Consider the following 72,089-nt stretch of genomic DNA (forward strand, 5'->3'; position numbering starts at 1 on the left):
CACCAAACATATATACATGATACACATGTACATATTATTATTATTATTATTATTATTATTATTATTATTATTATTATTATTATTATTTTGATATGTTCAGTTTGACGTTCCAGGATCAGTGGAGGATCTAGTACATGGACGGGGGCACCTAGGCACCCCAGGTTTTGAGTGACAAAAATAATTTAAGCTATTATTTATCTATTTCTGAAAGTTGATAGTAAACTCGTGATATACCTATCATAGTCCTGGTTTTGGCTGGCCCCCCAGTTTTATCTTCTAGATCCGCCACTGCCCACGATTATATCCTTTAAATTAAGGGAGATGGATAATTAAGGCAAGTGAATGACAATTAGAGACCGGATGTTAGGTAAAATACCTATTCTTTAATATTAAAGATACGATCAAAAATAACGTTTTAAAGTTTATATGGGGAGTTATAGTTTCAATTTAAGCCAACTTTATTTTGTCTATTTCTCCCATTCCTGCCTAAATAATCGCTTTAGTGCCTAGTGTTGCCTATTCTATGCATTTTCTTCAAAATAAGACTTTATTGGGGGAAATATATAATTTAATATTTCAAGAAAGGATTCTGACCCTTCCGAGAGATATAACCGTTGTTTGTAGTGATAAGATGTAAAATTTTGGACTGCTATGTGTAGCCTACTGATAAAATGTTGTGAAATTTTGGAGTGGTGTATGTACTGATAAAGTGTATAAAATTTGGACTGTTATGCGTAGTGGTAAAGTGATGTAGAGAATGTACTGTATTTACCAAATGTACATGGAATACATCTCAAGCATCGTTCATATATATACAATGTAAGACGATATTAACAAACAGGTATGTTTCTATATTTTTTGAGGGGGTGCGGTGGCTCAGTGGTAGAGCGTTCACCTCCGGTGCTTGGGGTCCCTGGTTCGACTGCAGCTCAAGACATGTGGACTTTGTGGTGGACAAATACCGTGCTCGTGGATTTTCTCGAGTCTGTCCCACTTTGTTCATTCCACCATTTTATTCATTTCTCATCATCACCGTCTGCTTTAGCCTAACCGGCATAACCGTGGGACGTAAAACTAAAAAAAAATTCAATTTTTTCTATATTTTTTTTGAACATTATGACTTGAATTTATTTTTTTATTGTATTGAGTATTTATCTTCATTATTTCGAGTTGCATCTTAGTGCCTATTTTCCAGGTTTTTAATGCCTAAACATCCGGTCTCTAATGATGATAGAAGAACCGGAGGAATGAGAATGTGGGAGGAAAGGGGACAAACGAGAAAACCGACGAACACGACGTTATCCAGAAACACAAACTTATTTGGCCGGGGATGTTGATAGTTTATGTAGTTAGAATCACAGATTGTAAAAGTTGTAGGTATTCATATGGAAGCAAAAATTAGAGTAATTATTAAAAAAAAAAAAAACTGCGTTTCAATTGGTATAAATAATTTTGAAAAGAAAAAATCTAAGAAGAATTAAAATTAAACACAGATATCCTTATACAATATAGTAATAAATTTGCAACTATGTGCATCAAGTTAGAGAAATGAGAATGTAAAGGGGACACTCCCCGGCAGGGGCGTACGCAGGGGGAGGGTCCTGGGGGTCCGGACATTCCCCCGAAATCCCGACTTTTTGAAAATATAGTTTGCTTTTAGGGCAATTTTAGAAATTTTCATATAATGTAGCCTCAAATTGTATTTGGACCCCCCGAAACGCTTTAGACCCCTCCCGAAATAAATTCCTGCGTACGTCCCTGTCCCTCGGAGTAAAATTCCTTTAACTAATACTTCCACCCAGATAACACAAACCAAGATGTAAGAATGGGGAGAAGTATGGAAATTTAAGTCACCGAGAGCCAAAGGCGCACCCACGGGGAGATCACCGAATCTCGACCCTCCCCAAAACTTCTTAACTCAACATACATTTGCACATTTGAAATGATTGATGTAGCATGAAAACTTGATCTTACACTTCATCTCTACTCTTTCTCTTATAAAAACAGTCTAGTTCTCTCATCTTTTCCTGAAAATATACGTGAAAGAATTTTACAATTACTTATCGTCTTTTCGAGTGCACAATAATACTAGTTTAATGCTACATAGACCGCAGTGGTTTGTACAGTAGTATCGGACACCCGCTTCCACAAAGCTTGGACCACTCCCAACAAAAATTTCTGTGTGCGCGTCTGAATTTACGAACAGAAATACCAATAACTCCGAAATTTTTATTTCCTTAATTAACTTAAAGTCAACTCAACTATTGTGGTTAGGCCAAACGACATCACATGAACGATTTTATTCCATGTGTAAACATTGATAAATAATGCTGTTGATTGTGCTCGTATAACCACTTTATCAATTTATAGCTTTTACACTATGAACCTTGTAACACTAAAACACTAAGATCTCGATTTCGAAACTTGAAACTCGAGAAAGGACCCCACTCAGAGCTTATGGAAATCTGGTTTCCGTTAAATTGCCTAGTATTGTAGTATGTTGTGTATTTTGGTCCCCTGATAAAATGTCTCAATGGGCACGAATCCATAAAACCCCACGTTTTAGAGATATCCGCTTATTATTACTCTCGCTTAAAGGCATATACGTTCCCTCGTAAACTGAAAATAATAAGTAGGTCTACATTTTATCTACGAACTATGAACGAGTCTCACTAGGGTATTCTAGGGCTTTTGGAGTCGCTGATTTCGAATCTGAGGTTGGTTAACCTCCATCACGTCAGGTTGAAGGTTATTTGAAGGTCAAATCAAGAAGGAACATTGCAAAAATCTGAACAAAAAACACACAAATGTTTTTTGAATCTCTGGATCCGACTATGTCATTTTCTTGACACGATAGGGTAATTTCAAGATCATTGAAATTAGAGAGACTAGTTCATCCTTCATAGATAACATATAGACCTAATTATTATTTTCAGTTTACGAGACGAGGGAACGTATGCCTTTAAGTGACGATAATAATCACCGGATATCTCAAGAACATGGGGTTTTAGGGATTTGTGCCCATTGAGACATTTCGTCAAGGGACCAAAATACACAACATACTACAATACTAGGCAATTTTACGGAAACCGGATTTCCATAAGCTCTGAGCGGGGTCCTTTGTCATCTCTAAAACAAGACGAAAATCGTCATGTTTGTCGTTTCGCCCTCGAATTTGATTTGGTACTTATCGTAGGAAATTCCTTGTCTCGTAACCAACACTAGTTAGCAGTGGCGTATTTACGATTTTGTTTCGGGGAGGGCTTTGGTAACTTTCGGGGGGGCTTTGCCTGAAAATGTGAAAATTCTGCAAGATATTTTATATACCTTACTATAGTAAGTAAGTAAGATTTCGGGTAGGGCTTAAGCCCGAAAGCCCCCCTCCCTAAATACGCCACTGCTAGTTAGAATTAAGAGCATAGTTGTATTACGAGTTGTGGTAAATGACTAACCAATAATGACAGGATATTTATGAGGATAATGATGTACTGCGAGATTTGTAGCATTGGGTGAGTTGAAGAACTCGATTATTCAGACCAGACATTTCCAAATGAATATTCTGTGGCATCACAGTTTGCTGCTCCTCTTTTAAGTAAACCAAACAGAGAGAAGAAGGAGCAGGCAAGTATCCTAATGTTGGTAAAAGACAATGGTGACAAGGAAAAAAGATAAGTATCATCGATAGTATTGTAGACGTACTACTCGCAGATCTGTTTCTAAGTGTACACTAGCAACACTGCCTTACGTTATTCTCCTACTTTATTCCCTCCATTCCTCAAAGTGTTTCTGTGAGCTATTTCTCTGATTGTAAAAGTGTGCTCCTACGTCAAAAGGTGGGCAGTTGGAAAACACTGATTTCGATAATTGGTATTTACTAAACCCCACGACCGGAGGTAGCGAGAACTCGGGGATACTGTTCCACACAAGCCAAGAAATTTCTGGTCTTATCTCGTTTCGATTTCGATTCTTGTCTGGGAAAGGAGACGAGAAGCACCTTTTTCAATTCGAGACGAGACAAAGTTTCATGAGTTTCGTGGGATAACACCAGTTTATTCAAGTCTTTGGTCTCAAACACTTTCAGTGCTACTGATTCGTACTACAAATGTTATAAATTGATCAGGTAATTGTACGAATAAAATAATGAGCATTTTTCAACGTTTACACATACGCAATTCATTACACATGGTTTATATGTTGTCATATCACACCTTTCCTTCGTCAGGATCATAATACTGCAAATTAGGGATGTGTTAAAATATCAAACAATACTTTAGATAAAGTAGATACTTTCAAATATCTTCGACCCATACTAACAGACCAAAACCATATTCACGAAGAAACTAAATGTCGACAGAAAGCAGGGAATTCATGTTATTATTCAGTTCAAAATCTCTTATCGTCGCGAATTCAATCAAGGAATTTGAAGCTTAAAATATTATAAAACGATAATCACGCTTGTTGCTCTGTATGGTTGTGAAACATGGTCGCTTACTCTGAGGGAAGAACGTAGACTGAAAATATTCTGAGAATAGAATCCTTAGATATCAAATGAATATTCGGACCCAAAAGAGGTTGTAGAGTTGAGTTGATTTTAGTTTAGCGTCCCTTTCAGCAGCGAGGCTATATGAGACGTGGACCTACTGATTAACGTGGAATCCGAACCACATGAGCTCCCGCCGGGAATCGAACCCGGGTCTCCCACGCCAAAGGCGCGTACGCTAACCGCTTAGCCACGGAGGAGCTCAAGGACCCAAAAGAGGGACAATAATAGAGAAATGACAGAAACTTCATACGAAGAACTGCATAATTTATACCGGTTACCAAAGAGTGTTAGGGTGATCAAATCTAGGAGGCTCGGGTGGGCAGGTCATGTAGCCAGAATGGAAGAAAGTAAGAACGCTCTCAATTCTTAACTGGAAGACCAATCGGAAAACGACCATTAGGAAGACCTAGGCGCAGATGGAAGGATAATATTAAGAAAGCAGACTACTGAATATTTTTCAAAAGCTAGCAATTTTTCTTTTGCCATTTTTTCGTAAGTGAAAAAAGATAATGAAATGTAACTTACCACAATAATAGACAATGTTATTCTACACCTGAAAATACGAATAGGAAGAATAAACAGTGTTGCCATACATAGAAATTACAGTGTGACCAGAATTTGAATTACCCAAAAATCTAGGTTAAGGCAGCGACTAGAAAAATAAACTCAATGGTAATTGATGACTTATCATGTTGTCTGTGTTCCTTGTTAATTAGTTTTAAATAATATTTGTATTTTAATCCTACTAATAATTAAAAATGATTTATTTTGTACTCTTTATTACAAAATAAATACAAATATTATTTAAAAAATAGTTAACAAGGAACACAGACATCATGATAAGTCATCGATTGCTGTTGAGTTCATTTTTCTAGTCGCTGCCATAACCTAGATTTTTGGGTAATTCAAATTCTGGTCACACTGTAATTTCTATGGATGGCAACACTGATTATTCTTCCTATTCGTATTTTCAGGTGTAGAATAACTCTATTATTGTGGTAAGTTACATTTCATTATCTCTTTTCACTTACGAAAAACTGGCAAAAGAAAAATTGTTAGCTTTTTGAAAAATATTTAGTAGTCTAAACCCTTAAGATTAGTGCTCTCAACGGGTCGGGTCGGGTCCGGTTGAAGACCGACCCGACCCGACCCGAATGACCCGAACCGTGATCCGATCTGATTGACCTGACCCGATAACCCGACCCGACAACCCGACCCGAATAACCCGACCCGAGCTGACCCGATTGACCCGACCCGACAACCCGACCCGATTGACCCGATCCGACAACCCGACCCGAGCTGACCCGAGTAGCCTGACCCGACAACCCGACCCGAACTGACCCGACCCGACAACCCGACCCGAACTGACCCGAGTCGGGTCGGGTCGGGTCAACCCGATCCGTTTGAAAGCACTATGGTCACGATACTGGGTGAACGCCAAAATGCACTCACATTGGGAAACTAGTTTTAAAAGCATAATTTTAGAAAATAAAGCATAAAGCATAATTTAAAATATATAGCACAATTCTTGGAAAATTCTCATTAACTGAAAGTTTAACATACTGTGTTAATACTTTTTAAAGCCAATATTTACCATGCAAAATCATTGAGAACATAACAATGCAACAATGAAAAGCTTATTTTCATCTCTGTAAACTTTTCGGTGTAATCCTTTGATGTGGAGAAAAGAAAGTAAAAGAAGAAATTTTTCCGCCAACAATGAATAGTATGCAAGAACTCCATACTATATTGTTACAGTGACGACGCCAGCTTTAAGTTCTTAGGGGGGCAAAGGGGGGGCAGATACATTTTCGGGGGGCGGCTATTTGCCATACCAAAAATGACATATTTATTACGTTTGACTTATTTTACATTACATTGTGTATTTCGTTGCTGTTTTTATGTTAGATCTATATGATTATAAATTAAACTTATTTCAAATAAAATTTGTAACTAACAAATAAGTAACGTCTGCACATGAAATATTTTTCAATGAAACTTTTGAAGCCTAAACATAAATTGAATTACTTTCGCGTATGCTACAAGTAACACATTCGTCTATATGCTACGTATCTCTCTCTCTCTCTCTCTCTCTCTATATATATATATATATATATATATATATATATATGTAGAGAGAGAGAGACAGAGAGAGAATTTACGAGGAGCTGCTGAAAATGTCGTAGTCCAATCCAGAAGGAGTGTAGGTACTAGGTAGAAAAATGAAACCGTAGTTTAGAAAAACGCGCAAGTTCTCGGCATAATGCGGTTTCCCAAAATATATTAACCATAGATGAAATATGGTTGTACCACTATGATCCTGAATCGGAACAACAGTCAATGGAGTAGTAGCACTCATTTCTCCATCGCCCCAAGAAGTTCAAGACACAGAAGTAGATTGAGAAACTGTTTGGAACATTCTTCTGGTATAAGTATGGAGTGGTAGACTACCTCCTCAATGGTCAGATATTTAATCCAGAATCTCTACATTACTTACAAAACTGAAAGAAAAATTCAAAGTTCAACGCTGCGGAAAATGAAAAGAAAGGAATTCTGTTCCTTCAGGAGAATACACCTGTCCATCAAGCCCCTGCGAACATAACTGACATTGCATAATCTAGGATTTCAATGTCTAGATCATCATTCTTATTCCGCAGATTTAGCTCCGTCTAACTATTACGTGTACTTATTTCCCAAACTTAAATAACACTTGAAAGACGCCATTTTAGATCTGATAGGGGTAGTGCTACGAACAGTGGTGCGAGGAAATCTAGATTTTTTTAACTTTTCTGCAAAAGCTGGAGCACTGTACAAGGTAGTATATTGACTCTCGGGGGAAGAGAAGAAGAAGTAAAACTTCACCAATCCACGTGCAGTCCTTCTGGGTTGGGCTACGAATTTTTCAGCAGTTCCTAGTCAATATGGTAGACGTCACGTCAGTACTTTCAAACAAAATAAGTAAAGGAGCACTAGTATAAACCAATTACTAACTAAAGATCAGCACTCTGACAATACATTTTATTGGGAATCAATTTCATTCCATAATTTTATTATTATCATTTGCAGGAAGGGAAAACACAACTCTTTTTATCTCCTTCAAAAAATTAAGCCCTGGTAGTTGCAAACTAAGCTGTTATAAGCACATCCTCTGAATATTGGAAGCCGAGAATAATGTTTCAGAAAAAAGAACTTTTAAATAAAACAAAATATGAAACTGAAAACTTCAGTAGTAGTCCCCGACGTATGGCCGAATGACTCATCCTCACTCTCTTTTACGACCAGGATATTTGAACTTCGTTCCCTTTTACGGCTAAGATGAATGCTTTGGTACCTCGATTCTGATTGGCTGAGAGAGGTCACGTGACGTTAGGCCCCGCCCACGCGGGAAACTCAAACTTTCAGGTCACGTGGTATGACGTCATGAGTCACCCTGCGGGGAAATCCCTCATTCTCTTTTATGACCGGGATTTTTGAAATTTGTTCCCTTTTACGGGTAAGATGTGTGATTCTGATTGGTTGACAGCTGTCACGTGATCTTAGACCCTGCGATATTTGAAATTCGTTCCCTTTTACGGGTAAGATGAGTGTTTATGATTGGCTGATAGAGGTCACGTGATCTTAGGCTCAGGGATTTTTTAAAATTCGTTCCCTTTTATGGGTAAGATGAGTGGTTTGGTACCTTGAATTTGATTGGTTGATAGCGGTCACATGATCTTAGACCCTGGGTTTTGAAATTTGGGTATCCTCTTTGATGAGTACTTTGGTACCTCGATTCTGATTGGCTGATAGAGGTTACATGATCTTAGACCCGCTACACGCTGAACAGGTCACATGGTATGACGTCATGTTTTACCCTTGCGGGGAAATCCATCACTAATTCGTTTCCTTTTACGGGTAAGATGAGTGCTTTGGTACCTTGATTCTGATTGGATGATAGAGATCACGTGATTTTAGGTCCTAGGATTTTGAAATTAGGGTGTCCTTTCTGATGTATACTTTGGTATCTCGATTCTGATTGGTTGATAGAGGTCACATGATTTTAGACCCATCACACGGTGAACAGATTACATGGGAAAACCCCTCACTCATTTGTTTCCTTTTACAGGTAAGATGAATGTTTTGGTACCTCAATTTTGATTGGAGGATAGAAGTCACATAATCTTACCCTCACCCCAATGCTAGACATTCAGAGTGGTATGACAGTGATCACCCTCGACCTGGATTTTTTTTAATGGTTATCCTTTTTGGTACCTTAAAGTTCCCGTGGAGGGTTCAACCCATCCTTAAATAACCCTTTTATGGTATGATATTGTACTGAAGTTTACATTAAATATTATCGTTCTCTCTTTGACAGATAAGATGATTCTTACCTTGATGGAGATCCTGTCCTTGAATTAGTAGCCTATGTCTCTGGAAGTAACAATGGTGAAAGAGGGGTGTTGCTTGTAGATTTCTTATAACACATTGTTGTGAGTTTAAGCGATTTATTGCTCAGTAAGCGCTTCATTAATGGAAACAGTGTTGCCAGATTTTTCTTACCTAAACTGCTCCGATTCTTTTCGAAACGGTTCCGCAGAGTGCAAGAAATTTTAAACTAAAAAATTTTTTCGAACTAAAAAAATTTCAAAACTAAAAATTTTCGAACCAAAAAAAAAAAGTTTGTTACTAAAAATTTTGAAACAAAAAAGTTTCAAACAAAAAATTTTCGAACAAAAAAAATTTTGAAACAAAAATTACAAATAAATTTCAAACTAAAAAAATTAAACAAAAATTTTTCGAACTAAAAATTTAAACAAAAAATTTCGAACCAATTTTAAAAACAAGTTTCGAACTAAAGATGTAAACCACATTTGAAAATTTTCAAATCCAAATTTTTTTCGAACTAAATTAAAAACCAAATTTTGGACACTAAAAAATTCTTTAATTATTTTTTCGAACAAAATCATGTAAACCAAATCTTGAATATATTTTCCACCTTAAATTTTCAAGATTACCATTTATTTGAAAACAAGTGTTCAGGGTTTCAAGAAATAATAAAACATATTTTTTTTCAACTTGTTGTATTTTAACGAAAGGTATGTGGTCTTCCTATACATGTTTATTAACATAATAAATACAGGATCTAGTTAATGAATATGTTGGACGCGTCATCATCTTCGAATGTTGTAGACGTATCCTGGAAAGAAAAAGAAGAAACGATGGATTAATTTAAGAATTTCTTTTTTCTGAAACAATAAAAATGAGTCAATATTGATAAGAGAGAAATAAAACTTACTCGTAAATGATGGATCTGTTTAGGCTCATCTTCCTCCTCGGGTACATTTCATCCACCGATGGATGTTTATGAACTCTTCTGGGTACTGCATTTTTCTTGGTGTTGCTCCTTTATGGTCAAGGTTCCTCCTTCGGTACGAGATGACTACATTTCTTCCACTGATGGTTGTGTTGATGGTTTATGAACTCTTGTGGGTACTTCATTTTCTTCTTGGTGTTGCTGCTTTGTGGTTAAGGAAGGGAAAGGAAAAGGAAAAAAAGAAATGGCGGCCTTATTGGGTATTTACAGTTTTTTCTTCTTCATCTTCTTTTTCCAGTTCCATCTTCTGTTTTTTAACGTACCCGTACGGAACCGTATCATACGAATTGAATTCTTTAAATCGACGTTTTGTGTACTGGATACTGTACATTTTTTCTTCCTTTCGTGTGACGATGGTATGATCTTTGGTCCTGCATATCTTATGGGGGATAGTGATGGTGACTTGTCCACGGCATTGATTTGTAATCATTTCTTTTAGCGTATTGAAATTTAATTGTTGTCCTGCATTGTAATTTAATGTAAATCCTCTAATTTTGCATATGTAACTGGTGACGTTGGTATCCGGATTGTATATTTCTAGACTGTAATTTTTTGGTCCTCCACTGACAAATGTTTTGATGTATGCTCGTGATCCGTAAGACTCCATCTCATTCGATAAGCATCCCAAGTACGTTGAAGGTTCAATGGTTGGCTCCCCGGGCTTCTCCGTAAATATCACAGAATCCGTGTCGAAATATAAAACACGTTCCTGCAACATTTCCAGGTACTTGTACAGTTCCAGGCGTGCCTGACATGTTGTAAATGCACCTAACACGACATTGGTGTTTCGGTTTTGAACAGGCACATGTTCATTGTACTCCCAGAACGCATACAACATCGTATCATTGATGGGTACAATTTGATGGAGTTTAATGTCGGGGGAAGTGAGTTTTTCATAAAATTCTTCCGGCCGATCAATAATTGTGGTCTGGCTAAAGTTTGATCTTTGGCAAAGCTTTCCCCATAATGAGTTCAAACAGAGCTTAGATAAACTTCTTCGTGCAGGATTATTTTCAATTTTGGACGGATCCAATGCAATACCTTCACGCTCCAGGACGGTTTGTATGAATTTTGATTTGTCTTCTTCGCTGACACAGGAACTAGGCCAGCCAGACGCTTCCATTTTTGATTTTAAAAATGTATTGATATATTCCGTGAACAAGCCACCTGTTTTCGTGATGGGATCATATTGTTCAATGTCATAATCCCAAATTTCAAAAATTTCCACTGGTTGATATCCTAATTCTACTGCTTTCTGTATTTCATATGATACCCATGTTCCAGTGAGGCATCGCTCCTGGTCGTTGTGCGTACACGTTGCTGTAGGGTCTGGGTTCATTTCTTCGGCACACGCAGCACACAGTGGAAAGAGTAGTTTCTTGTTACATCGGTAAGGCAGGAGACCATGATAAAGATGGCGACTTGGTAATATCGTCATTTTGATTAGACCATTGACTTTATTTATTGGTGGTATATTTTCATCACCCTGTAGATAAATTCGTGGATGGCCTACAGGGTATTTAGCACACTTATTTACATAAGGATAAAGCGAGACAATATCGAAATATTTTATTACTTCCCCCGCTTTTTCGTCGACTTGGTGGTACAATTTCACGCAATTGGTCCTTCCTCCAAAAAAACTATCTCTTGGATTTAATGGTCTGCGGTTCATGTACGGGTGATTTTTCAGATACGTCGCCATTGCAGGATTTTGTTTTAAGAACTGATTAAATTCGCACTCCCACATTTCATGTACAATGTAGCCCAATTCACGCAGTCTTGCATTTTTGCGTTGCGTTCGTTCATAACGGAATTCCATGGTGTCTTCTGGATTGTTGTAGATGGGCTGATTACGGCCTGTAGTAAAACATACTTTACACCCGTGGTAAAAGCAGCCGGCATGCTCGTAGATGTGCTCCTCTAACGTCTCAGGATCTTGGTAGTAGCCATCAACATGGAATCCCGCAATAAACACTTCTTTTTGTCGGGCCGCATGTAAGATTTGTTTTCCTTCGGTTTTTTCAATGTAGGCCAGCCATTGCATTGCAGCGATCGATTGGGTACTTCTCCATCGATATCCATGTGCCGGTAGAATTCCTATGGTGTTGGGTTTAAGGAAATTCCGGCGGAATACTAAATTGGAAGCACTGGCAATCGTGATCGTCTCCAAGAAGGGATTCACTTTGGTTTCTGTTTCAAATGACGTCATAAACGAAACGCATGCTTGTCGCAGTACATTGACATCTTGAATACAATACTTGAGAATTTCTTTCTGAAAATCAAACGTGTCATTACGATGATCGTTGTACCACTGCATGAACTTGTTCCTGTCTTCGACGGCCATTTCATTTGCACCATAATACTTCGTTTCTGGAAGTGGTCCAATATACGATTGATTCTCCTTGGTGTTGAAGAAATGCGGGAAGTAGCCTTTGGTTGCGGGTAAATTGAACGCTTTTGACAATTTACTTAATGCCATAGGTAGGAAGTTCAACGAGTCAATGAACGTCAGATTATTCAACGTTAAACTCAGTATCTTGGTCCCATTTAATATGACGTCAGGTCTCCATTGGCATTGTTCTACCATGGTCTTTAGGATAAAATGTCCATCGTATCCCTTCGAGTTATGCGCGACACAGAAAATCCTATTTATATTGGGACGCCGTTCCCGCAAGTACTGGAGAAAATTATAAACTGGATCCTCTCCTTGGAAAATATGCTGGCGCTGACCACACGTACTGCAAGACTGCTGGATATTATTGTTTTCAACACATGCATAACATACTTGTTGTGCAACCAATAAATTTGGAATGTGTACATACGTATTATCGCCAATATTCGTGTCCTGCATAGATTCTATATCATAGAATATCAACAAGGCTTTCTTTGCGTGCATGAGTGAAGGAACACCAGGTTTCAAGCATTGTCGATCAGGAAGCATAAAACATTGATGGGATCCTGGAACAATCTTCTTACAAACATTGCAAAAGATCTCATTGCAATCATGAAGTCGTTGTCCTGTATGCACAAAGGAATATACTCTGTAACATCTAGTACATTGCTTCACCATTTTGCATACAGGTTCCCCTTGATGATATACAATATTACGATGATTGTTAAAACATTGTTCGCCGTAAAATTGCCGATTGCAGTCGTTGCATAATATCGGCGTTTGGTTCTTGTCGCATAGTGGTCTCTGTAGACATTTGGAGCATGTTACAGGACACTTTTTTACATGTTCATTACGTTTACTATATTTTTTATGGCACGCTTCACAGTAGAAATTGGTTGCAAAACAAGCAGTTAAAGATTGAATGATGTCAAAGTGACCAGCCAAACAAATCAAATTTATGGGAGTGCGATTTTCGTCGTTGGGCCCCTCGTACATGATATCACGGCCTGTGAAACTGGTATACACAGTAATTTTATATTCTTTAAGGTATGCCTGGAATTGTCGTATTTCATTTACACTGGCACCATGATCCAAATTGACTCTTGCATTTGCACATAGCGCATCGACTTCTTGATCCACAACATATTTCGATTGACGCTTATACTGCTTATAACGTTGCACATCTACATTCTTGTATGCCTTCAGACCAATAGCAATAACAATGGCGTACGCCAGGCACCTTGAGTCTTGATTTTGTACACGTACAATCCCTCGTTTGCAACGTAACAATTCTTCATTTTGAAGTACTCCTTGCCGCAAACCACCATAGCCACGTGGAATATCCACACGATGAAAATGCACGGTGAATGGTTCGTGCAGGAGAAATGCATTGTTACTTTGTAACACTCTTTCGAATGAGGCCCACATCGTTTCCAGTGTCAAGTTTCGTGCTTGGCGAAAACTCACCCAAAACGGTTTATTCGTGTTACGTGGCGATATTACCGATAAACCAACCATCGCCTCATCGTCGACATTGGCTAACAAATGGTCCAGCATTGCTTGGAAACTGTTATGTACATACTGTATGATATCGGTTCCTACGGGCGGTGCGTTGAATTGAATTTCGAGCATTCTGCCTTCAATGTTAAATCGTCTATAATGACGAGTGATTTCATTGCGAACAGTAAAACCCGATTCGGCCATGGTTAATGAAAGGAGAAAACAAACAAACAGGTACAATTACGGTAAAACAAATGTGTAAGGGAAAAAGGAATTGAGCAGCGTGAATTTACTACAAAAGAAAAGAAGAAAGAAAAATCTTAATCATCTGATAAACAGGAAATCATAACGTTTATGATAAATTCTTAATTAAGCAATTCATGTAAAGGTTCTGAGTTTGATTCCTGGCGGTGACGTTCAGAATCTCATTATGAAAGCACACGTACTAGAAATCAAAGTTTTTTTTTTTTTTTTTAAATAATTATGTTACTGAAATGAGTGTTTTATTGCTGTCAAACTCGAGAGCACTACATCAGCATTTAACTGACCTACCATTCTATAGTGATAAAAAGAATGCATGAAATGAATGAATGTTTCATCAGTGCTGAGATGTGACAAAGTACGCGTCAGCATTTTTTTTTCCACTCACAACGACCTTTAAATGATGCGTTTGCAAGTTGAAGAGACTCATCGAACATTAACGATACACATACGTAATTGTCGAAACAAAATCTGTATAGCGTATTTTTTTTATTATTATTGTGACTAAGCGGTTAGCGTACATGGTTCGGACGTGGAAGTCCCTGGTTCAAGCCTCGGTGGGTTTGCTTTTCCACGTCGGGGCATGTCAAGCCTTTTCTGTAATTTAATATTCTCACGCGTTATCATACATTCTTTTCAAAACTAAGCTAAATGGCTGACGTACACCTCATAATACATAAACGTACATAAATCGTCTATAATGACGAGTGATTTCATTGCGAACAGTAAAACCCGATTGGACCATGATTAAAAAATGAAAACAACAAACAGGTACGGTAAAACAAATATGTAATGGGAAAAAAGGAATTGAGCAGCGTGAATTTGAGTTGATTTTTGATTTTTTAGTTTAGCGTCCCTTTCAGCAGCGAGGCTATATGAGACGTGGACCTACTGATTAACGTGGAATCCGAACCACATGAGCTCCCCGCCGGGAATCGAACCCTGGTCTCCCACGCCAAAGGTACGTATGCTAACTGCTTAGCCCAGGAAATCATAACATTCATGATAAATAATTAACTAAGCAATTCATGTAAAGGTCCTGAGTTTGATTCCCTGGCGGTGACGTTCAGAATCTCATTATGAAAGCACATGTACTAGAAATCAAAGTTTTTTTAAATAATTATGTTACTGAAATGTGTGTTTTATTGCTGTAGCATGTAACTGACCTACCATTCTATAGTGATAAAAAAAAGAATGCATGAATGAATGAATGTTTCAACAGTACTGGGATGTGATAAAGTACGCGTAAGCATTTTTTCCCACTCACAACGACCTTTAAATGATGCGTTTGCAAGTTGAAGAGATTCACCAACCGTTAACGTAACACATACGTAATTGTCAAAACAAAATCTGTATAGCGTAAATCTTTTTAACCACATATTCATGCACTCGTGGCTAAGTGGTTAGCGTACATGCTTCTAACGTGGAAGGTCCTGGTTCAATCCTCGGTGGGTTTGCTTTCCCACATCGGATCGCTGTCAAGTCTTTTCTGAAATTTAATATTCTCATGCGTTATCATACATTCTTTTCAAAACTAAGCTAAATGGTTGACGTACACGCCTCTGGCCTTGGTTCAATCCCGGGGCGGTTGCTCGAATATCACGTTAAGCTGAAGGGGTCGCTAATGCTTTTAAAGGGAATCGAACCATATTATTCTCAGACATAGTTTCTAAAATTTTCTAATGCATTCTTTTCAAAACTAAGCGCACACATTTTTCTGGCCATGGTTCAATTCCCGACGGGAGTTCACATTCAACATTAAGCTGAAGGGACGCTAAACCATATCATTTATCGTGCTTACTTTTAATGTGTGGAGGTTCCTGATTCGTACTCCCACTTTCCCATTCCACTAATTTCTTCATAGTCTAAATATTTCGTACTAAAAGTAAAACAGTGTATTCGTGATCCGCCCACAAATATGAAATAAAAATGATTTTCGAATCTTGGGTGACAAATAAAATCTCACTGAACTTACCTCAATTCAATGAATAAAAAGTCGGTGCAATGAAGCTTAAATGAAAACACTTTTAAAAGGAGATCTTCTTCACTCGCTAGTTGAGAGCGATGTAGGATTTGAAAAATGAAATTTAGATTTTTATTTAGGTCGCTGCGAAAACGATGTCACCGTCAGCCAATCAGAAACGAGGAAATTTATAAAATGACATCACAACGAACCAATCAAAACGCTCGCTGCTTTTGTCATGAATCACGAACCAAAACGATGTGTAACAATCGATCGTGACGTCATTCACGTTTCTCAATAGTTACAACATCTAGTATCGCAATTTCGATGCCAATTCCCTTCTGCCAGGATCATGTCACTACCTGTCGTAACTGTGACGACATTTCATTTTCCTCATATTCCACACGTGAATGTCAATGTTTGCTTTTTTTCCATGAATCATGCTGACACGTTCGTAGTAAAACAAAAAGTAATGCGATCCGTTGACGTTTGCATTTTTTCAATCATATGTGCTTCTATGTCGTCACACAAAGAAGTCTATCAGCATTTTATTTTAATCCACGAACGGAAGCGTTACACTGTCAGATTTATTTTCTTAAAGTGTATGTGTATCCTTTTCAAGGACCATGGTTCGAAACCCACCAAGCATAATTAAATCCGAATTCATTCATAGCTAAGCGGTTAGCATACACATCTTTGGTTTGAAAGACCTGAGTTCGATTCCTGGAGAAACATTTCTTAGGATTTTTCTAAAACTTGTTTCAATTTCTAGTTCGAAAATTTTAAAAGTTTAGTTCGATAAAAAGTTTGATTTGAGAAGTGTTACACTGTCAGATTTATTTTCTTAAAGTATATGTGTATCCTTTTCAAGGACCATGGTTCGAAACCCACCAAGATCGATTAAAACCGAATTCATTTAAGCGGTTAGCATACACATCTTTGGTTTGAAAGACCTGAGTTCGATTCCTGAAAAAAACATTTCTTAGGATTTTTTCTTAAACTTGGTTTAAATTTCTAGTTCGAAAATTTTAAAAGTTTAGTTCGATAAAAAGTTTGATTTGAAAATTTTTAGATGTGATTTACATCTTTAGTTCGAAACTTTTGTTTTTAAAAATGTTTTAGTTTGACAAAATTTTGTTTCAATTTTTTTAGTTCGAAATTTTTTTTTTTGGGTTCGAAAATTTTTTGTTTGAAACTTTTTTGTTTCAAAATTTTTTAGTTCGAAATTTTTTTTTGGGTTCGAAAATTTTTTGTTTGAAACTTTTTTGTTTCAAAATTTTTTGTTTGAAAATTTTTGTTTAAAATTTTTTTAGTTTTGAATTTTTTTAGTTCGAAAAATTTTTTAGTTTAAAATTTCTTGTACTCTGCGGAACCGTTTCGAAAAGAATCGGAGCAGTTTAGATAAGAAAAATCTGGCAACACTGTTTCCATTAATGAAGCGCTTACTGAGCAATAAATCACTTAAACTCACAACAATGTGTTATAAGAAATCTACAAGCGACACCCCTCTTTCACCATTGTTACTTCCAGAGACATAGGCTACTAATTCAAGGACAGGATCTCCATCAAGGTAAAAAAGCTGGTAATCATCTTATCTACCAAAGAGAACGATAATATTTAAGGTAAACTTCAGTACAATATCATGATACCTAAAAAAGGATTATTTAAGGATGTGGTTGAACCCTCCATGGGAACTTTAAGGTACCAAAAAGGGGAACTAAATTCTAAAATCCAGGATCACCGACATATCGCTCTATATTTCACTCATGGGCTGTGGGGGGTGCTAAGATCATGTGACTTCTATCAACCAATCAAAATTGATGTACCAAAACATTGATCTTACCCATAAAAGGAAACAAATGAGTGAGGGGTTTTCCCATGTAATCTGTTCACCGTGTGATGGGTCTAAAATCATGTGACCTCTATCAACCAATCAGAATCGAGATACCAAAGTATACATCAGAAAGGACACCCTAATTTCAAAATCCTAGGACCTAAAATCACGTGATCTCTATCATCCAATCAGAATCAAGGTACCAAAGCACTCATCTTACCCGTAAAAGGAAACGAATTAGTGATGGATTTCCCCGCAAGGGTAAAACATGACGTCATACCATGTGACCTGTTCAGCGTGTAGCGGGTCTAAGATCATGTAACCTCTATCAGCCAATCAGAATCGAGGTACCAAAGTACTCATCAAAGAGGATACCCAAATTTCAAAACCCAGGGTCTAAGATCATGTGACCGCTATCAACCAATCAAATTCAAGGTACCAAACCACTCATCTTACCCATAAAAGGGAACGAATTTTAAAAAATCCCTGAGCCTAAGATCACGTGACCTCTATCAGCCAATCATAAACACTCATCTTACCCGTAAAAGGGAACGAATTTCAAATATCGCAGGGTCTAAGATCACGTGACAGCTGTCAACCAATCAGAATCACACATCTTACCCGTAAAAGGGAACAAATTTCAAAAATCCCGGTCATAAAAGAGAATGAGGGATTTCCCCGCAGGGTGACTCATGACGTCATACCACGTGACCTGAAAGTTTGAGTTTCCCGCGTGGGCGGGGCCTAACGTCACGTGACCTCTCTCAGCCAATCAGAATCGAGGTACCAAAGCATTCATCTTAGCCGTAAAAGGGAACGAAGTTCAAATATCCTGGTCGTAAAAGAGAGTGAGGATGAGTCATTCGGCCATACGTCGGGGACTACTACTACTTCAAACCTGGACAAATACAAACAAGTTACGTAACTGGTTTTACCTTTCTTTTGTTTCCAATCGAAGTTGATCCAATGAGAAGAAAACAAGTCGACCAAATCTACTATTGTTCGCTAGGCACAATTATTAAAAATCATAAGAAAGAAGTATAACTAAAATTTACCTCAAAAGGGGCTAAATTAGAAAACAGAAATATGCGTGCATACCCAGACGCTCAAAGAAGAAAGCTTGAGGATTAATCTGCCACATAGTAAATTCATGGAAAGTAGACTACAATTTGTCAATGAGATTGGTTATGATACTGATATATAATACTACATGAAGAATGTTTAAAGATTGTACGAGTCTGGGGGGGCAGTCTAGGTGGCAGTCAGGGGGGCAGAAGTAGCTACTAGGGGGGCGCTCGCCCCCTTTGCCCCCCTCTGGCGTCATCACTGTATTGTTATGTTTACTTTTTGAACTTAAGCACTTTCTGTACTTTTTGGTGGCATCTTTTACTTTCCCTTTCTGTATATATGTACCTGTAAGGCGCACACAAATGATAGAAAAAATTTATTCGAGCAAAGCACATCTCTTTACAATGAATTAAGTAGAAAGTTCATTAAATATGAGAGAAACTAGTTGCAAAAAAAAATATCAATAAATAGATCAAGATATTTAGAATATTTGATGTATAATAAATATACATTATACACGATTAAAGTAAAATAATCATTGAAATTAACAATAAAGCATAATTTAAAAAAAATAATTAAACAAGAAATAAAGCATAATGTGGGTTGCTCTAACAATTAAGTTGTATGAAGACGAGAAGAAAACGAAAGCTGATTCCTTAACGAATTTCGTTGATCTTCTTTGTGTCTACAAAAACGCATTCCTAGAAACCTACAAGCTAGGTATCATCTCTGTGATTATATCAGTTTCTAGTGCTACATGTGAAAGGTCATTCTCTTCTTTGAAAAGATTAAAGACTTGTATACCCAAGTCAATGACTCATGATAGGTTGAAAAACTTAGTGTTACTTTATATTGAGAAGAAAATTGCTAAATCGTTAGATCTTTAACAAGTTGTGGATATGTTTGCTGCTGCCCACACGAATAGAAAGATCCTCTTCAAGTAGAGGCATGAACCTAAAAGTTATTTTCTTTACCTGTAAAAGTGTATTTGCTTCCACTTAAGTCAACCAGCTACACATATTTTAAACGCCATGATTAAATAACTATTTACTTATATTAGAAATCAATTGCATTAATGAATCCTAGTTGTTTGAGGTACTAAATTCTTATATTTTCACTGTTTTCCAAAGAGTAAAATCATGAACAATAAAGATGGAAACATTCACCTTGAATACACACACACACACACGCACACACACACACACACATATATATATATATATATATATATATATATATATATATATATATATATATATATATATATATATATATATATTGGAGATTTCCCCCTCAAAATCCTCTTGGGCCCTTCATTGCCCCCCCCCCCCCTGAAAAAACTCTAGCTACGCTACTGGACACCATGCACCAGAGATGAATTCTCTACCACTGAGCCACCGCGGCCCTGCTTGGGCTTGGTCGTCCATATCCAATCTCTCTTTTGGCGTTGCTTAAACAACTTCTAGTTTTGTTCTAAATCCAGACTCCATATTGGCGTAGATATTAATATTACAGTCGATTGGTAAAATCAATCTTTTACATTTAAAAATTAAAGTACACACAAGTACAAAAATAAGCATTTATCATAAAAACACTAGCTGCAAGTGTTCAAAATAGATTTATGGTTTCTATAAAATCAATTGAAAATTGCTATTTTTAATTAGGCAGCTAGTGAAAAACAGCAGCTTTCGACTCCAGCCGAGTTTAAACTCAACCTAAACTCAGTTGACCAAAGTGAACTGACCCGACTGACCCGACCCGACAACCCGACTGACCCGACCCGAGCTGACCCGATTGACCCGACCCGACAACCCGACCCGAGCTGACCCGATTGACCCGACCCGACAACCCGACCCGAGTTGACCCGATTGACCCGACCCGAGCTGACCCGACAACCCGACCCGAATAAACCGACCCGAGTTGACCCGACAACCCGACCCGAGCTGACCCGACCGACCCGACCCGTTTGAGAGCACTGCTTAAGATGGATGTCGCAGACAAAGGAATACAGAGTAGAAACTGGATCCTGTTGGTTAAGGACAGAAGTCACTGGAGAGATTTTGTGAACGCGGCACTGAACCTCCGGGTTCCACAGGCCATAAGGATTCTGATCATTTCCAAATGAAATTAAGGGGGGGGGATCAAGGCATAAAATTTATACATAAATTTACCAAACGAAATGAGAAAAGTCTTCCAAGAATCAAGATAAGACAAGAATACCTTGTTTCTCGTTTCATGAGCTATGTCACTTGGAGATAGGATACCGTCAGCGGCCATGACCTCATCCCTGTTTTAATTTTAATATCAATTAATACATAGATAAAGCAACATAAAGATTCCGTCTTTGCGACAATGAATATTCAAGGTTTCATTCACATAGTTAGCTATGAAAAAAGTATATATTTTTTTCACGACGGGATATTTCACCCTTTTCCTCTCATTGGAAGGCAGGACAAATTTACGAGAATAATTCCTCTTGTCATCTTCCCCACAGGGCTTTTTTCGCCAAGCACATGAATTGAGAGAAGAGAGAGAGAGAGAGAGAGAGAGAGATTCTGTGTTTTATTTTAAGAGCTCCGCCATCGCCTGTTCCGAACAAGGCAATTAATTAAAAATCCACTAGATGTCCACCACTCGAAGGGGAAATCATAAATTTCAAGAAGTGAATTATCCAATAAACATTTCTGAAAAGGTTAAAAACTTCGAAAGGGGAAAAACAGTTAAATGAAACCTCAAAAGATGGCCAGTTTATCAGTTTTTATTAGTTGCTGTAACTACATGCTACAAATATTTAACTAACAAACAAAAGGAATTTTAAAATTACGATTTTTTTAAAAAAAAGTGAGTTTAAAGAAATAAAATAAAATGAAAACAGAACAGTTATTGTAAAAAGTGCTGTATAAATGATAATTCGCACAGAAAATTTATTGCAATATGGCGAACTTGTACTCGATTTCCACTATTAATTGTGGATTTAAATTTTCAAACTGATTCTGAAATCTTTCTATTCCTTTTGTATTCTTTGTTGAGAGGTTTCGTGTATATTTTTTTTAACATGGTAGTATTATTCTTCTAAAAATCTGTTGATAGCAAATGGCGTGGGTCAATGAAAACGACCTATGACCCATCAAAACCCATCATCATCAACTCTGACCCATTATCCACGCTCTCCTCTCCACTGACTAAAGAATTTACACTTGTAATCAGTGCCGGTCTGGCTAGGTCGGCTGCTCGGCAATCGCCGAGGGCCCAAAGGGCCCGAGAGCCCTTAGGAGGCCCCGGACGCATAGGAAAATAAATATTTAAAACTTAAAAAATAAATTAATTATCAGATGTTTAGAATACAAAAACAGAATTAACTACTGATAATTTTAAAACACAACAACATAGTTTAATGTAATGCTTGAAAACCATTTAAAAATCAGCCAGTACCAGATTTACACATAACAAGCTATAGCTTAAGGCGCCACTCTTGTAGGGGCCCCCAAAATATTAAAAATGTAAGTTGGATATAATGACATTTTTTCCTATCTAACTTTAATTTTCAGTTCACAGTTCATACGGTATCTTCTCTAATAACATTACCTAGATACAGTACCGAAAACTACTTATTTGTTATACTATTTCCCTTCGGACTTTTTAGTTGCCACACTTTCCTTTGTGACAGTTTTCATAGATTTATTGTTCCTTTCTTTTCGTATTTTTCACAGGTTTTCCTAAAATTCTCTAACATTAACATTGTATTAATTCCCGACAAAAACGAGTGAAATAGTTTACTAAACATTCTTTTTATACAACGTCTTACAGATATTACACTTTTTATTGGTAGACAAGGGCTTGCTTACAGGGGCAATAAAGAAGCGTCATTCTATCTCGGAAACGAGGGAAATCATGGCAATTTTCTCGAATTAGTCTTACTTATTGTGGAATACGATGTCATATTGTGAACCCATGTAAATCAGTGTATTGAGAATAGTAAGAAAAAAAGAGCTGCTGATTTGAAAAGAAAAAAGAAGGTAAAAAGAGATTGACACAAGTTGGAAGAGGATCTCTAATTACTTTTCTGTCTAAATCTTTCATAAATAAGATGATAAGAGTAATAGGATCCTTGGGGCAAAATATGATTATTAAGAATTTAAAAGACAGCATAATTTATAGTGTCATGATAGATACTACTCAAGATAACAGTGATGGACCAAGTAGCCGTTTGTGTTCGTTATGTTCTACATGGTAAAATCTATGAAAGAATTCTTGATTTAACTATAGTAGAAGATACCTCTGGCGAAGCACTATTTGAACAATTACGATCATCACTTGAAAAGTTAAATATGCCTTTTTCAAATATGGTTGCATGCTCTTTTGATGGAGCCAGTAATATGAAAAGGTGCTACAATGGTCTTCAAGCACATTTGAAGAAGGTAAACCCAAAAATCATATACACTCATTGCATGGGACACGTTCTCAATTTAGTTATAGCAGATTCTACTGTAAAGTGTCTCCAAGCAGAATATTTATTCGGGTTTGTGGAAGAATCCGCTTGCTGTCTAAGGAATTCATACAAGAGAATGATCGTGTGGGAGAAATTTACAAAGAAACATCATTCTGGGTGGGCAAAGCTACATCGATTAAAAAAAAGATAGGTGCTACTAGGTGGTAGAGCAAACACAAAGCTCTATCATCCATAATAGATTTATATTATGATAATGTTGAATCTTCTAAATTCGTTACATTTTTGTCAGTATTGTTAGATAAGTATGTCAACAGGCAATTTCGATTGCAAAACAAAATTCACAGTGCGTTCCCTTCTAGGACAGTGGTGCAAATTCGAAAATTTGTTTCTAGCTGTAGTCATGCTAGACATATTTTCAGTCACTTCTCCTGTGTCCATCTTTCTCCAAAGCAAGTCTTTAGACTATGCAAAGGCCTGGCAGTCGGTAGATGCATTATTACACGAAATTAGAAGAAAAAGAAGTGACAAAAATCTTAAAAAATTGCATGACAAATGTAAATCCCTGTTTAAAGATATCAAAACTTATTTTAGGAATGGGGAAATTGATATAGAAGGTGTTTTTCCAGAAAAAAAGAATTGCCAAGGTGAAGAAAATGCCTTGTGAGCAAGTTTCTGACGAGGCTAGAAATACAAAACACTTAACATTCTCGATTGTGCGAGTAAACCTATAGAATAACGATTTGTACCCAACAAGACTCTACTGCTTCATTGTTCCTGGTCAGACCCAAAAAGGTACGAGGATATACAGTAGTTGCAATGGAGGTAGAAGATTTTCCAGATGATTGCTTGCAAACTGTTTCTCAATTAGCAAACGTGAATAGAAGTGAGTTGTTGTTAGAACTGAAACAGTTTGCAAGCCAGTATCGTAATTTGAGTGCAGATTTTAGTGACAAGTCTGAAGAACCAGAAAAGAAAGAAGTGTGTAAATTTGTGAGAATTACAAGTAATGATGGTGATGGTGATTCAGATGAAAGTGTGATATCTGAATATAAAAAGAAAAAGTCTGCAACTCAATGTGGTACTGAAAGGAAATATTTCAGATGTCTCTCATGTGCATTTCCCATTCTCTATGAACTATCGTCACAGTCTGGATTATTTAGTAATTACTGTGTTTAAATACATAATGACCATTCCATCCACTCAGGTGACTTGTGAAAGAGCTTTTTCGAAATTGAAAATTGTAAAAAACAGATATTCTTTAAGCGAGAACTTACTATCTCCTTTAATGTTGATGAATGTTGAGAGAGACTTGTTTATAAATTTGGACAAAAATAAAGTCATTGATGAAATTGCGGTGACAAGCGAAGTGTTGAAAAGAAAATTAATGTATTGATATTCCTGATACTTTGTAATTCCTGTATGTATCTGAGTCATTTTCAATTTTACAATTATGTGCTTTATGATATTGTAATCATTTATTAGTAGTAATCAATAATTTGCTTGTTTGTATTAATATAAATCTAGAATAAGCTTTACTTTGTTAGTGCATACCAATATTTTTGTCTTTTTACAGTTATGTGGTCATATAAATGTAATACACGTTAAAAATTTGTCATTAGTTCTCATAGAATAAAAAAATGTTTATTACTATATGGGTTTCGCATAATTTGCCATATCAAAATATTCCTCTTTCTTTCACTCATAGCCTCATTACATCATATAGTACGATGCTGAACTGACGCCGAAACGTATATCATGATTTATATCTACGTTATATTGCTTATATGTTTTACCTTGTCATTTATTGTAACATACATAGATTTAAAATACTTCAGAAGCTTTTTTTTTTTCATAAACAAACCTTTAATCATTGTTGTAAGTACCGAAGATACGCTGTGAAAAGTTACTCGATCAGGGGGCCCACAACCAATTTTAGCCGAGGGCCCATGATTGCTCCAGACCGGCACTGCTTGTAATAAAACAAGGCTGTGAAATTATCACTAATCGGAGTTTAAATTTCTACGGTTAATCGCTCAAGCACCGCTTTGTTAGAACACTGGTGGATCTCACCTTCACGGTAAAATAAAGTATTTGTTATGGTCCATATTATGATGAATTTCAACTTAAATTATCATATATAATTATTTCCTCATTGAAATACAGATACTTTTCAGTGGAAAATGGGATGAAATCTGAAAATCCCAAATCAAGGTAAAGAATGGCAACGTTAAAAAAAATGTGAATTTCGACTGTCTCGAAAGCCAAGTAGTAAGTAAGCCCTATCCCTAATATTACAATTACAAATATGAATATCCAAAATTCCTGAAGTTCTTTTTTCAGTTAGATGTAATCATCTCAGATAAATAAATAGAAACAAATGAAAAACGAAGAAAAAATGGAAGCCTTGAAAGTGCTGTAAATGATAGACAAATTCACCAGTGTTCAGAAGATATTGTCTGCAATGCACTAACCAGAGTGAGTCGGTGTGTTACGGTAGAGCGTACTGGGTCATGTCCTGTTGACCCACGACCTACTGACACAAATCTTGACTCACTTGACCCACTACCACTCCATTTCTGATTGGTAGGCACCAGGCCCGTATCCAGGGGGGTCTACGGGGGGCCTGCCCCACTAAAATTTTCAGAATAAGCTTGAAAATGAACTTTAATATGGTTGGATCGCCCCCCCCCCTACATTTTTGGGCTGGCAACCAGAGTGGTAGGTACTTCTGCTATTATGCATTCTATATTTTATTGTGTAATATACACAGTAGGAGAGAAGTTTGTTTCACAATGTGTTTTCAGTCTACAGTGTGTTTCAAAATGGGGGTTATAGAGCTTTGTAGTATTTATTACATTTAACATACAATTACAAATAAGAAATCAAATGAAAGAGCAACTCAAACAGTTTTTGCTACAAGTGTTCAATGTGAACACCATTCGTCACACGGCATACATCGAGTCGATAGACGAGTCCTTCCCAAATCTTGATCATGTATTTGGAGTAATAAATGCAACAAATGTTTCAATCCTTTTTCTTAAGTCGAGTAAGTTAACTGACAGCGGAAGCATATACACGTGATCCTTTATGAATCCCCAAAGGTAAAAATTGCATAGCGTCAAATTTAGTGAACGTGAAGGTCACGCGAAACTTGGAAGCCCTTAAACTTTCCGCCAGGATATGGCACAAAACATATTCCGCCTTATGCAGAGTAGTTTTGACATATGATTATCGTCACACTAAAGAGCTGACTACTGCAGAAAACATATGTTAGTCGAACTCTTTAGTATGGCAATAATCATACGTCAAAACGACTCTGCATAAGGCAGATTCAATTTAGGGGAGCTCGTTGCAACTGTGCCATCTCATGGGGATTTGCTGACCCCAGATGCAAACATTATGGGTGTTCAGATCGCCATTTAAGTGAAATGTCGATTCATCACTGAAGACGACACAATCCAGAAAATCTTCATCGTCATGCAGCAACTACTCGCCATCTTTGCTACAAGCGCTTCCAAAAGGCAGAAAGAAGAAACAGTGCATGCGCACGCGTGCGTATGAAACTGTTCGAGTTCTTGTATCATTTTATGTATTATTTATAATTGTAATAAATGCTACAAAGCCTTAAAACCCCTATATTAATTTTGATACACCCTGTATTATCATCATACATATTCTGCCAGTATTGGTAAACCACTTGCCACAAACAGGAGCTTCTCCAGATAACCTCTTTGTCTGCACGTAGAAATTTTCTGTCTGAATACCCTCTGTCGATCGATTAATATATATGTCTCTTTTTTCGAACATTTATTTTTTGTAATCTTGGACAGCCGTCTACAAATCGATATAAATACAACCTAATGTGTATATGCCATTTCTAACTAATACTTCCTGTCTGATGCTTATGTTAACCAATATTAATCAATATTAATTAAATAGACTCTCAATATATATATAGAGTGGTTGCAAATTTAATATCTATTTTTAATTTAGAATATCCTAGAAACTAGCTTTAGTTCTATCTGGCGTGTGACTCTGTTTACTAATGTGAGGTTTACTATTTATGATTTCAGAAGCTGATCCAGTGAAAACCGCAAAATGTCGGGTGTATACAGCGTAAAAGACAGAGCTAAGATTGCCGTCAGGTATGAAGTTTGGAGGTCGATGGCGCAATTGCAGAGATGGTGGAGGCAGATCGAGATAGGAATACAACACGTAACTCTAAGACAATTAAAAAAAAAAAAAAACTATAAGAAATTTATGACAACTGGTAGCTCCGCCAGCCCTCACTACGCAATTCCAGTGAGAGCATGGCTTGATGACAGTTTCCCTGGCAGATGGATCGGCCGCCGGAGACCGACAGAATGGCCCGCACGCAGCCCCAATATAACTCCATGCAACTTCTTCCTTTGGAGTTGGGCTAAAGAACAAGTATACAAGTTAAAACCAATGGATATTAACAGTCTTGAACAAAATATCCGTGAAGTGTTTGCAAATGTTCCAGTTGAGATTGTAAGAAGAGCAATAGATTCTGTTTTCCTAAAAGATTCCAGAAGTGTGTCGAAAATGCGGATGCACATGTTAAACTCTAACTTAATAACCAAAAGGTACATTCTAATAACGTATTTAATGGAAATAAAAATTGTGATAGGTTGTTTACTTTAAAAAAAAAAATCATTGTTACAGATAGGTACCAACTATACAATCACCCTGTATATTTATTTAGGCCATTATAACCTACATTATATCTCAAGACTCTCTAACATATGAATGAAGTGGTAAATATATATTCCTTAATAGTTTAGTTCAATATGTTTACGTATCTCACGTCTAAGTTTCACCAGATCCATAGCTACAACCCATACCATTTCCATTCTTTTGCTGGGAGTGTGTTGAGTTCCTGGTTCCATCCTCAACCAAGTAAGTTTGTGGTGTAAAGCATCGTGTTCGTGGGTTTTCTTGGGGTACTCCCGTTTCCTCCGATATTCTCATTCCACCAAATTTTCACCACCCATTTATCTTAGTCATCTGTCTCAATTAGTCTACAGGGCATAATCGTGGGACGTTGAACTAAAAGAATTATTCTTTTGCTCTTATGTTACGTTCAGATCTTATAGCACTTTCTGTCCAACTGATAAACCAGCTACCAACAGTTATACGCCGGTAGTGTAGAATTCAATTTAAAAAAAAAAAGTGACGACTATAGGAGATTTCCTCAAGTCAAATATACAACAATAAACCCAAAAAATAACTTAGAACACATTAGCAAATACAGGAAGATAATATTAAAGGCGGTTTTCTTCTTAGATAAAGAACAAACATCCTCTGGTAATGGAGTGCTAATAGAAAACAGATGCGAGGTTCCTGTGTTTTGCAAACAGACGCTTCTTAAATCTTTTCGGCCGTGCGAAACGTGGTGCTAAGGAACTTCGGAAAATAAAAACCTCCACAAAATTATCTTTTAGGCTTTTGAAGAAAGAAGAAAACGAACGGAGATAAGAAAATAAACAATGTCACAACAGCTTCTGGCGACACTGAAATGTGACTGTCTGCAGATGATATATTGTTCAATTTTCTTTAAACGGTGGTAAACGCACGGATCACAAATCGAGGTTAATGGCTAAGGGTTTCTGCAAAAGCCGGGTTCAATAAGCATAATTGCAACAAAATGGCGTCCTTCCATGCAGCAATTGCGACTTGTGCAAACTTGTTCTTTTGGCTCTCGGTTCCGATGAGCCAGAGATCAATAATCGAATACAAGGAGGCTTTCTTCTAGAAAATTTTGTTGGCAAAGGGGAACAAAATGTGAGGGGACTGCATTCGGGGACGCTATTTACTAAATGAAGTGACATCGTAATCGCAATTTAGTTTTTCTTACTCTGGGGGAGGGTGATTTCGAAATTTGGGTACCATGCTACGAATGGGGGGATGCTGAATCTCTGATTACATCATCCTTATCCATCCACTCAATCCATATATATATAAACAGTTCTAGGGCACAAACATCGGCCAAAATTATTACGAGCTTTTCTTTTCTACTGCGAAAAATCCCACCTCAAAAATTCAAAATTGTAGTACAATTTTGCATAACAACAATACTGACGAGCCCTCATAACACAGACGCACCCACAGGGAGTCCACCGGGTACAGACCCGGCCCAAAACTTCCTAACTCAACACACATTTGTACATTTTTTCAATAAAACTATACTTGTTTAATAGGAAAATGATTGGTATAGCATGAAAATTAGATCTTACTCTTCATCTGTCCTCTTTCTCTTACTAAAACACTCTTTCATCTGTACTCTTTCTCTGTAGTTCTATCACATTGTTCTGAAAATATAGGTGGAAGTATTTTACAATTATTTATTGTCTTTTTGGGTGTAGAATAATATCCGTTCAATAATATTAGACGTAGTGGCTTGTATAGTATTGTATAAGGATGATCCTGCGGCGAGGACCACCAAATTATATAAAACGACGAGGTCCTCACAGTTCATATATATTTATATAGCTACAAGGCTACGAAAAACCACCATAAAACAATTTACACACTGCATCTAGATACTACCGTTTATTATTGCACGTAACAAATTAAACAAATACACTTCTTAAAAATTATACATGTAGTCTTCCATAAGATGGTTCCAGAAGTATATTTTATTGATATTTTGTTGCTATGACAACGAATCTCTATTTTAGCACAAAACAGCAACGTATATCAACAGCAAAGCAACTATATTTTTATATATCCTTTTTATATAATTCTTCTTCCATTTCTTAAATAGTTTGTGCATTAATTGCAAGTACATTCTGCCCAGAAAAGTGAAATACAAGTATAAAATACAAGCAAAAATATACACGTTTCGTTACAATTGGATCCCCCGAATGCCTGGACCTCTCCCAACAAAAATGTCTGGGTGCGCGTATTCGTTGCACCCATTTTACTTACCTTCTCTTGCTTTTAGTGAGTTCTGATTTAAAACTTCATTGCGGAGAAGATATTTTGAGACCTAGGAAGCGCTATCTTTTTTAGAGTTTGTAAAGTACCTCATGTAAATGACTTCTCAAAAACCGACAAGTCTATACAGTATATGTAGACAGGGTTATTTTGATAAGTGATAAAAAGAATTCACTCTGTAATTTGAAAATGCGAGACATACAGAACTTATGCACTTCATATCTATTGTATTAAGGCGAATAAGTCAAGAATGCCCCATAGAGAAGATAGTACTTTTGACAGGATATAGTAGAAAGATTACGTGTATTCAAATTGGAGATGATGATATTAACTAACTAACTAACTAACTCTATGGCTTATGGAACCCGTAGGTTCAATGCCGCGTTCACAAAAGCTCTCCACTGACTTCTATCCTTAGCTAACTGCATCCAGTTTCTACTTTGTATTCCAATCTCTGCGAGCTCCATCTTAATATTGTCCTCCCATCTGCGCCTAGGCCTTCCTAATGGTCGTTTTCCGATTGGTCTTCCAGTCAAGACTTTGAAAGCGTGTCTACTTTCTTCCATTCTAGCTACATGACCCGCCCACCTAAGCCTCCTAGACTTGACGACCCTAATGTTGGGTAAACCATCGAAATTTGCATGATGTTAGAGAATTTGGGGAAAAGCTGGGGAAAATGTGGGATGAAAATAAGCATTAGAAAGAGAAAAACAATCGTGATTGGAACGAAGCAGTCAATATTAAATATAGCAAGAAAGAAAAAAGTAGAACACGAACTTTTGGGGTCTAGTTTACGGATAAGTAGATGAAAAGTCTAGGTTAGTACAGGGAAGAAGGGAAAGCTGCGAGAAACCCATGAAACGACTGCTAACCTAAGAAGAAGAAGTATTAGTGAAAACATGAAAAGTTAAAGTAAAATAAAAGCAAGCATAGGAATGGCGAAAGAAGAATTTACAGAGGAAGAAAAGTCTATTTGTATAAGTCATTGAATGAAGAGTTAAGAACAAGATACATCATAATATTGTATTTTATAGGATACAAAAGCCGTAACAGGATCACGGTGGCGCAGAGGTAGAGCACTTACTTCTGGTGCGTGGAGTCCCTGGTTCGATCCCAACCAAGTAAGTTTGTGGCGGACAACATCGTTTCCGTGGGTTTTCTCGAGGCACTTCCCTTTCCTTCCACATTCTCATGCCACAATTCTTCCATTATATATTGCCTTAATCATCGTCTCCATTAGCCTAAAGGGCACAATCGCGGACTGCAAGATTTTCAAAATGTGGATATGAAGAAGAAGAAGGAAGAAGAAAAGTGTTTGTTGAACTGTAAACCAATGAGGAGGCGTTGGGAATAATAGAAGGGAAAAGAAAAACTTGAAATGTAATTAAAAAGGGAAAAAACTGGGACATTGGCTAAAAACGAACTGTATTTTGAAAGGTATTAGAAGGTATGGTGGCAAGAAAAAGAGTGAGAGGCGAAAGAGGATACAATTGATGGGTGATTAAAGCGGATAACTTAAAGGTGAACACTAAGATATTAGGTGAGGACAGAGTATAGAAGCGTCTCATTTTGCGGGAAATGACCGTTCAGTAATAGCATAATTCCTATGATCATTATCATTCTTATCTTGTCAAGTATTGCTTATTTTGTCTAGGGTTATCCTAAAGAAATCCCATGAAATAACTAAGCAATTTCATCATGTTCATTGCACTTCAATTGTTCTCCTAACCAGACGTCCTTTTCTTAAAAAAACGAAAGCAAGCCTCATGGTTATAGCACAAGGTCATCCAGTACTCGTCGGATTTTGGAAATCTCAGTTGGATGCGTGTCTCTTAAATATTCGTCTTTCTTTCGCTGCTACTTCTACAGAACGTTCACCGCAAATTATATGACCCTTACAGAAAAGCTGTATATGTATATGAGAGATAGATGGAGGGAGAGTTACCATGAATAAACGGTGTTCTTTTCTTTCTCCTTATGGCATACCATGAATTCCTTGCGATCGCATTTCTTCTTTTTATGTACGCACAATCCTCGTCGTAAAGATGCGTAACTACTAACCAAGTTGCCTGACTTAATGTTCTACAAACGATTTGAAATGACGGTGCAGGTAAGTAGGGCCCTATCGAAGCGGTGACTTAAAAAGAAATCAAATTGACCTGACGGTCAAATAAGATGATCTGGCAAATTGCAGAAAAACAAATATTTTAGTTGCCTCATTAACAGGAATAAAATTTAGGAAAAGCCTAAGGAAGCTAAGTTTCCCAGGGCCGTGCCGTGGGGGGGCGAGCGGGGCGAGGCCCCGGACGCCGAAGTAAGGGGGCGAAAATTCGGGAGAAAAAAGGAAAAAAAGATAGGAAAAATGCTTGGAATATATGTATGGGAACGCCTTCGTATACTCTCGCCCCGGGCACTGATTTTCCACGGCACGGCCCTGATTTCCCCCCCCAGGGACGTACGGAAGGGGGGGGGACACGGGGGTCCGGACCCCCCCCCCCGAAATTTCGACTTTTTAAAAATTTAGCCTAATTTTAGGGGCAATTTTAGCAATTTTAATATAAAATAGCTTCATATTTAGTTTGAACCCCCCCCCGAAATAAATTCCTGGGTACGCTACTGCCCCCCCCCATCAAATCCTTAGTTAAAACTAAACAATCTTCATCTCAAATGTGTGTATATACAATAAGTATTTTATACGAGGAGTAATTCTTAACAGAGTCATACACTTGTGAGATGCGAGTTAATTAGTTAATTCCTTGCTTCTGATTGTTCCCCTTCATAAGTTTCATAGCGGTATGCACAGTAGCCGCCTAGGATTGCCATATATTATGGGATAGATCGTAGGAAATCTCTTATGATTTGTCCTAGAGTCAAAATCTCAGTGTGTGTGGCATCACATCGCATGTCGTTCCCTATGTTCTGAACGATCCTATGAGATTTCTTTTGTTTAGAGCACGCTCTATTTCGGAACGAAAATTCGTAAGATTTCGATTTAAGCGACACCAGGTGAGAGAAAGTGAAAAAAATTTGTTTTCTTACCGCCAGCAAAGAATGCCATTTGCGCACTTATTAGTGTTTACGAGGAGTATACATTTTTATAATACAAAATCAACGCTCTATCACAACAGGATGCAAGGCAGAAGGCACTGGAAAACATTGTTCGCCGAGTATGCGTTAGGAGACCTGGCACCTCTTCGGAGTATGGGAAACACGAAAAATCTTCACATGTATGGCACAAAAGGGTAGGATTTCCTACAAGATATGTCGTAACAATAAATCCAAAGATATTTCCTAGGATTTACCTCATAGTATATAGCAGGCCTTAATATTTAATTCATTGACAGGTTCATTACTGGATAGGATCATACGGTTTAAGATACATTCTTTGGTCAAAGATACCTGTAGCATATGGTCGCTGGATCCTCTACCGGAAACATTAGAATTTAATCCCTGGTCATTAGAATCCAAACCTGCGAGTAGCTGATAATTAGAATGCGAGCATCTGATGCACGTGGCTCTAGGACCAGTTCCTGATAGAAAGCATCAACTTCTATGTATTGATGCAGTATCGTGAGATGATTGGGGAGCTACTGGCATAGAAAAGGGAAATAATTCCGATATAGAAAACAAGACATAATGGCCTTGGCTATACATCTCCCAATTAAAAAGCCGACTGGCCGTTCTAGGGTCCCTTTGGAGGTTGAAACGCTAAAGATTTTAATTTTAGTTTTAAACATATCAGAGGATTAATGTTTTTTGTTCTATATCGTTGACTGTTGAAACCGGAAATGAATATGAGGCGCAGTGGCTCAGTTGTAGAGCGTTCACCTCTGGTGCATGGGTTCCCTGATTCGATCCCAGCTCGCACCAACTGCACTTTGGGGTGATCAAACATCGTGTGTGTGGGTTCTTCCGTTTCCTCCCACTTTCTTCATTCCACTATTTCATTCATTTTCATCATCACCGTCTCCTTTAGCCTAACCGGCATAACCGTCGAACGTAAAACTTAAAGATTTCATTTCATTTTTTACCGGACATGGTTTAAAAAAAAAACGCTTATCGATACCTCTGAAACTGGAAATCAATACTTAAACCGGAAGTACTATCAAATTTCTACTACTTCCGGTTTTAGTAGTGTAACACAGATGGAAATTATATCTTTTTTTGTTAAAACGCTGAATCAATTCCAAAAAGAGCTTTTGCTGTCTATTATAGTTATGGTTCTATCGCTATTAATTGAAACACAATACGGCTTATTTCTACAACTCCCAATTTGAAGGAGATGGTACTTATTCTTGGGGTGCTACATCGGCTCAAGAAAATCGTTTCTTCATTATCTTATCATTTTTTGTTCTTTGTAAATCAATATTGAAATCGGAATAGTACATTTCAAACACTTTCGGTTACGATATGTTTTCTTGCGACTCTAAAATCGATTCAAAAAAATCGCTTGTTCTTATCTATTACGCTTTTTGTTCTATGGCGATCAGCATTGAAACCGGAAACAATTTATTTGTACTACTTCCGGTTTGAATACATGGTTAACGGACGTTTAATTGCCTGCAAATATTGCTTTTCGATATCTCTTACCGTTTTTGTTTTGATGCCTATCGACAGACAGACATAAACGTCCTATAAAGACTTCCGGCATTTATGCATAGCATAATGTGGAAGTCATAAAACACAAACAAGAAAAATGTATTGTTTTTGTTTTCTCGATTTTTTCATTGTTTAGGTCCACTTAAATTCAACGTCCACTTAAATTCTTTATCACGTTCATCCATATATCTCTGTTTCAACGACAGAATGAGTTAGGAGCAGGGAAAGACCGACTAAAGGTGTTCGTATATTCTCAATCAGCGCTCTACTTTTTTCTCTCTGTTTTCAATAAATTCATAGCAGTATCCCAACGAGCAAATAAACAATTCAGAGTGGTTGCTGCAATGAATATAGAAACGATCGAATTTTAATACGACTATCTTAAGACTTCTTCTTGGGTCAACAATCTTCTGGATTGGGTTCATGGAGATTTTTATTATTCTCTATCCTGAGCCACGCTTTTCCTTTTTACGTAGTTTCCTCTTCCTATTCTCTCACGATACGAGCTACTCTCGTATCTTTCCATCCCCGTCTTTATCTTGATAATTTTCCTTTTGACATTTTCTCCATAGCCAACACCATGATTCCTCCATGTGTCATCCGTAAAGCATCTAATCATCCAATTTCTTCAGTGTTCTACAATACTGTTCTTCGTCCTACCATTTGAAGCATTATTTTATTTGATACCTTATCAAGCTATCTAACAAGGAGAAAGCAGACTTCGGTAAATGAACTTCGGGGCCATCTTTCGCGAGGTAGTAGTGCACATTTAAAGTGTTAATATCACAAACTGGGAGAGCGCAACAGCCGGAAATAGCCTAGAAAAAGGGTCTTAAAATTTCTGACTCGCCGCATATATGATACGACGCCTAAAATCATCAAGTGACGGAGTGGCAGAGTGAGGAGCATCTATGACTCACGTGCAGAAGGTCTCTGGTTCAATCCAGCTCGAGTCGGCTTTTTTTGCTTTTACCAATAAAGTAGCTATTGTAATTACAAGTAAAATATTAATTCACCATATATGTTTATAATGCATAAAACAATAGAAATGTTCAAATCAATTGTAAAACTTTTCAATATTTCATGTTAACCAGCAACAAATTGAGTTGATTTTGAGTTTAACGTCTCCTTCAGCAGCGAGGCTATATGATATGGGACCTACTTATTAACGTGGAATCCGAACCACAGGAGCTCCCGCTGGAAATCAAACCTGGGTCTCCCAAGCCAAACACGCGTACGCTAACCGTTTAGCCATGAAGGAGCTCTAACTAGCAACAAAATGTAACCTATTTCGTAAATATATTGATATCACGAGTTATACTACGGTTACCACAGTCGTTATGTAAAAAATGTTCTTGACGCTTCGTGTCTATATCTGTGGACACTGTGTGAATTGTAAGGGGAAAGAGGGAAATCCCCTTTGGCTATAGCATACATCCAGTATTTCAAAATGACTTAAGGAGTTCTGTAGCAGAGGAAATGTTTTAGTGAAATGCGCTTTGTGGTGGACAAATCTCGTGTGAGGAATCCTTCCGTTTCCTTCCACTTCACTCATGCCACTTTCATTATCATCACCGTCTCCTTTAGCCTCGGGGCATAATTGTAGGATATTTTTTTTTAAAAAAAGGAAGTAATATGAATAACCAGAAGAAATCGTTACGTAAATAAATAACCTGGGAAAAATTCGCAACAGATTACTGTACCGAGATCCACCGTTTGAGAACTATTGCTATAGTGTATTTAATTCTGTATATGTTTTTTATCAATTGGATACGCAGGACTAACTGCTACGTAAATAACCAAGATCTTTTAGTTTGTTTGTTTGTTTACATACCTTTAGAGAAGAACACAAACGTGATTACGTAAAGTCATTTGTATATATGAGGAGGGCCACGCATACACTCATTCACTCTTTTTATGATTCTATTAATGATTTTGACAGTTAATTCTCTGATTACCTAATGTCACCAACGCAGTCTGCAGCAGCCTGTAACTTTCACTCATTAAGCACAGGAATCGTCTCTGGACGAAGTAGAATGAATTGCATGTTTGTAACATACTGTCAGAGCATGTGTGGGCAATCTAATTCACATACGGTATACGTATATGAATATAAGATTACAAAACATTTTCTAGTTTGGCTTATCGTCAAGTAAATTTGGCTACAATTCAACACTTTTTTATATATACAGAAAGAGCTTCCTTTTTATTAGCATAAAGAAACAAGTTATGTCTGACATGGTTTTTTGACATTTTTTACTGCTGGGGTTTCACGTGTTGTATAATTGGAACAATGAGAATTGTGGATGAATTTAGCATAAGCAGAGTTTCCCAACGTATGGATCGCAGACAACACGGGCTTAAAGAGGTCACAATCATTTAAGATCAAGGAGTTTTGTTTATCCCCTTTTATATTAACTCTTGCGTTCTTTATAAGACACATTTTATAGAGCAAAAACGATGATATAGAGAAAAGTTGTTTTATGGAATTGATTTAGTGTTCTCAGAATACGTACTTTCTTTTCTCTCTCTCAACTCTATCCAAGCGGTAAGTGGCAGAAATCAACTATTTCCAATCTTAACGTTTATCACTATAAAATAAAAACGGTAATGGATAGCGAGAAGTGACTTTCTGGAATCAATTAAGCGTCCCAAAAAATACTAGACAGGGGCAGGTAAACTTCCATTATTGAACCGTTAAAAAAATTGAAACTTCAATTTCCATGTTGTATATGCTAAAACAACCTTTTTTACGTGATATTAGACTGTTAGTATATATATATATATAGTGACGTAACTATAGGCTTGGCGGTCACCCCACAGAGCGTGGAGTGGGGCCCCTTGTCTACGTCCAACTTCACAAGTTGGGGGCCCTGATAGCTTGCCCCCCCGCCATGCGGTGTCTGCGGGGCTCTTATTTACGCCCCTGTATTATATATACTAGCCTTTGGCTAGCTGGGGGCTCCGCCCCCAGACTTCCACTTTTGCTCAACCTACGACCTCGCACCTCGCACCTCAATCCTAATGAGTTTCAAGTTTTGTTTCCAATTTCAACTATCAAAAAGATAAGATTTTGTATCCCAAGAAAACAGCTATTTAAATAACATAATAATATTTTTTTATCTCGCCTTTAGATCCTTGAATTCTAAAAATATTCACTTGTGGAAATTTCCCTGTGGGTTAGTCCCAAAAAGCTACAATCATGTTAAATTTCAACTTTTCATGTCAACCGGTAGTACCCCTTTATTTTATGTGAGTTCACCTAGTTTTATATATAGTTAGGAAAGACATATAAATCCATAGAATGAAAGTGTATAGAAAATCTCCATATCAAAGAAGTCCACGAAGGAGGTGATATAACAACATTTAAACTATATATTTTATTGGAGTATATTGTGTAATGTCTTGTGTATCTTTAAACGTTGATAAATGCTTTTCATTATGTTCGTACAATCACTTGATTAGTTAATTTCTCAGAATCATGTAACACTTACACAGCGCTTCGAATCTAAGACTTGCGTGAACTAGTCTTAACCTACGAATCTCGAGAAATTGCTTGTCTCGTCTCAAATTTGAAAATGTACTCGTCTCGTTATTACGTGGGCCACGGTGGCTCAGTGGTAGACTGCTTACCTCTGGTGCATAGGGTCGCTGGTTCGATTCCTGGTGGACAACAACATGTCCTCAGATTTTCTCGGGGGTACTTCCGTTCCTCCCACATCTTCATTCCATCATTCTTCCAGCATCTTTCACTCACCTTAATCATCATCTCCCTTATCCTAACAGAAACGTGGGACGTCAAACTGAAGATTTTGTATTATTTTCAATATTTTCGGATTGAAATAAAGATTTCAGTTGGACAAAGAAGATTCAAATGTGTTTCAGTTTCGTTTTTGTATAGCACCATAGGACTTTTCAAATAGCCATGCGTGGCAGTTTTTTAAGCAAAACTGTTCATAAAATCATATTCATAGAAGGAAATGTGAGAATCTTCTGGGGAATGCTGCATCTCCGGGGGTACTTTGCCCCCTCGACTTCATTTCAATTTTTGTCTCGTTACTGACACAAGTTGAGATATTTCTCGTCTTGTGGCCAACGCTTTATTTGAGTCCATTAAATGAAATGAAATCTTTCAGGTTTACATCTGCCACGATTATGCCAGCAGGCTAAAGGTGCAGTGATCAGAAATGAATGGAATGATGGAATGAATAAATTGGGAAGAAACGGGAAAACCATGAGAAATCCCACGCACACAGTGTTTATTTACCACTAAGTCCACTTGGCGCGAGGTGGGATCTACCCAGGAACTCCACTCACTAGAGGTGAACGCTCTACCAATATGCCACGCGGCCCCCATTGAGTTTATTAATTTATGTACGAAAGTGATCTTTTTTTTTTTTTTTAAATCAACAGATTTTTATCAGTTTTCTCCTCAATTGTAAACGAAACATGTAGGTATGTTCCCTACTTTGTGTGAAAATTGAATTCCACGATATATAATTTTAATACTAATAGTAATAGCAAATTTACGTATATACAGGGTGTATCAAAAGTTCCGGACTACAGGGCAACTCCGTTACAAGGAGATACAAAAAAATTGAAAGAGATTAAAGTTGGAAACTAACCTAATCTAACCTAAAATGGTGGATTTTTTTTCAGTCGCACCAGCCTTTTGCGCTACATGTTGGTTACGTGCTCTATGTTAAATAATAATAATAAAAAAAGCAGCGTATGCAGTTCAGCGCGCTATTCGAACTGAACGTAAGGACATGTAAAAATGACACTGGAAACGCGTACATTATTGTGTGAGGGAATCTAGAACTATTCGAATCCGTTTCTTAACAATGCTGTATTGTTGGTAGGGTGAGGGCAGTCTGCAGAACTCACAACATTTATTTATTTAAAGAAAAAATATAAGATAGGATGACTGAAGCTGGTCACAGAGGGAGCTCAAATACAAAGTAGGAGGGCTGAATGTAGTCACAGGGGGAACTCAAACAGAAAGTAGAAGCGCTGAAGGTGGTCAACGGGGGAGCTCAACGAACTCCTTGGCCACTCTGTAGTTAGGGGCCTGTCACACAGGTTGAATCAACCGACAAAACACTTGTGTTCTATAACGAATTACTGCTGTAAGTACAAAGAAAAACTATATAATTTGTGTGCAGAGGAGATGCCCCTACCTGTGTAGATCCACTACTGATTGAAGCATGGTTTTAAAAATTGCTTTTTGAAACTTGAAAAATAACGAAAATTACAAAATGAAAATTCTGCATCCCATAATTCACGGAGGAACCTTATTTTGCCGAGAGTAACAAGAATCCTTCATACGGCACTGAATATTTAAAACTGCTTAGTTAGGAAAAGAGGACACTTGTTTCCTTGTCACCCAGAAGAGTGTTGACACGACAAGGAAGACACGTCACCTCACTCGAGGCGTCTCCCTTTCCCTGGTGAAGCACTTGGCCCCTCGACAACTTTTCATTACCTTTTGTATTCTTCTCCAATGCTTATTAACCGCACAACAACTCAAAAACAGCTTCCAGCAACTAGCATGCATAAAATTACATGCTGTATGGGTGTTCTCGACGTGTTTTCAAAACACTGTTTTTTACACACAAGATGGGAAAAAAGTAGGACAAAACTCCGGTAGCAGTGTTTCCAAATATTAACAGAGAAAAATGCTATTTAAGACGAAATACGATCATAAAATGCATAAGTAGTCGAGTGGTTAAGGACCTACCCCGAGACCTTATCCCGGGTTCAATTCCCAGTCAGAGATGTCCAAACTCAGCTTAGTGAATGAAAGCTATCCCCTATGCGTAGTGCTGTCCACATGACAAGAAAGTTTTCTCGTTTCGATTCTCGGAAAGAAAATCAGTAGCTGAGTGGTGCAGCGCTTACCTATTGTAAAGGTCTGTACGGGCCCAAATTTTTAGCCCAGCCCGTGAATTTATAATGTGAGGTCCGACCCAAGTCCGAAATATGCTTTAGCCTTTAGGCCCGAGCTCATGTGATAATCAAATGAACCCGAAATAAGCCCGAATTACAGAAGCTTGATAATTAACACATAATTGTATTTTTATTTACAGCACTTAGTAATTTAACTTTGCAGTTGCGCATTAAAAGTTCTCCAGAAAGAACGGTGATGTATCGTTGCACAGAAAATTAGGCCCGAAAACGCCCGAGAAATATGGCTGTATATTTAAAAATTTACGGCCCGAGCCCGGAACGGGCCCGAAGTGATATATGCTTTGTAGGCTTGAGCCCGTGCAGACCTCTAACCTCTTGTGCGTGAGGTCCTTGCTTCGATCCCCGACCAAATAAGTCTGGGTGGACAACATTGTGCCCGTGGATTTTCCCGGGTACTCCCGTTTCCTCCCATTTTCTCATTCCACCAATTCTTCCATCATCATTCATTTGTTTTAATCATCGTCTCTCTCAGCCTAAAAAGGCATAATCGTGGGACGTTAAACTGGAAGATTTCATTTCACTTTCTGAATATCTTCCATGTAGTTTATACTGGAAAATTGCTTAGTATGTATACGTGCAAACATTCAAAATGGGGTGGATTTTCCCCTTTTTTTCTTGATAGATTGCAATTTTCCAAACGATAAATTTTGCGAAAAACTCATCATGAATAGAAGAACGGAAAATACACAAACGCCGATAAAGTCGAGTAGTATAAGCTTCGCTACGCTCGCTTCAATTATTATTGAAGTGTATAAAAACGCTCCTGAGGTGGCAACGCTGTGATAAATAAAATCCCTGATTTATGTTTTTTGAGTTACTAAATTGTACATTCTTGAGAAGCTAGTAGCTGTTAATGGCGCAAACAGATTGTGTTGAGTGGGGGGTCAGAAGGCCAAAAGCCGATTACAGCTGTTGCTTGCTTTCAAAGAACGAAAATGCCTGTTCACTGATAAAAGCCTCAGTAAACAAACATGCCCTTAACCTTTCGATTGAAGTGGATATCAGAAGCACATTTCCTTATACACGAAAACAGATTTGGAACTTCTTTTACGAAAAGCACAATTGGATTAGAGCACAGAGAAACAAAATTCTGAGATAGATACAGACCTTTACTCTACAAATTGACCCGATTCTTTAAACTTCCCAGTTATGCTATATATAATTATAGGAGTCTTATAGAAAGTTATGGCCATCCGTCTCTCTATTCATAGGTATCAGAACAAAACGGTATTATATAGCGAGAAACTATATCCAAATAATAAATTCCATCTTCATTTTAACACATATATACAAACCGGAAGTGGTAGAAATTTACCACTTCCGATTTCATTATAAATCGCCATAGAGCATATTAATCGTAATCAACAACAAAATCATCCATGTAAAAATGTTAAGTGATACCTGAGCTCCGACGTGACGTTTACACACGTCAAACTCACGCATGACGTCTCAACACGTCATAATCCGCTTGAATGGTTAAGTGAACAGATTGGTTTCGTCCACTGATTCGTCCACTCGAATCATCGCTCCTGAAGCTAGTGATTCGTCTGATTTACTGTAGAGGTCTGATGCACATTGCAGGAATAACATTGGTGATAACGCTAGTACTAGAAAATCGCAACTTAATCGTGTACGGGTATCTTACTAAAATGTGCCGGTGCACCGTCCTGTTGAAATCGGGTGTGGGAATTATTTTCTGGTTTGAAGTTCGATAGAAATGCTTCCTTCTGAAGCATTGACATGGACTTACACAATTTTGTGTAGTACTGAGATGGCTGAATGGACCTTCAGAAATCCAGATTTGAACCTCTTGATTTTTTTTGTGGGGGGGGGGGGAGGGCTCAGTGGTGAAGAGCTTGCCCCTGGTGAGTGCGACTCCTGGTTCGATCCGCGTCCAAGTAAGTTTGTGGTTGACAACAATTTTGTAGAGTGGAGTGTCCCGGGTTCGATTCCCGATGGGGACACTCGGTCGAAAAGATGTAACAACTTTTTCAGGCTAGCCATCCTGAGTGAGGTATTTCCTCATTCACACCAGGTAAATGCCGGGATGGTACCTAACATAATAGTACCACGACACTTCCTTCTTTCTCCTATTCTTTTCTCCCTCTTCAATTCCCCGGGCAGTGTGCTCGCTGAGTGACGTCATCCCTCATATGTGTGACGGCCTAACATGGCCACAGATGTCGAAAGCCCAGAAATTAAATTCCTAATTCCTAACAACTTTGGGTTAGATCTCACTAACCTTACTGTACACTGTCATGTTGCTCGTGTTGAAATGAAAAGTTAAAGAAAACTTTAGTTTCATTTTCATGGTTCGAGAGCGCGATGGCTCAGTGGTAGAGCGTTCACCTCCGGTGCTTGGGGTAAAACTTAAAAAAAGAATTCATTTTCCGAAACCCTGGACCTCTCCCAAAAAGAATTTCTGGATGCGCGCCTGATCCTCCTTATCCGTAGACTAATAATGCTGTAGATTTTTTTTTTTCAAGTCCGAGAGGCAGCATAGAATAAAATTCAGGAAATCCTCTAATCGAACAGTTATGCGAGAATTTTTGTTAAAAAGAAAAAACAAATAAATTGTCTTCATTTATAGGCGTTAATTAATCTTCATTACACAAGAGACGTGTGCCATTTGGTTCTGACGATAACTATATTTTACACTGACGATGAAGCAACTGTGCAATTAGTCTCCGGAGGGTAGACTCGCATCTCTTCCGCTTCCAACAGATAATAGTTAGTTTGAACATTAGATGATCCGCTTAGTAAATTATATATTCTGCACGCAGAATGGTATTCCTATATGTTTTCTTTTTTCTACTCATGACGTCATAACCAGTGCATAAGGTGAAATATCAAGCTGAGAAACCAGTAAGCGAACTTAAAAAGGAAGTGTGGAGTTGCGAGATGATGATGAAGAAAAGTTGATGCAAGGTTACCATTACTCAAGTTCAGGGTGAATTTACCATATGTATTTCCCTGTTTAACAACGTAAGTAGCCTACTAAAATGGTAGATGGTGTAGAACTTGTTATAATAAGCAACGTAGAAACCAAAAGAGTAGATGGTGTAAAACTTGTTACAATCTACATTTTTCTTGTAAACAATGTGCATATCAAAATGGTACCTAGGTAGATGATATGGAACTTGTTACAGAAACCAAAATGGTAGATGGTTGAGTTGTTGGCTTGATTTTGAGTTTAACGTTCTTTTCAGCAGCGAGGTTATATGAGATGTGGACCTACTGACTAACGTGGAATCCGTACCACATGAGCTCCCGCAGGGAATCGAACCCGGGTCTCCCACGCCAAAGGCGCGTACGCTAACCGCTTAGCCACGAAGGAGCTCGAAATGGTAGATAATGTAGAACTTATTATAATTTATGTTTTTCTTCTGAACAATGTAAATATCAAACAGGTAAAAGGTGTAGAACCTGTTACAGTCTGTATTTTCCTGTTAAATAACGTAGAAGTTGGAATTGTAGATGGAATAGAACCAGGTTACTTTAAAATTTCACTCGACTCACACAATATCTTTATTTTCTTATCGAAATTCCCTAGTTGGTTGAGTATTCAATTCCTATGACAGAAACTATGGAATAAAATTAATTTAGCTATATTAAAGGAATCATATTTATTTTTTCTTGTTTCTATTTTTTACTTTAACTTTTTTTCTACAAAAAATACACACAATTGCATCCAGCTAACAACAGGTGCAAATTACGTTACTTTGAACAGACACTCACACACACGCACTATTATTATTGCTATTGCATTATTATTTCTGAAAAACAAAGAAAAATGTAAGCATCAGTGATGCGAATTTAGCCAATTTTTGGCTAAATCTAGCCTATTTGGAGAGACATTTAGCCAAATCTAGCCTATTTGGAGAGGCATTTAGCCAAATCTAGCCTATTTGCAGAGGCATTTAGCCAAATCTAGCCTATTTGGAGAGGCATTTAGCCAAATCTAGCCTATTTGGAGAGGCATTTAGCCAAATCTAGCCTATTTGGAGAGGCATTTAGCCATACATATCTACGAAATGCTTATAGCCTTAGATTGTGGTTATCCTTAAGGCTATGGTTATAATAACCTAGGATCTTTGTAAAAGCGTAAGGCTAACGTATCTTCCACCATGTGGTTATGCTTAATGTTTATTTTAATTGGGGTATATTGAGAGAGGTTTTGTGTTTAAAACACAACTTTTTTAATATTTTTGATAGAAGAGAAACATATATTAATTAAATTAGGAAATTTTAAATGTAAATAAAATATATAAGTTTTAAATGTGTGATTGATTTTAATGTTTTAAATCAGTTATGTAGTGTTTGTGAATTGCTTTATGTGTAGAGACATTTTTGGCAGTTGACAGAGTTTTTAAGCATACACTTGAATTTTTTGTTGAAGATATTGACCCACGACTGTTATTTGAGTTTTACTCTCAGCACAAGTTCTTAGTTTGCTGAGGTTGTTACCCAAAGTGACGTAGAACCATACTATGATTTTAAAAAATGGGTTTATGTACAAGTTGGAATTTGGTTTAAACAACAACAAAAAAAAATCTGTTAACGCAAGATTTACATAATGAGGAAGTTCATTATGTAAGTTAAACTGTCTTCATCACATAAAACGAATTCGCAAACAAATTACATAATAATTTTATGGCATTTTATTATAGATTTTTGATTTGAATTTATGTAAAGAAATCTTTTCCTTGTTTTGTTTATCTTTAAAAATTAAATTTAAAACCAAAGTACAACACAAATAAAAAGTTTGTAACTTGCCGGTTACAAGATATAGCTTATTTTATGAAACTCTTTTGCCATTTTTGGCTTTTTTATTAGCCGTTGAATTTATTCTAAAAAATACTTTTTTCTTTGAAAATAAAATGTATTTAAAAAAAATAGCCTATTTGTCATTACATATTATCGTATTATTGATTTCTTTAGACAGAAAGTGTTTTATTACGCAACAAACACTTGTTTTTCATTCTTCTCTCTCCACACCCACAGATCTACAGCTACTTAACAATACTTATCGACTCAGAAAGAATTTTAATGTCGCTTCCGTAACAGACCTATTTGCTACTTCTTCATTATTTTAATTTTCGCATTTTATTGCAAGAATAAAAGTTCTCTAATACTAGTTTAGTAAACTGTTCACACTGAGATAAATCCGTTCTCCGGACAGCGGTATATTGTACAAATATACAGTATCCTCTTGCTTATTACAGAAATAAGTACGAAGCATACGTTATCCGTACGCTACATAGGCACTGCCCTTAGCTGTTACATCATGCTGTTGCAGGATGTCTGACATCTAACAGTTTTCCGTATATTACAAGCATATGTGTTACCTTCGTCAGCTATATGTTATATACGTCCATTTGTATGTGAGATCCTGACCGCCTACATTGTTTCATACGGAAAGTACGTATAGATGGAACACTTATACAGAAAGTATTATAAAACATGCGTTTTCAGTTATACGTCTGCTGTACGTTAAGTCCAAAAACTACAGGAATTTCGCATGTAACCTATCTTTTTTAAGTACGCCACCTACAATATTTTTTCTCAGTGCAGTTCTTCAAGCCATAGAGATTGTTTTTGTTTATTAAAGGAAACAAATAGGATATCTAATTAGCTTGAAACCTCTCAATCTAATCATGCTTCATGTCGGTGTGCCGAGAAATGAAGTGTTTGTAAGGACCATGACCTGTCGAAAGAAGTACTACTGGAAATTGGGACAATGGCAATCTACACAAACACAACCAATCCACAATCCAAAGATGATGCATCCAGTTCCAGTGCCTTGGCTAGCTACGACGTCATCGATGATAACTTATTTCAATTCAATTGATAATATGGCTGTTGACTTTCACAAATCAGATGAGTTGTTGATGGATTTTATTGTAATTAAAAGTAATGTATATTGCTTGTTAGTCTTCAGCGAATAAAATTCAATATTTCAAATTTTAGTATAACGCTCTTATAATCCTACGTACAAAAAAGGGTTTAAAATCTACAATGTGGGTTATAGGTTAGAAGTTCAAAATCTAGCCATTTTTTGTTTAAAAAGGCTTATTTCTGAAGGCCATTTAGCCTATTTTCTTCAGAGGTTGTTGGCAACACTGGTAAGCATTTATATTGATCAGTCAGCTAGAGAATTTCCCTGGATTTTTTTTTATCAAAAAATCCCTTTTTCCTAAATTTACCTACGACATTTCCCTAGAGTAGGGAAATTTCCCTCAAACTACGAACTCTGGATAGAAATTGTTACAAAATTAAAATGATAGATTGTGTAGAACTTGTTACAATCTATATTTTCCTGTAAACAATATACATATCAAAATGGTTGATAGTGAAGAACACGTTATAGCTAGCCAGTTTTTCCTTGTTCAGCAACGTAGATACCAAAATAGTAAATGGTTTAAAACTTGTCACAATTTGTATTTCCGTGTTTAATAACATAGATATCGAAACGGTAAATGGTATAGAATATGTCAGTGGCGCAAATCTGTCTTCAACATTGAGGGACAAGTAAGTTTTTTTTTTTGGGGGGGGGAGGAAGTTAAGCTATGCTTAAAATATTTGTGAAGTTGAAAAACAACACTGTGGAGAATCAAGGGAGGAGAGTTGTCTTCAACATTGGGAGGTGGGCAGATTTGAGGCTTATACTGCGGAGACATGAATTTCATCTCATTTTCCTTGGTGGCAATCGGACACAAATCATCACATTTTTTTCACACACACACACACAAAAATTCAAATGGAAACATTGGGGGGACAGTCCCCCCAGCTCCGAGATTGGAGGGGATACATCCCCTCATCCCCTCGGGATTTGCGCCAGTGGAATTTGTTACTTATATTTCAGCAGCACGGCAGTCGCCGGTAGAATGTAAATTTCCATTATTACGTTAGCAATCCGATAGATCATAAGCCGTTGTCACATTACGATGCCAAATATGATGAAACTGAAATTGCAGCGATTGATGAAATTTTGTGCAGTGTGTCTCGAGCAAAGGAGTGTTTCTCAAATTAGGGGCATAGCATCCCTGGAAACTGTCTCCCTTTTCCTACGTAAAAGCAACAATACATTAAGAATAAACAAATACGAGCTCCATTCAAGTTATAACACATTCTGTTTTTCCTTTTTCCTCATTAACTATTCACACGAAAACTATGAAACTTGTGCCACTTCTCTATATAATCTCCCTACAGCCGTACACATTTTTCACAACGTCGACGCCATGATTTCATGGCTGCAGTGAACACTTCTTCAGGAGTTTGTTTTGACCACTGGTAAATCACTGATACAATAGCAGCGGGCCTAATGAGTATGCGACCACGGAAAGTGTCTTATCGTTGGAAACAGCCGAAAGACGATAGGAGCCAGGTCAGCTGAGTAGAGGGCATGAGTTGTCGTCACGAAGAAACTGCTGTGTAGTTCATCAGCATTCGTGGTAACCACCTACAGGACACTTTTGCGCATTTGCAGAACTTTATGCAGGATTGTGCTTATAGATCCCACGGAAATGCCAACTTTCGAGAAGATATGTTCCAACTGTGTGAACTCTTAATTTAATAAAATAATGAAATCGAGTTTGGCAAATTAAATCAAGATTTCACACAGACATCTCATTGTCACTTCATAGTTACTTCACAATAGACCAAATATAGGCGGGAGAAACTACAATAAAACGAAAAGTCTAGTTCAGGATAGGGAAAAGTGAAAAGCTTCGTTTAACCAATCAAGAGATTGCTGACTCATGAGAGAAACGTCTGAATTCAAGGGAATGTTTAATGCATTTCTGAGTTTCCCTTAAGACCCCAGTCGAGTGAGTCATTTGTTAGTTTTACTCAGAATAACATTGTTTCTCAACCATATATCAAAAAAATTTCGGCAACAGTATTAATGCATCTAGAATCAGTGAATTTACACACTTAAATGTCTCCATATGAGACAGTAATACGCATTAAGTGATAATTTGTTAAATTTAGCTCTTCTCTACGCCTTTTATTACGTTGTTATTCATAAGAAAAGGGAAAATGTGGATATTTTCCCCTTTTGTATGTCTTTGGGTATTTATGAAAGAACTTAGGGTATAAGGGAACACGGTGCTTCAGTGATAGAGCGCTTACCTCTGGTGCGGGGGACCTTGGTTCGATCCCCGGTTAACTAAATGTTTCGGTGGATACGTCCGTGTTTTTTCGGGATACTCTCGTTTCCTCCCACATTATCATTCCACCAATTATTCTATCATCATTCAGTACCTGAATCATCATCATCTCTCAAGGGCATAATGGTGGGACGTTACATTGAAATATTTCATTTCATTTCATGAAACAGCTTAGGGATTGAACATACGTTCATAGTTTTCAAAAATTATAAGAATAATCACTAACTGAACCTGCGCTCTATACACAGCGCATCATTCACATATGAACACGAATCTCCTTGTCATTCCTCACAACATCTGTATATGTCCCTTTACAGATACAAGTGAAGGACGTCTAGATAAAACTCGGCAAGGGGTATCATAAAGGGGAGATTTTTTCGATTATTTTTTCAATATCTCGCACCGTTTGCAAGATTGAGCCTACTTTCGATTGGAGTTTCTAATTTATGTATCACCAATGTTTTCTTTCTTCTTGCATGCAGTACGTAATAAGCAAATACATTACATATAGAATTAATTATAACCTGAGTGATATAGGTGTTCATTGGGCAAAATACTCCAAAAAATAAAGATTCATCTTTAGACTGGAGAAAGGGGTATTCTTCGTTTTTCATTATCATTTGACCATGAAACAAACGCCTGAAAGATATACAACTCCTGTATACAAATATGTTGTGTTGTAATTTATAACTCGTAGGATATGATGCTTTACATTTTGTTTAAAAATTTTAACACTTCCATTCTATCCCTAAAAAATGTAATAAAGAAATAATGACCATGTTTTTAAAAAATATTCAATTGGAACTGGACAACCCACACAAAATTTGGAATCGACCAGTGAAAACGGCACGTTTCTAGCACCTGTGGTTTTCAAAAGCTCATTGTCGAAAGGATTGATATATAGGAAGACAAGCATATAAACCTAGGTTGGCTTTACTGCCAAGTCACTTGTTGCCTATTGAAAAGTTTTCACGACGTTCAAAGTTTCATCTTCACGTAGAAATTGCCCGCATTGATACCACTCACTTATTTAGTATATTTCCCTTCTCCTTGTTTTTCCTTCCACCATACCTCTCATCAAGTCTCTTAAGAGCAGTGTTGCCCACTGGACGACAAGTACCTCAGAAGGAGACGAAAAATTTCAGAACTCTTTTGGCCAACGTTAGTTCTACCAAATCTTAGATCTCGGAACATTGTTTCAATATTAATTTCATTCATAATACAAAATTATAAACTGATAAACTGATTGTACGAACACAATGAAGTGCATTTATCAACGTTCAAAGATCTCAAATAGTAAACATCATTTAAATGTTATTATATCACACCCTTCGTGGGCCTCTCATGACGCGGAAGAATTCTGGTAAACACAAATTTACAAAACGAGACGAGAAATAATTATTCGAGAACTGAGACGAGACTTTACCAAAATTTACGAGACTAAACGAGAAAGCCATATTTCTTGTCTCGTCTCACGGGCAACACTAAGACACGTTATTTTTCCAAGCAACGATCTAACCAATTTGTTGAGTTGAGTTGATTTTGAGTTTAACGTCTCTTTCAGCAGCGAGGCTATATGATACGGGACTTACTGATTAATGTGGAATCCGAACCACATGAGCTCCCGCTGGCAATCGAACTCGGAACTAATTTGTTTCTGCCTTTAAATCTACATTAAATATTGTCCTGATTTGCTTTATTCCTCCTTTCCTTAATTATTTCTTTCATTCAACTCAGGCAATTTTCCTCATTTTTCTCCACAGCCACATTTTATATTGATCAAAATATCGAATATGTAAACATATCGAAATAAGAAAATATTGGAATATCGCAGTATTGAAAACTATCGAAACCAATAGTTTTTTTTTTTTTTTTTTTTGACGATATTCGGAAATATTGAATCCTCGAAATATTGCACAGCCCCTGCATAGGCTTTGTCACTGGCGGGTTCCAATCCCGCGCAGTAAATCACCTATATGCTGTTTTATCACTATTTATTTCATTATAATAGTTCGTTTATGATTTTCTTTCGCCTAGAGAGCCTGAAAGGACAGAATGTTACATAAAAAATAAATATATCAAAATATTTTCTATATTATTTAAAGATATCAATATGTTGATCACGTTCCTCGACGTTATATCTATGTCAAGCTTCACCGTTAAAGAAATTTCCTCTCACCTTCGTGAAAAAGTAATATAATCTAAATGTTTTACAGATATTCGGACGTTTGGATTTTGAGTCCAAATCGAAATAAAATAAAATAAAATAAAATGGATAAATATAATATATAAAATTGTACATTATATTGTGTGTTTTTTTTCCACACGCAGGAGCGCACCTACGGGGGATCTACCGGGTCTGGACGCCCCCCCCCCCAAAAAAAGTTCTAACTCAACATACATTTACATATTTTTTCAATGAAACTATACTTGTTTAACAGGAGAAATAATTTATGTAGCATGAAAATTTGATATTATACTTCATATGCAGGGTCGTAACTTGTGGGTGGGGCAGGGAGGGCAACTGCCCCCATCCCCCAGGGAAGTTTCCCACGGTTCGAAGGAGGGCCCACTTCAAGACAAAATTTTCTTATTCCATATACGATACGAACGTGAAATTATAAATAAAGCATTAAACAGATTCACTACATTACATAAAACAGCACACAAAAGGAAAATAAAACAAAACAAAAATGAGTCCCTTGCAGTAAAAAATGTCTACTATTAGGGACCCTAACATTTATACGTATGGCTTTCAGATTTGTCATCATTGTCCCCTTAATTAATTTGTCATGCAAGGAACAGGACTAGCGGCGTAGCTAACGGCCCCGCAGACCTTGTCGTGCAGGAAGGCCCACAGGCTGCGGGGCCCATAAAGAGTAAGAGAAAGATGGAAAGAGGGGGCCCTAGAAAAACAACTTTTTGTAGGGACCCAAATATGTGTATTATTTAATGCTTGCCCCTCCTCCACCAGAAAGAAATCTAAGTTACGGTGCTGTTCATATGTACTCTTTCTCATAAAAAAAAAAAAACAATGTTTTTTTATCATTTTTTCCCTGAAAATATAGGTGGAAGTGTTTTACAATTACTTATCGTCTTTTCGGGTGTAGAATAATACCCGTTCAATACTTCATAGATGTATTCCCTTATACGAACTATTGGAAGTATCCGTTCACCTCTGGTGCTTGGGGTCCCGGGTTCGATCCCAGCCCCCGTCAAGTGAACTTTGTGGTGGACAAACACCGTGTGCGTGGGTTTTCTCGGGGTTCTCCCGTTTCCTCCCACTTCCTTCATTCCACAATTTCATTCATTTCTCATAATCACCGTCTCCTTTAGCCTGACCGGCATAAACGTGGGACGTAAAACTCAAAGATTTCATTTCAGATTCATATTGGAAGTATCGTAGTATCGGAGCTCCCACAAAACTTGGTCCCCTCTCAACAAAAATTTCTGGGTATGCCTCTGTTCACACGTATCGTAAACATATTCAGTGGTGTTTTTACAATGAAAGTATTTTTTTTTTTTGCTTTTTTTTGTAATTTCCTTGCATGTAAATTTATCTAGTCATTACCATGTCTTCTTCTGAAGCAGACAGGAAATACTGTACATGATTCATAGTCACATTATCTCTTAATATGAGTAAGTTCCTAGAGAACCAAAAATTACTTTTTCTTAAGAAGTTTTTCCCTCGAGAACCACAGCTTTCCTCTTATTTAGAAGGCTTAAAGTGAATAAATTCAACATTGTGAGCCTCCCTAAATTCGTGGAATGCCTTACTACCAGGGGCGGATCCAGGGTTTGGGGCAGATGAGGAAACTTTCTCAACTTGGGATAGTATATATATATGGGATAGATTATATATATATATATATATATATATATATATATATATATATAAAGTGAGAAAGTTTCCTCTTCTGCCCCCCCTGGATCCGCCTCTGCTTACTACAAAGCAAATATGTGAACTTCCTCTATGATATTCTTCTCTATTGAATTAAGAATTGGGGAACACGGTGGTTCAGTGTTATAGAGTGCTTACCTCTGGTGCGTGGCGTCCCTTGTTCGATCCTCGACCAAGTTAGTTTGTAGCAGACATCATGTCCGTGAGTTTTCTCGGGGTACTCCTGTTCCCTTCCACATTATCATTCTCCCAATTCTTTCATAATAATTCACTTACTTTAATCATTCATACCCCTTAGCCTAAAAGACAAATACATGGGACGTTAAACTGAATTAAGAATTGCCATGTATTAGAGACGTAAAAGCGACTAATGAGTATATCTATGAACTATTGATTAGCTCCTTCGTGGCTAAGAAGTTAGCGTACGCACGTTTGGTGTGGGAATCCCGAGCTCGATTCTCAGCTGGAGCTCATATGGTTCGGATTCCACGTTAGTTAGTAGGTAGGTTGACCTATCACACAGCCTCGCTGCTGAAAGGGACGGTAAATTCAAAATCAACTGAATTCAGCTCCTTGATTATGTGTTATTGTTTCGCTTAGCTGGAGACTATATATATAGAAAGAGAAAATTTCTAATAAACATGGGCCAAAAATTGCCTCCTTTCAAAGTTAGGATCCATTGAAAATTCGAAAAATCATTTTTCAAAACTCCCTAACTTAGAAACTATAGGAGCTATCCCAAGCGGTTTAAGGAATTACACAGGAACTGGTATACGCTCTATCTAAATATCAATGTTTCAGAATTCACCGGTACCAGCGAAACGAACGCACCACTAGTACTTAAAGGAGTATTCCTATACTTCAACTTCCTTTTTATAGTTCCTTTTACCGATAACGGAAGATGGTAAAATATGGATATTTAGATAGAGAACATACTCGTTCCTGTGCAACTCCTTAAACCGCTTGGGATAGGTCCTATAGTTTCTAAGTTAGGGAGTTTTGAAAAGTAATTTTTCGAATTTTCAATGGATCATAACTCTGAAAGGAGATGTTTTTCGGCCCATATTTATTAGAACTTTTTTCTTTCATTTCGTATAAGGAATCGCCTCCCAAAGTTTGTTAGTGGAGTTACCTACCAGACCACCCTGCATATATAATACAAAATGATTTGAAAGGAAGTTCTGTTTCTATTAAGGTTGACGGCCAAGGCCAGTGTGTAACATTCTCTGGGGCCAAGTAATAAAAATCTACGAAAATGAATCAATATGATACGTCCATTTTGCGCCATTGTTATAAGCGCCAGTTGCTTTCTAAGGCCAGACTACGAGTATCATGTAACATATTGGAGCCCAAAAGATGATTTTTTTTTTTTTTTTAATGAACTATACCGACAAACTGTAAGAGCTGATTCCTCATATCAAAATTAAAAAAAAAAAAAGTTCATATGGACCTATGACGAAAAGTGCATAGTTTCAGAGCTAGGACTGTTCAAAATCGCGAAAAAGCCAAATTTTAAGAGGCCCTATTTCGAATTCCAGAAACTGTTGTGGATGGTGGACCTTATCAGCGTAATGGAATATATATACACGATTGACACATGGTATACTAGCAAATGCTCCTACATCCGGTGCGCACCCACAAGTTGTTGTTGGGAGGTGTCCATAGTTTAGAAGCTCCAATATCCACCACATGTATGTACTTTTGAACCCGAAAAGATGATAAATCATGGTAAAGTACTGCCACAAAGAAACAAAAGAGTAAAGATGAAGTGTAAAGACAAATATTTATGCTACATTAGTAATTTCTCTGCTAAGAAGTGTAGTGTTATTTACAGGGCCACCATATGTGTAACACGTGCATTTGTACAGGGCGGCAAAAGATGTCATAACTATATTGTTTAAAATAGATATTTCTTGTTAGGAACAGACTTCATGATGGTGGTAGTTAAATTTACTAAGCTGACCTTCTATTTAGGTAGCATTAGTTTAAGGACACATAAACAGTGCTAAAACAAATCTCAGCATGAATTGCTTGTTGTCAAACACAAAAGCTCAATTCTCGAACAGTAAGGAACACCTGTTCGACTTAGTTATCACAGTTTAGATATGAAAACTAGTCTTGTGTTTGTCACAAACAGGCTCCTTATCATTGAAGGTGGAAACTTTTTTTTTTAATTTTTAAGAGAGGTAGAAGGAAAATCAAGAAATAAAGATGAAAAGGCTAGTTGCACTGGAATTGGAAACTGATATTTTGAGATTGAAGTTCGATGTTGAATTTTATAAAAAGGATTACCATCTTTCCTCTGCAGGTGTGTGTGCTTTATCTTTTACTAGCATAATAGATCATCTTTTAAGGAAAAAACAGACAACGAGATTGTATTTGTAGTGCTTAGGCCTCTCTGAGTGCGAGTGCTCTTTCCCTCCCCTTCGTTGTTTATAATGGGGTAGGTCTAGCATACTTAAAATCATAGCTTTTAAGATTTGTTCTTTCTTGAAGAAAGGGTGGTGGCCAGTGGCGTATTTGCGATTTTGTTTCGGGGGGCTTTGCTAACTTTCGGGGGGGAGCTTTGCCTGAAAATGTGAAAATTCTGCAAGACATTTCATGTATTTTACTATAGTAAGTAAGATTTCGGGGGGGGGGGGAACCTTAAGCCCGGAAGCTCCTCTAAATACGCCACTGATGGCGACAAATGATGACATTCCACGGGGTGGCGAATTGCCTAGGGTTGACCCTGTTTATTGACAAAGTGTACAAATGTGTTTCGAGTTATGAAGTTTTTTCGGGGAGGTGAGGACCCTATGGACCCACATGTAGGTGCGATCCTGTCCCACATGTTTCTGCGGACAATATGTTGCATTCTGCCTTCTGAATCTTTCGTATAGAACTTGCACAAAATTCGAACGCAACATATGGGAATCTTAGTCAAGCATTTCTTCTTCCATTATAGGTCAAACATCTAAAAGAGCTGAAACATGTCGAATTACTTTAAAATAAAATTTCAAATACCAAATTTCATGTTTCTATCCTTAAGGAATTCCAAAAATATGGACATCACATTATCATAATTGCAAACTTTCTCCTTTTACACATGGAATATCAAACATTTTTTTCCCTTACTGTTACTTTACATCATAAATCCTATGTCCTGCCCAAATTTCAAGTTTCTAGATTAAGCGTTTGGCCTGAATTAGTGGCGGATTTAAAAGGTAAAAACTGGGGAGGGGGGAGCCAGAATCCAGACTGCCAAAAATATATAAATAATAACTTAAATTATTGTTGTCACTGAAAAAAGTGGGGGAGCTTAGGGCCCCCGGCCCCGGGCTAGATACGCCACTGGCCTCGGTGTTGATCGGCCAAGTAATTATTCATTAAATGAGTCAATCATGATTTATTTTTTATATATAAGCTATATTGTATAATGGTAATACATTGTTTCGAGTCTTTATAGAAACACAATATCATGAACAGCTATCGTAAATAACAAAACCTATATTGTATATATAATTTTCTCCCGAGGCGTTATGTAAATTGAAGACTGAAGCCAAAGTATTCTGAATTTGAAACTGTAAATCTAACTACAACAAACTGCAACCGGATTTGATAAAAGAAATTCATTTTTTGTTTTGTTTTGTTTTTCTTATCACGTGTTTTGTCAACACTTGAGCTTTACCCAAACTTTAAGTCGCCGTACACTGCCTGTGTAACAAGAATTTATCTACTGTTTCGTACAGTAGATTATAACATAGGCCCGAAAATTGAAGTACTGAACATACAACATTCAAAGTCATTCCCAGCTGATGATAGTCTGTTCTATGTTTTTCAACGAGATTTTTTTTTTTTTTTTTTTTTTTTTTTTTTTTTTTTTTTACATAAGTCGAAGGCCACGGCTCCGCCCCCTTGTAACCACTTGTTGCGTTGCGATCGTCCTTGATCGCGACGTGTACGGCAAGGCAACATGTTCTCCGACCAAACATAGAAAAAAAAATTACTTTACCTTTCTTAAAAAATCCAGTTGTCCTGTGCTGGAAGAAGAACTTCTGAATAACAGTACACACTCACTGTATCAATTCAATGATTACACACACTACAACACCAAGATTAAAACTCGTTGTCAATCACACTCACACACACGAAAGGAAAATACTCTTCTCGTGTCGAGTACAACAAACACCACGTCATTACTCGCATATCTTTACGAATGGAAAGCAGCACGTCGTCTGCTTTTTCGACGGAAATCCCGCCTGATACTCACTCGTCGTCTGCTATGAGCGATTACAGTGCCATCTGTCGGGTTGATAACAGCGCCACCACACACTCAAAGTCTGAACTACCTCCACAGTGAAACCGGAATCGTAGTATAGTTCTCAATGGACATACCGCAAGATTCTCTGCAAAAATGCGGCGTATTGCGAACTTTTTTCGCCTTGTTTATTATTGCAGATAATAATAAATTCTAGAAAAGTACTTTTATGAAACATTTTGAAAAAAAAAAAAAGATACAATACAAAATATAATCTTCAAGAGATTCAATGTGTTTATTTTACATAGAATTTATTGTCTTACAAAACAATAATAATTTGATTTATTATGGTACTAAGAAACACTTTTCTAGACAAACGTTCAACTGAGTTGTCAATTCGTACACCAGTGTCCCGTAAACAAAAGAAGTACAAGAATAACAAAGAAGTTCGTGTTACTCCGTTGAAAGTTATAGATAGTTGCCTTTAAGAAGCCATTACCATCCGTTCTTGAGTGATAGGTTAATTTTCGGTTTGTTTGTGTTAGAGTAAAATCTTGTAACTTAAAATTACACGCACCTCAATAATTACTAGAACTATGAAAATTTTACAGATAGGCCTACATAAACCTCATTACAATACAATATTTCCATACAACTTTCATTTTACCATTCTAGTGTAGAGTTGAATCAGAATGTTTTCAGATAATTTTAGAGCGCCTGCTGTTTATGCAACCCAAACTCACGGGGACTTGGCAAATTGCATACTATTAGGCGTTCTGTTCACTTTGAATCCGAGTATTTTTCTTTTCGTAATAAGTTAAAACAAACTATTGCTTTTCACAATGCAATTAAAATTTATTATATAAAAATGAAAAAGAGTCTTGTTTGTGATTGCACTACGACAAAATGGCTGAAGTGTTTGAGATGCAGTTTCGGATATTGTTATCAACTACCTCGAACTGGTTTTTATTATGCTAGTTTGATTAAAATGCGTATCCAAAAGGGGGGAGCAGGAGTAACATTTCATGCGTTAAATTGAGTTTTTCAAGATCCTTTCAAGTTAGGACGATGAACTTACTATGGAAACTCTACTAAAAATAAGCAGACACTTGTTTCAGAGTTTTTGAGAATTCCCGTTTTAAGGGAGGAAAGAGGGCATTTTTTATATTTCTTTCTTTTCACATTAAAAGCAATGTTGCCTGTTATTTGTGATTGCATCACGGGAAAACTGTCATCAGTTTGAAATGTATTTGTAACAGAGTTAAGCTAAACTTTTATAATGTTACTTTGTTTAAAGGGCTTATCCTAAGTGGGAAAGAGCGGGTTCAAAGTTCCAAATTACGAAGACGGATCTCGGAGCATATAAACTCATCATTAAAAATAAGGGAACACGTCTTTCCCCGGTTTTGAAAAAATTGAAAATATACGTCTTCTAAGGTAAGGGATTTAAATTTTATACCATTATAGACACAATCCATGGGGATTGAAATGAAGTGATCCGTGTCAAATACAGAAGTAGGAAGGGAGAAAATAGAAAAAGTGTGTAGTTTCCGATATCTCAATAGTATTATTATTTATTAGTAATAATATGAAGTGTGAACATGAACGCAAGGATAGGAGTGGCGAAAGAAACCGTTAGGAGGAAGAAAATACTTTTTTATTGGACCTTTAATAGAGTTGAGAAAAAGATTCGTAAAGTGCTTCGTGTAAAGTACTGTGCTGTATAGATAAGAAACATGGACTCAAAAATGATGAAAAGCGGCTGGAAGCTTTCGAAATGTGGGTGTGGAAAAGAATGAAGAGAATTAGCTGGGTCGAGCGGAAAACGAATGAGAGTGTGTTAGAAATGGTGGGGGAGAAAATAATAATTTTAGATATTATTAAGAAGAGGAAGAGAAACTGGTTGTGAAATTGGCTAAAAAGGAACTGTATCATGAGGGACGTGCTAGAGGGTATGGTGGCAGGAAAGAGAGCGAGCAAGCGGAGGAGACTGCAATTAATGGAAGATATCAAAACAAAAAAATCGTATGTGAAGAAGAGATTAGCGGAAGACAGTGGAGCATGGAAGCTTCTCAATTACGGCACGTGACCTGCCAATAATGGCAGAATACCTATGATGCTAATAATAATGATATGACATCTTATTCGGGTTTTTATTATTACTCTTTCATTGATGTGCATATCCTAAGAGGAGAGGAGGCTCATATATTTTTCTATAGATCTATTCTTTCCTTGCTAAGAACGGGATTTTATCCAGCATTGAATAAGCAATAAAAAGCAAATAATAATAACCGAAAAACCTTTAAAAACTATACCTTTATTCAAAGTACTAAATGACTAGGAGGGTAAGATGAAGAAATAGAAACAACACTAAATCCATTGGGTTGGATTTAATAGTCACATATATTAGTTCACTCACGGTTAAGATTACGAAATCTTACGTTTTACCATAATATGTTACCCTTTTTCTTGCACGTTTCGGGTTGTTTCTTTTATTTTGTGCGGAAAAAATCTCTAGATTTAAACACACTTAACAACCCAACCCAACAACGTATAGATATCTAATCTCTCTCTCTCTCTCTCTCTCTCTCTCTATATATATATATATATATATATATATATATATATATATATATATATATATATATATATATATATATATATATATATATATATATATATATATATATATATATATATATACAGGGTGCGGCACGTAAAACCAGCCCGTCGTAATATTCTGGTATATTGTGTTTTTGGCAACACTTAAATAATCTACCTTCCTACCAAGAGATGGCGTGTCGAGGTTGGGTCGACTTACGTGACCTGCAGCAGTCACGTGCAGCCGCAGCCAGTGAAACTTGCCGAAACCAGTTGAGAAAAAGGCCTCGTTGTGTTAAGCCGGGCGAGTGTCAGTGTGTGATAATGCCGTATTCGATACCCGAGCGTGTTGCCATTGTTGAAGGGTTCATTCTCACTGGATCTTTTGTGAAAACAAAGAATTTGTTTCGGGAGAAATTTCCAGGACGTTCTGTGCCAGCAAAAAGCACCATTCAGGAATTGATTGAAAAATGGCGGCGTACAGAATCGGTTCAAAATGCTCCCAGGAACAGACGACCATCTGTCTGCACACCTGAATTAAAGATGCAGGTGGAGGAGATAATGACAAGAAGTCCTCGAAAGTCAACCAGGAGATTGAGTCAACAGGTTCATGCGAGTGAGAGAAGTTGCAGACGTGTTTTAAGGGGACTGAAGTTAAAACCGTACCGGATAAGTGTTGTGCAAGAACTGAAGGAGACTGACCTGCAGAAGAGGGTGCATTTCTGTTCATGGCTGTTGAGCAATGTTGCCAGTGGTTTCTTGGATCCACTAATGCTCATCATGAGTGACGAGGCGTGGTTCCACCTGTCTGGGTACGTAAATTCCCAAAACAACCGGTATTGGTCGACAGAAAATCCACACGCAATCCACCAGGTACTCTTGCATGATGAGAAGATTGGTGTTTGGTGTGCCATTTCCGTCACTCGTGTTATTGGGCCCATATTCTTTGAGACGACAGTGAACAGTGTCGTGTATATGGGAATCCTGGAGGAGTTTTATACACACTTGACCGAAGAGGAGCGTCAGTTATGTTACTTTCAGCAGGACGGTGCAATATGCCACACATCAGCTGCATCATTGTCCCTTGTGCATGAGATGTTTGCACCAGAGAGGACAATCAGCAAAGGCTTGTGGCCTCCTCGGTCACCAGACTTGTCCACGTGTGACTTTTACTTATGGGGACTGTTAAAGGGAAGAGTATACGAAACAAATCCACACACAATTGAAGAACTCAAGATCAGGATCCAGGATGTCACCAATAGCATTACAACACAAGAAGTGACAAGGGTATATATAAATCTCCTCAATCGTGTTCACATGTGTGTTGAAGTGGGCGGAGGACACTTTCAGCACCTGCTGTGAAGGCTGCTGTGAAGGTGAGTAGTCATATTCAATACATTACATTTCATTTATGTGTTGTAGTTAATCATATTCAATACATTACATTTCATTTTATGTGTTCACTTTACGGGCCGGTTTTACGTGCCGCACCCTGTATATATATATATATATATATATATATATATATATATATATATATATATATATATAAAAATACAGTGGCGGATCCAGGATATGATCAAGGGAGGGACTAAACCATAGTTTGCAGCTTTATCCAGTGCAAAGCAGCATTGAAGTCAATTTTGTCAAGGGGCTATAGCCCGTATAGCCCCTCTTGGATCCGCCCCTGTATATATATATATATATATATATATATATATATATATATATATATATATATATATATATATATATATATAATTTTCAAAATGGCTACCCTACGGAGTGCATTCAGTCCAATTACTGACCAGAAGTAACGTGAGGTTGTGGAGATAACAAAAATGTCAAGTTGAGGTCGAGTGAAAGTAGGAAAAGAAGCACGTACGGTATTTTCTCTTGATAAGCCATAAAATTATATACATTCTTATTTTCTTACATACCAAATTTGAAATATGGATATCTTTTCATCCTAATTCTCCTTAACGTAAATAAGTAAAGAAATAAATAAAATAGGAATCACATTTTAGTGGTACGTAAAATATTGGATATAGCTACATTTTTGAATTTAAAAATGGCTGACCATTCGAGTAACTTTTTCTGAATACTAAAACGTCTTACATTGTAGGAACGAAGGACATTCCAAGAGCTGTCCTGCCAAACAGACAACAGTAAAAGAAATGTCATAAAAGACTTCTTGAAAAATCTGACACTGAAATAACATTTTGATATGAATACCTTAATCTATCTTGCAAAGGTTTCTTTGTTCTCTGCAGAACCTTAAATTTTCTATTCAAGCAACATCCGAAAGAGTTTAATGGATGACCCAACAGCAATGTATAAATATGTAAAAGCAGTTTCTATTCGTTCTTCTCGGAGTATCTCTTTTTTTATATATTGAACAAATTGTTCTGTCTCCTTCTTCTCGGAGACTCTCTAGTATCGTTTTGACAGCGGAAATAGTTGTTGTTATAACGAAGCGGAAAAAGAAAAAAAAATTAATGACACGGCAAAGGGAGTTTTACAGCCAATTATTACATAAATATTCTCTCTCTTTTTTTTTCTATTTTGTCCCATTTTGAATATCATTTTTCTTCTCCCTTAAATTATATCATCTGAGGAGGACCAAAATGGTTAATAGTCGGATCATTCATAGCATGAAAGCAAAAAGGAGAAGACATATTTTCACACTCCCAGATTTACTGGTGACAGGAAATATTAATCGGTTCTCAAATACACAAGTGTCTCTCTACGTTCAGAGTATTTTTATTTTTAAAACAACAAAGCAATATTTCAGAATAAGAAAAATGCATTATTTTTCTTTTCTGACCAACCCCGTTTTTTTTTATTTTTTTATACTTTTGTTAGGGTTGCCAATGAGACAAGAGTTCAGGCTGTCTCGTCTCGAAAACATGACGTCAAAGTTATGTCTCTTCTCGGAAAGTGTACCTGTTTCTTGGAAAATCTCATCAGGAAGATTCTGTCTCGTCTCGTGTCGTTACGCGGACAACTCTAGGTTCTCGTCTAGCAGAAGAAAATAAGAAACTTCGAATTTTGGCAGAGTCTTCATCCCAGCGAAATTAAAATACCGCTAATTTTACAGTAATTATGTGATATCTTCAAATAGATAACATATAATTGAAATATGGAACAAGAGCGCCCTAGAAAATATTATTTTGCGTGAGGTACCGTTCTCACAAATCACCAAGAGGCTTTCCGTTTTCAGCTGTTTAGAAACGCGAAAATAAATGCTGATTTTCAAAATGGCTCGAAATCGAAAGCAGATAAGTGAGTCGTGATAACGGTTTCTCATGTAAAATAATATTGTCTAGGGCGCTCTTGTTCCACATTTCGATTATCTTTTATCTATTTGAAGATATCACATAATTACTGTAAAATTAGCGGTATTTTAATTTCGCCGGGATGAAGAATCTTAGGGTATTTCTCGCATGGTGAGCAACTGAGATTTTTGACAGAAGATAGAAAAATAGAAGTGATGAATTGTAGTTTTTTCACCTCTTATTTTATTTTCCTATCAATTTAAGAAGACGCTAATATTCTTCTGGTGGTCCACAATGTGGCTATTATACTTGTAGTAGCGGTAATTTAGTCATTATGTTCACTGAAGGAGTTTCTGATCAGCGCTTGCCTAACAATGACACTTTGTGATTCTATTCTAAGAGCTTTATGTGTTATGGAGTGGTATGATTTACAATGGCGTTAGAAGACCAAGATGTGTTCTAATTTTAAAATTAGAATAATATATTAAAATTAATATTCATAGACCCTATATTTTTCTATTAAAGCAGATAGGTTTAAGTAAATTAAGATTCTATTTTAAAATTTTACAATCAACAGTGTTTTAGTCAGTGTCAGTTTGTGTCAAAAATAAAATTACTCACTCAAACTATAATATAGACCTTTAGCAAAGATGTTAAAGAAGACATATTTTACGCTTCCAATGGCTCTATTTTAGAAATAGCCTTTTACTTTAAGCATGACAGGTAAATATATCAATATTAATTCGGGACTTATTTTCTTTACAGAAAACCGAAGAAAATATTACGAAAATTAGCACAAGGAAGTTCTATGCCTATATTAAAGAGTGCCTTGAATGCTCTCTTGATAGAAAGGTAAATTTTATGGAAAACTGTTTTGTTCAAACTCGCCTTGGTACAGGAAAGAATATCAATATGCTAGAAGGTGAATTGAGATATTTCAAATCAGAGTTCAAGGAACTAGCAAATATTGAATTTTATAAAGAAAATCGCTTTCTCCAAATTAATGATAATAATTGACCAGCTGAATATAAGCCACACAGAGGAAAAAAATTGTATGTGGCGTACGTAAAATCGTATGTTACAATTGTAAATCCTGTAGTTTTTGGACTTAACGTACAGCAAACGTATAATTGAAAACGTATGTTTTATAATATTTTCTGTATAAGTGTTTCATCTGTACGTACTTTCTGTATGAAACAATATAGGCGGTCAGGATCTCACATACAAATGGACGTATATAACACAGATGACGAAGGTAACATACATATATGTATGTAATATAAGGAAGACTGTTAGATATCAGACATCCTGCAACGGCATGATGTAACATCTAAGGACAATGCCTATGTAGCATACTGATAACGTATGCTCCGTACAGATTTCTGTAGCAAGCAAGAGGATTCCGTATATTTGTTCAATATACCGCTGTCCGGCAATCGGACTTTTCTCAATGCAGTCAACAAAGCCGAGAAACAGGAATTTTGAAGAAGAAAAAAATAGTTACAAATCGAAAACTGTCCCATTCGATTATACTATATAAGTAGTGTTCAGGATAAAAAGTCTCTACCCCCCTTCCGCTTACTCCCCAGCCCCTTTCAAAGTAGAAAAACAACGTTTTCACTTAAAAATTCATTAAAAATCAACCACTCCACCTACAATAACCGTGCTGCCACCAAAATAATCTAGATTTATCTCGCTGAAAATAGTTTAGATTACTTTCGCATTTCAGCTGTAGAAAAGCCAAAAATTTTATGTTCAATTAAGAAAAATATTAATATAGATGTGCTACTACTACAAATTTATAATCGAAAATAACAGCGGCCAACTTGTTTTAATCGAAAAAAAGTGATTGACACATAAGCTGAAGGAATTGTAATAAGCTTTCATTTGATATAAAATATATAATCACGATTGCTGGGAAGATGGTGAGGGAGAAAAAACATTGACCACCTCGCCCAGCGCTTCACATAGGGCGCTTCTTGAAAACACTTTGAAATCATTTTTCTTCAAGAAAATGCCACCCCCACTCCTCAGAAATATGATAATTGTATTGCCAGGTATTTAAATAAAACTACAGTATATGTAATTTAATATGTGATGTCAGACTATAAGTTAATTTTGATTCAAAGCTGTAGATCAAGCTTTATAAGTTTGATTTAAAGCTGTAGATCAAGCTTTATAAGGTTGATTCAAAGCTGTAGATCAAGCTTTATAAGGTTGATTCAAAGCTGTAGATCAAGCTTTATAAGATTGATTCAAAGCTGTAGATCAAGCTTTATAAGGTTGATTCAAAGCTGTAGATCATGCTTTAGTCTATAAGATTGATTCAAAGCTGTAGATCAAGCGTTATAAGGATGATTCAAAGCTATAGATCAAGCTTTATAAGATTGATTCAAAGCTGTAGATCAAGCTTTATAAGATTGATTCAAAGCTGTAGATCAAGCTTTATAAGATTGATTCAAAGCTGTAGATCAAGCTTTATAAAATTGATTCAAAGCTGTAGATCAAGCTTTTTAAGGTTGATTCAAAGCTGTAGATCAAACTTTATAAGGTTGATTCAAAGCTATAATTATATTGTGTTTAGGGATGCGCACGAGACAAGATTTGTGGCTGTCTCGTCTCGAAAATGTGCTGTAAAAGTGGTGTCTCGACTCGAAAAATGTATATTTCTGTATTGGGAGAGCCGTGTCTCGATTCGTATTTTGTCAGGAAAATCCTGTCTCGACTCGTCTCATGCGCATCCCTAATTGTGTTGTGACTTGCGTATCTTTAGACGTTGTTAAAATTGCTTTCCATTGTGTTCTAAAAATTACTTTGTCCATTTATACTTTTTTGTACTATGACTCGTGTAACACTGAAACGGTGTTTGAAATCTATAAGGCAAAAAATATGTAGTATAAGGCAAAAAAATATTAAAGAAATAAAGATCAAATTAAGTCACTTTAATAACTAAAAGGGAACAGGAATTCATAAGTCAAATTAAACGAGTGAAATTAATCGAATGGTTACAATCGGTGTTGAACTCAGGCATGTTCAAGGGGGTGTTGAAACCCCTCTAAAATACATATGCGCCTCCCCTAGAATATCTACACACATGCATTGAATTTTTTTATTTGTTTCGAAAATAAGAAGTCTTAAAAGCAAAGACTTTTGTTTTTAAAAATGAAAATTAGTTTCTTTTTTTGCCAAACTTAATTGTTCTAATTAACAAACTGCTTTTTCATATAAAGTCAAGGTTAAATAAAAACTTGGAAATTAGATACAAACACACACGAACGCTTTACAACATTAGTTAGGTAAAAATGGCAATATGTTGGTTATTGCAACTGAGAATACAATAACAAGTCGCAAATTTTGTTGCGACAGATTCCTGCTGCTCTATGCAACAGAGCCCACCTTAATTATTTATTGACCCCCCTTGTACAAAAGTCTGAATTCAACACTGGTTACAATCTCTTGTCATGAGTGACAATAATTTTATTCATGAAATAATTAGCATACAGCGGTAGTATAATGGATACTTTTTCTAACAATTTAATTATTCATCTGTAAACATTCAAAAGTATTGAGTTCATAACCAGACATGAAACGAAATGAAATCTAAGTTTTACATCCCACGGTTATGTCGGTGAGGCTAAAGGAGACGGTGGTGATGAGAGTTGAGTAAAATGATGGAATGAAGAAAGTGGGAGGAAACAGGAGAACCCCGAGAAAACCCACAATTACGGTGTTTGTCCACCACAAAGTCCACACGGCGCGAGTTGGGATCGAACCAGGGATCCCAAGCACCGGAGGTGAACGCTCTATCACTGAGACATCTGAAAAGAAAATTAATAGAATGTTAGAAAATTTTATGAGAAATTTGGAAGAATATAGAATAAAAATAAAAATAAAAATAAAAAATGGAAAAAGGAAAGCAACGATGACGGGTACACAGAGAAAAAAACTTATGTCGCGTACATAAAAGCGTAGGTTATATGCATAAATCCTGTAACATTTGGACTTAAAGTACGACTATATATAAAATCTTGCGGCAAACGTATAACTGAATACGTATGTTTTATAATACTTTCCGTATAAATGTTCCATCTATATGTACTTTCCTTCCGTATGGATGTATATAGGCGGTACGGTTCTCACATACAGATAGACGTATATAACATATAGCTGACGTATATAACATACGTATAGGTATGTGATATGCGTAAGACTATTAAATGTCAGACATCCCACAGCTCCATGATGCAATATCTAAACCGGAAAAGGCAGTACGTATGTAGCATGTGAATGACGCATGCTCCGTATAGATTTCCATAGTAAACATAAGGATTCCGTATATTTGTACAATATACCGCTGTCCGGATAACGGATTTTTCTCAATGTACGAAGTAAAATATGTCAAAGATAGAAACTGGAAGGCAGAGTGTGGAAAGGTGTCTTAATTGAATTATTTAGGTTGTATCGTCTGTACCTGAAATATGAATAGGACAAGAATAAAATAAAGATAAAGATAGAAGGAATAGCAAAAGAAGTTTTTAAGAAGAAGAAAACTAATTTTTAATTGTTAAAATAGAGTTACGGAAAAGATTCTTACAAATAATATTTCGTGTGTAGTGTTGTTGTATACGGTGCATAAAGTTGTACATTAGAGAAGAGTGTTTAAGGAAGACTGGAAGCGTGAGTTTGGATATGAATAGAGAAAATTAATGGATCGAAAGATCAAAACAGAAAATGTTAATGAGTTGGTGAAACAAGAATACTGTTAGAAATTGAAAGAAAATAATGATTACAATATTTTATGAAAAGAAATTGTTTTGTTTGGTAGAAAGTATGCAGGAGACAAGAATAAGGTTGGATATAGCTAAAAATAGAAAAGAAATTGGTGAGGATAGTATTTGAAAAAAAAGTTTTGTTAGGGATGGGATAGAAGGTGTGGAAGAAGATAAGAGGAACTGTTGGAAGAGAAAAGAACAACAGTGGAGATAGTTGAAAAGAGGAAAATAAATGAGTTAGGACATAATTTGGTAAGAAACTGTGTTATTAGGAGTGTGATAGGAGGAATGGTGAAAGGTACGACAGGGAGGAAATGAGCAAGACTATAATAAGTAAACAACGCACAGTGGTCGGAATGATGAGAAAACGTGGCGAAACTATTTACGCGCGTATTGAAAGCGCGTTTTTGTCGATATGGTATTTTTTGAAGGTACATTAGGGTATTTTCGATTGTTCTTTTGTAATGTGAACAATAACACTAGTTAACAAATTTAAACTTTTTGTTTGTTACATGAGAAAAATCACCTGATCTTAAAGGAACATTTTGCGCTGAATTCGAATATGCACTCGGTTTCTCTCCATCACGTACAGTTTTCCCGTAACAGAGGGATTCTCGGGAAATTCCCTCAAAAATTTCCCTTTTTCAGATATTTTATTCCCCTAGCTCCTGTCCCCTTACATATAGTAACATAGAAATTATACCTAAGTATACCTTGATTTATATTTAATAAACCCTAAAAGTTTCGTAAAAATCGCTTTGTTCTTTCTAGAGAAATAAATATATTTGTATGTATACTGTGTGCACTGTTTATTGCACCTGATAGTAATGCTTTCAGATCTCCTGAGTTGGGGTAAAAACGATTTGCTTTATTACTACAAACACAGACATAAAAATGAATATTTACAATAGTCAACAACACACTTGTATTGCTCTCTGTAAATTAGAAACGTGTATAAAAATAGAATGTACTTCCAACGTATATTTTTTTTAAACGTACAGTATATGTATATCTTAATACATATATATACAATTCTCCAAGTTTTTTCGTTTTGTTCATGAAATGGTTATCAATATTTATCAAACGTAACAATGCAAAAGAAAGAAAGAATGGTATATAGACTCATTGTTGACAACAATGAACTAATGCAGTCTGAATTTTCCAATACGGTATCGTTTCCCCCCTCCCCCCGCGCATTTCTTTCTTTCTTGTGTTCTTGACACCTGGTGAGTCAGTTTTGTACATTTTTATATTGACGTGTGGTTTAACACTACTTCACTTTCAAAGTTGTCTTTGCTGCTAAGAGTGCTTTCATGTTTGATCTTAACGGCATTATACCCAACTAAGACCAGAAGTTTAGTTTGTGATCAGTACAGTGGCGTCAAGAGGACGGCGTTCGTGTGTTAACTCACCAAATAGTTTTTGTTATGTGTGTGGCCAGTTTGTAGTTAAAGGACAGTGTAGATCCATTACGCCATCGGTGAAACTAGCATATAATATATATTTCGGATGTCGTGTGGGAGATCAGGACAAAACTTGGGCACCCAACATAATTTGTGCGTCGTGCTACGTCACTTTACTTGCATGGGCCAAAGGGAAACGGAGGTTCATGAAATTTGCTGTACCAATGGTGTGGAGAGAACCCACCAACCATCTGGATGATTGTTATTTTTGTCTCACAGTAGTTAAGGGACATTCTAAAAAAAGCAAATACACAATAAGTTATCCCAACGTTAAATCCGCAATTAGACCTATTCCGCACGGGGATGAACTTCCACTTCCCGAGCCCCCTAAAAACTGGGAAGAGATATGGCCAAAAGACTCTGATGATGATCATGACCTTGATGAACCATCGACATCAACATGTACATCCAAGGATCCAACGTTCATCCCTGACTGTGTTCGAGAGCCACATTTCATCCGGCAATGTGAACTTAATGACCTAGTCCGTGATTTGCACCTGACAAAACAAGAGGCGGAACTTCTGGGATCAAGGCTCCAGCAGTGGAACTTATTGGATGCAGAAACGAACATATCAGTGTACAGGAAAAGGCATGTTCAATTTTCAAGCTATTTCTCAATGCAAGATAATGTGTGCGTATGTACGGATATAAATGGGTTGATGGCGGAGCTAGGAATTCCTTACGTTCCAGAAGAATGGAGGTTATTTATCGACGCGTCAAATGTCAGCCTTAAAGCTGTCCTTTTACATAATGGAAATAAAAAACCTTCTATACCACTTGCGCACTCAGTGAAGATTAAGGAATCCTATGACGCCATGTCAACTTTGCTAAATCTTATAAATTGCAAGGACCATTGTTGGCAAATATGTTGTGATCTCAAGGTAGTTGGTATTTTATTAGGACTGCAGTGCGGTTACACGAAGTACCAATGTTTTTTATGTTTATGGGATAGCCGAGCTGATGACAAACATTATGAAGTGAAGGAATGGGAACCTAGAGTGAATTACGTACCTGGAGAATGCAACGTCAAATACGCTCCTTTGGTAGATCCTAATAAGATATTACTACCGCCACTTCATATCAAGTTAGGACTTATGAAAAACTTTGTCAAAGCCATGGACACATCTGGTGAAGGTTTCAAGTATTTGCGAGATAAGTTCCCTAACCTGAGTGATGCTAAGATTTCAGCGGGAGTGTTTATTGGTCCCCAAATTAGGAAATTAATGCTTGATGATAGCTTTGACAGCAAGTTAAACAGTGCTGAGCTAGCTACCTGGACAGCATTTAAGTGTGTTGTGCGCAACTTTCTGGGCAATAACAAAGCTGAGAGTTACACAGAAATCGTACAGGACATGATACAGAAATACAAAGAGTTGGGTTGTAGGATGTCTTTAAAAATCCACTTTTTGCACTCCCACCTCAGCTTCTTTCCTGCTAACCTAGGTGCTCTCAGCGACGAACAGGGGGAAAGATTCCACCAAGATATAATGGCAATGGAGAAAAGGTACCAGGGACGATGGGATCCTTCAATGATGGGGGACTATTGTTGGGGTCTTGTTACAGAATGCAACATTTCTTACAAAAGAAGGAAGTAGTGTACATTTTTGTAACCCAATGGAAGTTTCATATATTGTGATAGTTTTGATTGTCTTTTCATGACCTTTTGGTACATTTGTATTATTGTTTATTGTAAATTGTCACACTTGTAAATTATATTGTATTATATTTTATATATGTGTTTGTGGTAATAAAGCAAAACGTTTTACCTCAACTTAAGAGATCTGAAAGCATTACTATAAGGTGCAATAAACAGTACACACAGTATACATACAAACATATTTATTTCTCTAGAAAGAATAAAGCGATTATTACGAAACTTGGAGGGTTTGTTAAATATGAATCAAAGTATACTTAGGTATAATTTCTATGTTAGTATATGCAAGGGGACAAGATCTTGGGGTGTAAAATAAACGAAAAGGGAAATTTTTGAGGGATTTTCCCGAAAATCCCTCTGTTACGGGAAAATCGTACGTGATGGAGAAAAACCGAGTGCATATTCGAATTCAGCGCAAAAAGTTCCTTTAAGAACAGGTATTTCCTTTTATGTAACAAAACCTTTGTTAACTAGTGTAATTTATCATTTATGGTCAGTGATGCGGGTTGCCTATGTAAGTGGCAAAAAAAAATCGGCATTTTCAAAATCAGATTTACAAATACCATCTTTTGTCGTTATGAAAAAAAAAATAGAACTTGTGGTAATATTATTGTTATTAAAATTGCAGAATAAAAACCTTATTATAAACCAAATAAACATGTCTTTGGGCAATAACGAAAATCTACATGTAAACACGAACAACGAAGTTAACCAAAACTCAGTTCGTGTAAGAAACGTTTACAGAAACGAAGCTATCTCGAAACACGCATATTGGAAAATAAAACACTAGAAGTTGTCCAATCAAGTTCAATAAAAGTCACAAAATTCGAGTTCGAAATTAATCACTTTCAGAAGCTCAAATATGAGATTGGTGATGGCTATTTAAAAGTTGTAACATTTCGTTTGGTATATTGTTATGATTTGGGACGTACTGGGTCTGAGCGATGAAATTATCAGGTCAGACGATGTCAAAAAAATGTGTAGCAAGTCTAGGCTTTTCATCTTTCCTAAACTTGTTCCGGCACCATTTCTCGCGATACTTGCGGAAGTCTGTTTCGAGATTTCTGACACTGAGAGCTTCCTCACTTAGCACCTCTATTGAGAGAGGAAGTACTA

General features: G+C 36.8%; 1 protein-coding gene across 1 annotated transcript; it reads right to left on the reverse strand.

Annotated features, from left to right (window-relative positions):
* Positions 1-9,600: 9,600 nt before the first annotated feature.
* Positions 9,601-14,670, reverse strand: LOC145681287 (uncharacterized). The gene is made up of 2 exons (XM_081752917.1): positions 9,819-14,670; positions 9,601-9,719 (listed from the first exon to the last, which is right to left on the reverse strand). Exon 1 carries the CDS (start codon positions 13,990-13,992, stop codon positions 10,090-10,092), a length of 3,903 nt encoding a protein of 1,300 aa, XP_081609043.1. The 5' UTR covers positions 13,993-14,670; the 3' UTR covers positions 9,601-9,719; positions 9,819-10,089.
* Between the last annotated feature and the right edge of the window lie 57,419 nt (positions 14,671-72,089).

This window comes from Thermobia domestica, chromosome 3, assembly GCF_964235325.1.
Source record: "Thermobia domestica chromosome 3, izTheDome1.hap1.1, whole genome shotgun sequence".
NCBI classification, from domain to species: Eukaryota; Metazoa; Arthropoda; class Insecta; order Zygentoma; family Lepismatidae; genus Thermobia; species Thermobia domestica.

Bases quoted from the DNA above. Each gene is read 5' to 3' on its own strand.
- LOC145681287 (XM_081752917.1), bottom strand. From the start codon at position 13,992: ATGGCCGAATCGGGTTTTACTGTTCGCAATGAAATCACTCGTCATTAT.